The following is a 71,163-nucleotide window of genomic DNA, read 5'->3' as shown; positions in this document are numbered from 1 at the left end:
TTGGAGAGTCGGTTCTCTCCTGATCCGGAGTACCCGGACGCTGTCAAAACGCCTCTAGGTTGGTTGCTAAGAGGTTATGCTCCACAAAAAACCTCCAGGGGCTGTAGTTTTCTGTTACAAGGAATTGAACGTTTCAATTCCTTTAATAACATCGATGACGTCATCGTGACCGATGATGGTGAAACTTACACCATGCGAAGTGGTGATTTGGGGGATGCCGAATCCTTCCTCCAGTGGCTCCGGAGCAACAGGCAAGCAATGGAGTTTGGATTGAAGTTTTCAGCAGAAGACGTCATTGCATATGACATCATGGCCAAGCAAGTGGAACACAAAGATGGACATTACCAGTTACCGCTGTTGTGGCGAAATTCGGCAGATGTTCTTCCCAACACTTTGAAATTGACACAGAAACGACTGTCTGGTCTTAGGATGCGTTTGTCACGTGATGCAAGTTTAAGTCAAAGGTATGTTTAGCAGATGCAAATCCTTTTGGAAAAGGGATATGCCGTACGGGTACCAGAAGAAGAAATTAGTACTGATGGTCGGAAGTGGTACCTTCCTCACCACCCCGTGGTAAACCCAAAGAAGCCGGATAAGCTTCGAATCGTTTTTGACTGTGCCGCAAAGTGCGACGGTAACTCTATCAACGATCACTTGATGAAAGGACCAGACTTAATGAACTCGTTAGTTGGAGTGCTTCTGAGATTCCGCAAAGAAGCCGTGGCTTTGGTTGCGGACATAGAAGCCATGTTCCATCAAGTACGCGTCACGCAGCAGGATCGTGACGCCTTCAGATTCTTGTGGTGGCCAGGAGGCGACACACTGAAGGATCCTGTGCCTCACCGAATGACTGTTCATTTATTTGGCGCGAAGTCGTCCCCAAGCTGCGCCACATTCTGCGTACGTGAAACCGCACGTGAATTTGGGAAGTTTTTTGATCCTCGTGTTGCCGAGGTTGTGAGAAAAAACTTTTATGTGGACGATTGTTTATTATCAATCCCCACAGAAACAATGGGAATTAAAATGGTGAAAAGTTTAAGAAGTCTACTGTCCATGGGAGGTTTCAGGCTGACAAAATGGTTGTCATCGAGTGATGCTGTGATGACCTCTGTTCCTAACGGAGAAAGGTCCAAATTAATCCAGAACATCCCGCTTGGCGGAAAGGTACAGGAACGTGTTCTGGGAATCAGCTGGCCTCTGCCGGAGGACGAGTTTGGATTTAATGTCGTCCTGCCGGACAAACCGATTACGCGACGTGGAATGCTCTCCGTGACAAACTCCCTGTTTGACCCCCTTGGACTCGTTGCACCCGTGGTCCTAGAAGCCAGATTGATCTACAGGGACGTGTGTCAACAGAAGATTGGATGGGACGATGTCGTGCCGACCACGGATCAAGCCAGGTGGCGAAAATGGCGAGAAAGCCTCTGTGACCTTTGTGAGGTAAGAATACCTCGTTTTTATCGAATGACCACCAATGCGTCCAAAGTACAGTTACATGTTTTTGCTGACGCTTCGTCAGAAGCACGAGGTTGTGCTTGTTACCTGAGGTCAGTAGATGACCGCTCGAACGTTACGTGCTCTCTGGTGATGGGCAAATCACTGCTTTCCGGTTCAGGAAGGCAAACCATACCACGACTGGAACTGGAGGCTGCTTTGGATGCAGTAAAAATGTCACGAAGAGTAAAGGAGGAACTTGATTTAGAAGACTGTCCTTGTCTGTTTTGGACTGACTCATCCATCGTGCTGCAGAGTTTGCACGCCGACAGTAAGAAAAATTACCTGGAGACAATTTAGTTTCAGCGCAAAAAAGATTGCTGTATTTGCAAAGGCGCCTGCAAAGGGATGACTTACTTTGCAAAAGATATGTGGAAAGAATTCAAGAGTACATTGACAAAGGATATGCTGAACAGGTGCCAACTGAAGAACTACAAACAAGTGAACCCACGTGGTACCTTCCTCACCATCCTGTTTATCACCCACATAAACCAGACAAAGTCAGAGTCGTCTTTGATTGCGCTGCAACACAAAAAGGTGTGTCCTTAAACGATAGTCTTATGCAGGGTCCTGACCTTGTTAACAGTCTGGTCAGTGTGCTAACCCGCTTCCGAAAGAATCAAATTGCAATTGTTGGTGACGTGGAAGCTATGTTCCACCAAGTTAGAGTAAAGAAGAGTGATTCCAATTTGCTGAGGTTTTCATGGTGGCCTGAAGGTGATCTCACAAAGAAGCCAACAGTTCACCGAATGTTAGTCCACATATTTGGAGCCACCTCATCCCCATGTATGGCTACATTCTGTTTGAAGCACACCACTGAGGAATTTGGACATGAGTTTGACAAACATGTGTCTGAAATAGTAAAGCACAATTTTTATGTAGATGATTGTTTAGCATCTGCACCTACTGAAGAGGAAGTAATTAAAACTGTTTTCCAACTTTGTAGATTGCTACAAAGGGGAGGTTTTCTTCTCACAAAGTGGATTCCAAACAGCCAAGCAGTTTTGGACCGGATCCCTGAAACTGAAATAGCAAAATCAATGAAAGATATCAGCCCGAAAGAGAGTGTCAAGGAAAGAGTGCTGGGCGTGTATTTGAGGACAAGTTTAGGTTTCGAACAAGAAGCTATATTGCCGAACAAAGACTTACCAGAAGAAGACTGTTGTCGGTCATTAATTCCCTATATGATCCTCTTGGTTTTGCAGCACCTGTAGTTTTAGTTGCAAAAAGAATTCAGCAAGAAGTTATTCAATTGAAATTGGGCTGGGATGATACAATCCCAGAATTCCTGTCCGAAAAGTGGAAAAAATGGTGTGGTCAGCTGCCTGAACTTAAGCAGCTTTTATTGCCAAGATGTTTGAACCCACCGCATTTTGGAAGAGTGATTGAACGCCAAATCCACCATTTCTGTGATGCATCTGTAAATGGTTATGGATTTGTTACTTACCTTCGACAAGAGGATGAGAATCATTGTGTATATTGTTCTTTTTTGTGTGGAAAATCTAAGGTCACTCCACCAAAAAGTGAAAGCATTCCCAGATTGGAACTTGTTGCAGCTGTTCTTGCTGTTAAAGCTGACAAGTGGTTACATGAACACTTGGACTATCCTGATTGTAAATCTACATTTTGGACTGACTCAAGTGCTGTTCTTTTTAGCATTTCGAATAAGAGAAAGCGTTTTTCCACATTTGTGGCAAATCGTTTATCAAAAATACATCAGCAAACTACCACATCCCAATGGAGGCATGTAGGAACCAAGCAGAATCCGGCTGATGAAGCATCACGAGGTATTACAGTGAAGAAGCTGCTTGGATCAATTTTATGGCTCAAGGGTCCGAGATTTTTAGAGAAGCATGAAAGTTCTTGGCCATGTAACCCTGCCCTTAAAGAATGTGTACCAGACGAATTTAAGCCAATTGAAGTAAAAAAGTCAATGGCAACTCGCTGTTCTACAATCAATCCTGTTGACACTTTAATAAACAGGTTTTCATCATTGTTTAAGTTGAAGAAGGCAGTAGCCTGGATATTGCGGTACAAACTCTACCTGCATTCGAAGAAAACTGTTCAGAAAGGAAAACAGACTGTTGAAGAGATTTTACAGGCAGAGTTGGAATTGGTGAAGTATGTCCAAAGGTCAGCGTTTCCAATTGCATTTGAAGCTCTGTCGAATTTAGGCACAGATCAAAAGGGTCGTCGCTGGTTGAAGAAGTCTAACCAAACGAAGTGCTTAAACAAGTTAAACCCGCAACTGATAAGCGGTGTCCTTCGACTTGGAGGAAGATTGGACAACGCACCCATTCCTTTTGAATCCAGACATCCCATCATCTTACCAAGTAATCACCATTTGACAAAGATAATTATTACGCATTACCACGAGCAAGGCGGTCATTCAGGGACTGCACATACATGGACGGCGATCCGCCAGAAGTACTGAATTGTCAAGGGTGGTGCAGCTGTTCGTCGTGCTCTCGTTCACTGCATACCTTGCCGCAAACGCAACGTGCCCCGCAGTCAGCAACTGATGGCAGATCTACCACCAGCACGCTTAAAGCCGAACGAGCCACCATTCTCGTACACCGGAATCGATTTTTTCGGTTCGTTTTTAGTGAAGCGCGGCCGCAGCGAAGTAAAGAGATATGGCTGCATTTTTACCTGCATGACGATGCGTGCCGTGCATATCGAAGTTGCCGAAGATTTGTCAACCGACTCGTTCATAAACGCCTTGAGAAGATTTATTGCCCGAAGAGGAAAGCCAGTTGAAATTTATAGTGATAATTGAACGAATTTTGTGGGAGCAGAGCGTGTTTTACGCGAAGCCCTGGAGGAGCTGAACAAGGAGAAGCTGGAAGCTCATCTTCAACAGAAAGGAATAAAATGGGCGTTTAATCCCCCAGCAGCAAGTCACATGGGCGGCATATGGGAGAGATTAATCCGTTCCATACGAAAAATCCTGAACTTGATGCTACACAAGTCCCGATTATTAGTGAAGATACCCTACGTACGTGGAAGTTGAAAATATACTCAACTCCAGACCGTTGACGCCCGTCACGTTTAGTCCAAGCAACGACGTTCCTTTGACACCTAATCACATTCTGTTACAAAAGCCAAGCCCTATTATGGCACCTGGGCAATTTGACGAAAAGGACAACTACACCCGCCGTCGCTGGCGCCAAGTGCAGTTCTGAGCTGACGAATTTTGGAGACGATGGACCAATGAGTACTTGCCAACCATCGCTTTGCGGAAAAAGTGGCCAGACAGAAGAAAAAACATCGAAGTCGGCGATATCGTTCTTGTTGTTAACGAATCTATGCCCCGTCGAGGCTGGGACCTTGGTCGAGTAATAAATACCTATCCGGAAAAACATGGAGTTGTCAGATAAGTCGACGTCAAAACGAAATCAAACATAATCAAAAGGCCAATTGCAAAGTTGTGCCTTGTTTTTGAGGCTAGCGGTTCCCAAGTGCGTTCGACAGGCTCCGAAAACTAGTCGTCGATTACTAGTGTTGAGCGTGGTGCACTAAATTGAAGGAAGACATGAAGAAATAAACGCTATGCTGTTGAGCTAACATCCACGCATGTTTATTCATACAGACTTTGATTGCTGCAACTAGCCAATTGAAATTGGCAAATTCTTCGTCTCCGTAACTTGTGTGATTTACGATGTTATTTTTTGTTTGTGAATTGGAAATGTACTCTTCTGAGCCGTACATTTGTGGGGGAGGATGTTACATCGTAAATTACTGTTTTTTGTCTACTGTCTCCCCAAATTGTAAATCTCAGTATCAACAGCGCCTTCATGTGGAAAATTTCGCGCCTCGTGCTCGACAAGTTTGCTGACAACGGCTGTAGTTGTTTCGTGTGTCTAGGAAACTTCTTTCGTTTGTTTTGCAGGAAAATTTAGTAAATTGTTCTCAAAAAGTTAAGTAACCTGTTCTTTATTGGTGTGCATATAAAGTCTGGCAGTAATTCGTGACCCAGTTGTTTTGGTAAGTGTTGTTTTATTTGCCTGTGTCTTTGTCAACATTATGTCAATAACCATTGTCTTGTATTGTTAAACCTTTTGTTGTGACAATATGTCTGGTCTAAAGTGTACTTTGTTTGTTAGTTGCAGTTTGACTTGATTGCTCGTCAACAAATAACTGTTTTAAAGTCCTGGTCAAAACGTTTCGGTAAGAATGTTATATTGTTGAAACCGGCATTTTTCTATTGTGCTTGTGGCCTAATATTTCCTTTAGAAAACCGTCCGCCAGTTTATCCATCTAATCCCTTAAATTAACTACATCCCGCTAATTAAAGCCAGCAAGGGCTTTGTTAATACAATAAACTGTTGGAAAAAGTGTTAGTGGGAAGAAGCCTGTAGTTGGGACCTGGCAGGCGCGTTTTTGAATATATTTAGGGTGGAATGCAGAAACCCCGCTTAACTTAATCCGGGCTTAACTTTTAAGCCCGGCTTAAAATTGCTATGCAGAAACCCCGCTTAACTCCTTCTCAGCTAAGCTCGGCTTAAGTTGAGATTTTGTATCGATTGTCCGATTTTACCGCTGTTTCACGGTGGTTCCTCGCATTACTGCGTTCTGCGAGCGCAACACGATGACGTATGTGGTCTGAAATGTTGTTGTTGTTCGTTGTTTTGTGACAAATAGTGACCCGGTAATTGGGAAATGCAGCACTTGGAATGTGGGAACTGTAATAAAGAGTGAGTTCATGAGAAGTGCAAGTATACAAAATGGTGGTGACAGCATATTTCTGGTAAGATTTGCAAAGTGAATTGTAGTTTTGTATGGTTTGTTGACAGTATGGTAAAAAGTATTTTAAATTGAATTGTATTTTCTTGCAAGATATTTTACTGTCCATTATTTTCTTTTTGACAGCTATCCGAAGTATTGAAGCTATCCAGAAGTCAAGTGAAACATGCATTGGTTCCTTTATTTGTGTAATATTAAAATATGCTCACTGTCTTTCCCATTACCGTAAAGATATATGTTTGATTTGTTTGTGCAGCTATCATTTGTTTTTAAATGCCAAATTTCTTTTCGCAAGTCTTATATTTGTTTTTCATATTTGTTTCTTTCTATTCAATAAAACATTGTTATTTCATTTTGTCAACCACAAAAACTGTCCTATCCTGCAGTTAAACCAAAACTTCAAGTTTCAAGGAACCAGTCCTTGAATTTAAATGAGTAGTCAATGAAATACAGCCTTTAGCAATAAATATACAATCAAGATTATTCTGTGTTAGTTGTATTTGGTTACGAAAGCCACACAGTACAAGAAATAAGATGCTGCAAATCAATGTAACAGATATCACCAGTAACACAACTGGAAATGGAATGTTTATACATACAATCCAAAATCATGTAGGCATATTGAACAGTTGGAATTTGTAGCACTTTGTCTACAGCTTGTCACTGCATCAGTTCCAAAGCACTTTATGATCAGAAGAGATTCTTTAGTTGTTTTCACATGATCCTTGGGATTGTGACTTGGACTTCATGCCACTTTTTGATATGGCAGCTTATACCGAACAGTCATATTCTTAAGAAATCAATTTATGTACAAAATTATCAAACATATGCATTAAACCTGTTGAAAAATATAACAAAATGAGATATTACTTATCCATGGTGCAAAAAAAGGTTATTGACATGCTTGTTAGGCAATATTTATCAACATAGGTAGTTATTATTTCATGTTAAGTCTTTTCCAGCCTATTTTTACTCCCATAGCAAAAGTTTGCTCACCAAAGTTTGAAAAACCAACAATAAAGTACATTTTCAAGGCAACTTACCACTGTTATTCACATTACTACATTTTCTGCAGCACAAACGCTCCACAAACCAATAAAAATTAGCACTTCACACCATCTCCAGTGCGAATATTTGTAATTATTTCAGGTTTTACAAGTACTTCACCCGGACTCGAGGACCTGGCAGCGCAATTTCGCCGTCGTCAAGCAGTTGCTACGCCAAAAAGTTAAGCGGGGTTTTAAGCGCCCGACAATCCCCGCTTAACTTATGACGTCTTAAGCGTGGATTTAAGCCGAGCTTAAAGTTAAGCGGGGTTTCTGCATAGCGCTTAAAAGTTAAGCGGGGATTTAAGCCGAGCTTAAAGTTAAGCGGGGTTTCTGCATTCCACCCTTAGAAACACCAGAGTGGACGTCTGTGCCCACCAGGAGCACTGAAGTAGACGTTACACCAGTATTGCTTTTGCGGTGGCACAACGTATGTAACTGTGCGTTTTCAGCAATTGTCCGTTTTGCAGTATATGACTTTTCGATAAAAAATATTTTTATTCTATACAAGTTTTATTATTCAGTGAAAATCACCGGTACTCCAGTATTGCCATTGCGGTTGCACAACGTATGTTACTGTGCGTTTTCAGCAATTGTCCATTTTGCAGTATATGACTTTTCGATAAAAAATATTTTTTTTCAGTGCAAGTTTTATTAAGCAGTGGAAAACACTGGTACTCCAATATTGCTTTTGCGGTCGCACAACGTATGTAACTATGCGATTTCAGCACTTGTCCATTTTGCAGTATATGACTTTTCGATAAAAATATTTTTATTCAGTACAAGTTTTATTATACAGTGGAAAACACTGGTTCTTCAGTATTGCTTTTGCGGTCGCACAACGTATGTAACTATGCGATTTCAGCAATTGTCCATTTTGCAGTATATGACTTTTCGATAAAAAAAAATTTTTCAGTACAAGTTATATTATACAGTGGAAAACACTGGTTCTTCAGTATTGCTTTTGCGGTCGCACAACGTATGTAACTGTGCGATTTCAGCACTTGTCCAGTTTGCAGTATATGACTTTTCGATAAAAAAAAATTTCTTTTTTATGCAAGTTTTATTATACAGTGGAAGATACTGGTATTCCAGTATTGCTTTTGCGGTTGCACAACGTATGTAACTGTGCGATTTCAGCACTTGTCCATTTTGAAGTATATAACTTTTCGATTAAAAATAATTTTTTTCCGTAGAACTTTTATTATACAGTGGAAAACACTGGTACTCCAGTATTGCCTTTGCGGTTGCACAACGTGTGTTACTGTGCGATTTCAGCACTAGTCCATTTCGCGGTATATGACTTTTCGACAAAAAATTTTTTTTTTTATTGCAAGTTTTATCGCACCGTGGAAAACACTGGTACTCCAGTATTGCTTTTGCGGTTGCACAACGTATGTAACTGCGCAATTTCAGCACTTGTCCATTTTGCAGTATATGATTTTTCGATAAAAAATATTTTTTTCCGTACAAGTTTTATTATACAGTGGAAAACACTGGTACTCCAGTATTGCTTTTGCGACTGCACAACGTATGTAACTGTGCGATTTCAGCACTTGTTCATTTTGCAGTATATGACTTTTCGATAAAAAATATTTTTTTTCCTTACAAGTTTTGTAACGTGCTTTTTCAACGGATCGGCGGCGTTGCACGCTACACAGCAGTTTTGGCCTTTATCCCAAATGTGTTAAAAACGCGTCCTAGTTCTCCTAGGTAGTGGTCAAGCCCGCAGAACACAACAGACACTTGTATTCAATACAACGAAAATGACCAGCACAACACCAACGGAACAGGAATGGTTTCTATAAACAAAAAGTTTACACTCCATAGCAACAGTTCCAAAGGTCACACAGTTTTTAGGGATAAACACAGTTATCAGACGTAAACATTATCCACGCCTTATTCAAGTAGAATTCTTATTCAAATAGAATCAGGTTAAAGCAAATGACAAATAAAACTGGCAACACAAGTACAAGCAAACCTAACCACGCGGTCTCTCGCGCAGAGCTACTGCGCAGCGTTTGTTATGAGTGTTGCGTCAAACATAGAAAGCATAACAAAAGCAGTAACGAAAAAAAAGCAAATTTGGGTTAGGGAATCCCTACATCTTCCCCCCAAATTGGGAAACCAATTTAACAGCGAACAAAGATTCACAACTCACTCAGTCTAATTCTCCTGCGCGGGGATCACCACGCAAAGTTTAGTGATGGGTCTCCTGAGGAAACCGCCGGCTGACTTCACTGCAACGCTCCTCACCACCTGGTGTTTATCATGGAATAGTTCGGTGACCTTTCCAAGAGGCCATCGACATCGTGGGGCAGAATCATCGACGAGTAGCACAACATCACCTTTGGAAAAATTACTTCTCCGGGTGTGCCATTTTTGTCTGGAGATGATTGTCCGGGGGTACTCCCTCAGCCATCGTTGCCAAAACTCATCGGCAACACGCTGGGGGGGCCTTCACCAACTTCCAGGGAAACTTCAGTTTGAGGTCGTGAATTTATGATGTTCTCCACTTCCAACAGAAACGTGTGTAGGGCGTCATCGTCTAGTTTTCCCTCAGGATAAATCGCCATCATAAGTCTTCGGACGGTTCTGATCATCCGTTCCCACACTCCACCCATGTGGCTTGCTCCTGGTGGGTTGAACGACCACTTCACCTTCCGCTGGCGCAAGTAGTCGCAGATCTGATTTTGGTTCCATTTTTTCACGTCTTCCTTCATAACGCGGTTAGCACCGACGAAATTGGTTCCGTTATCCGAGTAAATGTGTGATATTGGACCACGTTGTGCAAGAAATCGCCTCAAGACATTCAAAAAGGCGTCCGTAGTTAGGTCGGCAGCAACTTCTAAATGAACAGCACGTGTCGTCATACACGTAAACACACATCTGTACCTTTTAATTTCGCATCTGCGTTGTCTGATCAGCAAAGGTCCGAAATTGGCCACACCGACGTGTGAGAATGGTGGTTCGTCAACTTGCAATCTGGACGGAGGCAGGCTTGGCATTTCTTCGTCGGCAAAACAAGCAATCGCGTATAACCCGACGAACAGTCGCTCGGGCGTTCACTATCCAGTAATCAAGTTCCTCCTTCACTGTTCGTGACATTTTTACTGCATCCAAAGCAGCCACCAAGTCGTGGTATGGTTTGCCTTCCTTAACCGGAAAGCAGTGATTTGCCCATCACCAGAGAGCACGTAACGTTCGAGCGGTCATCTACTGACCTCAGGTAACAAGCACAACCTCGCGCTTCTGACAAAGCTTCAGCAAAAACATGTAACTGTACTTTGGACGCATTGGTGGTCATTCGATAAAAACGAGGTATTCTTACCTCAGAAAGGTCACAAAGGCTTTCTCGCCATTTTCGCCACCTGGCTTGATCCGTGGTCGGCACGACATCGTCCCATCCAATCTTCTGTCGACACACGTCCCTGTAGATCAATCTGGCTTCTAGGACCACGGGTGCAACAAGTCCAAGGGGGTCAAACAGGGAGTTTGTCAAAAACGATTCGAAGCTTATCCGGCTTCTTTGGGTTTATCACGGGGTGGTGAGGAAGGTACCACTTCCGACCATCAGTAATAATTTCTTCTTCTGGTACCCGTTCGGCATAACCCTTTTCCAAAAGGATTTGCATCTGCTGAACATACTTTTGACTTAAACTTGCATCACGTGACAAACGCTTCCTAAGACCAGACAGTCGTTTCTGTGCCAATTTCAAAGTGTTGGGAAGAAGATTGCTGAATTTCGCCACAACAGCGGTAACTGGTAATGTCCATCTTTGTGTTCTACTTGCTTGGCCATGATGTCATATGCAATGACGTCTTCTGCTGAAAACTTCAATCGAAACTCCATTGCTTCCCTGTTGCTCCGAAGCCACTGGAGGAAGGATTCGGCATCCCCCCAAATCACCACTTCGCATGGGGTAAGTTTCACCATCATCGGTCACGATGACGTCATCGATGTTATTAAAGGGACTGAAACGTTCAATTCCTTGCAACAGAAAACTACAGCCCCTGGAGGTTTTCTGTGGAGCATAACCTCTTAGCAACCAACCTGGAGGCGTTTTGACAGCGTCCGGCTACTCCGGATCAGGAGAGAACCGACTCTCCAAACATCGATGAACTAAGTAGTTGTCTGTACCAATAAGTAATGTGACAGACCCACATTTGATTTGCGGTAAATGTACTCCCTTCAAATGCTTTGGACGAACAGGTTTTCCAAACTTTGGGACATGCTCAGGCGGAACAGGGATTTCGTCAAGTAGCGTCACTTCCGGTAAATTGAACTCATACGGTTTGCAAACATTCTAGTACACTCACCAAACTGTTTTGCGACCGATCTATCAGCAGGCACAAGCTGCCCGTTGCGAAATCACATTCACAAGCTGCATCAAGCCGGCAAAACTTCCAAAGGTCACACAGTTTTTAGAGATAAACACAGTTATCAGACGTAAACATTATCCACGCCTTATTCAAGTAGAATCCTTATTCAAGTAGAATCCTTATTCAAATAGAATCCTTATTCATATAGAATCCTTATTCATATAGAATCAGGTTAGAATCAAGCACATAACAAAAAAAACTGGCAACACAAGTACAAGCAAACCTAACCACGCGGTCTGCACGCGCAGAGCTACTGCGCAGCCTTTGTTATGAGTGTTGCGTCAAACAAAGAAAGCAGTAACGAAAAGAACGAAATTTTGGTTTGGGAATCTACAAGTTTTATTATACAGTGGAAAGCACTGGTACTCCAGTATTGCTTTAGCGGTTGCACAACGTATGTAACTGTGCGATTTCAGCACTTGTCCATTTTGCAGTATAGCCTATGACTTTTCTTTAAAAATTTTTTTATCCTGTAGAAGTTTTATTATACAGTGGAAAACACTGGTACTCCAATATTGCTTTTGCGGTTGCACAACGTATATAACTGTGCGATTTCAGCACTTGTCCATTTTGCAGTATATGGCTTTTCGATCAAAAATATTTTTTTCTCTACAAGTTTTATTATACAGTGGAAAACACTGGTACCTTGGTATTGCTTTTGCGGCTGCACAACGTATGTAACTATGCGATTTCCGCACTTGTCCATTTTGCAGTATATGACTTTTCGATAAAAAATATTTTTATTCCGTACAAGGTTTATTATACAAGTGTAACATAATAAAACTTGTAACTGAGCGATTTCAGCACTTGTCCGTTTTGCAGTATATGACTTTTTGATAAAAAATATTTTTATTCAGTACAAGGTTTATTATACAAGTGTAACATAATAAAACTTGTACTGAAACTTGTAACTGAGCGATTTCAGCACTTGTCCATTTTGCAGTACATGACTTTTCGATAAAAAATATTTTTATTCAGTACAAGGTTTATTATACAAGTGTAACATAATAAAACTTGTACTGAAACTTGTAACTGAGCGATTTCAGCACTTGTCCGTTTTGGAGTATATGGCTTTTTGATAATAAATATTTTTTTCCGCACAAGTTTTATTATACAGTGGAAAACACTAGTACTCCAGTATTGCTTTTGCGGTTGCACAACGTATGTAACTGTGCGATTTTAGCACTTGTCCTTTTTACACTATATGACTTTTCGATAAAAAAATTTTTTTTCATTACAAGTTTTATTATACAGTGGCAAATACTGGTACTCCGGTATTGCCTTTGCGGTTGAACAACGTATGTAACTGTGCGATTTCAGCACTTCGTTTGGCAGTATAATACTTTTCGATAAACAATATTTTTTTCTGTGTGTAAGAATTTCTCGTGAACTTGCTCCCCACTCAATTCAATAAGTTGTTAAATATGACGTCACACTACCTTTGTTGTTTGTGGCCAGCTAATAACGTGGCAGAAGTGTGTTAAGTATTAGTATTGTGTGCTAATACTTATTTCTGATTCTATTTTGTTCAGGCTGTAATTGGTAGGCTGAAAAACAGTGTTTAAACCGTTTTCCAACACGAATTGCATAAATGCTTTCATTGATGAAGATTTCGACTTGGAAACGAGTAAAGACTGCAATAATCAGTTACAGCCCTGTGGCGCCGCTGACAGGTTTAGCCAGCCTCGATTAGTGGCCCGTTACATCCACTGTATGATAAAACTTCTACTGAAAAAAATATTTTTTATCGAAAAGCTATACACCCCAAAACGGACAACTGCTGAAATCGCGCAGTTGCATACGTTGTGCAACCGCAAAAGCAATACTGGTGTAATGGCAGAATTTGCGCGTCTGGCACCGCGCCGTCGTCACACCAACAATGTCAATTCCCGAAAACGCGTGTAACACGGGCACAGGCACTTGACAACACGTACGAGGTACACGTACAAGAATAGGAACACGAGCACGTACACGGACACGAGCAAGAACACGGTTTTCTGTGAAGAAAACGTATACTAAGATTCCAGTTAAACAATGTTAATAAAAATACCCTTACCGGAGTTTTGAGCCAGATCACACGAAACATCAACAAACCAATCCGATTAATATTTCTTAAGGCAACTCTAGCTTTAGTAAAATAAACTTGACATTAAATTCAGCACGCTACACGTGGTACCTAACAACTCAGTTTTACCAAGCATGGCAGAAGGAAAAAAGTTCTCTTGCACTATGATGTCACATACAAGGCAAAATTGACATTGTGTTGAAATTCAATTATATGTTTACTGTGTGACGCAGGGGTTGTGCATGAGTGATTTTCGATGTTGCAACTGGAGTACGAATGTTTTCCACTGAAAAAAAATATTTTTTAATCGAAAAGTCTTATACAGCAAAATGGGCAAGTGCTGAAATCGCACAGTTACATACGTTGTGCAACCGCAAAAGCAATACTGGAGTACCAGTGTTTTCCACTGTATAATAAAACTTGTACAGGATAAAAAAAATTTTTTATTGAAAAGTCTTATACTGCAAAATGGACAAGTGCTGAAATCGCACGGTTATATACGTTGAGGGCGCATTAAGCAACTACCCTGCACTCAATTTTGACCTGAATGAGTAGACAAGAGGCGGACCTAATATAAAATCACAAATTAAGGTATACTTCTGTGATTTAAGTTTCAGCTATGAACACTTTAACACTTTGATGCTTTTTCCACTAACTTTTTCACAGAACCCAGCACCAAACGACTAGCTGACTGAGAAGGGCAAAAAATGCTAAAAACTGCACCAAACACGCTGAAAATCGCTCTGACAACAGCACGTGACTCCTTGCTCATTCAAACATAAATTTGACCCCAATGCATCACCGGTTGCCTTGTGACACTACTTAGTTTCTCTGTGAGAAAGGATATAAGACGGGCATTCCCCGGGGGCGAAACTTTTTTAATAGAAATACTGATATGCGGTTCCAGTGCCGGTGTTTTCATATGCCTTCGGGAATTCCCCGCTGTGCCATTCGCCACGTGCTGCCAATAACATTTTCTGTGCCAAGTTTTTTTTTGAACAGCTGGTCTCCAAGCGTTGGGCATTGTTTTAGATTCGCTGGCCGTTCTAGTGCTTTTAGCTTTTTCTTTGGTTTTTTTGCTTCTTACTTGCCGTTTGTGCTCGTTTCACCAGTCTGCAGCAACTGACAGAATGTTGCAGCGTACCAATTAATTCCGGCCTGCTGCTGTGTTGAAGCTAAAGTCTGTTTGCGTATTCTTGACGTTTGCAAAATCAGGCGGCGTTAAATTTCATCTGTTCCAGTCGCGTTTAATCACAGTTCAACACGTGACTGAATTACAGCGAATTAACTGTCAAAAGAACGTGCGAACGTAACAGCGCGGTGGCGAGAATAATAGCAGGCCGAGTTTATCGAAGGATCACGAATGGGCGTTTTATAACGAAGTGTCCGTAAAAATGTGTTGTCCAACAGGATGTCAGAACGCCTGTGGGAGCTCTTGCAGGAAAGCTTTAACTTCGCCTGCATTCTTTGGTCCGTCTGTGTTCCAAATGTGTGAAGAATGAAGGAGGCATATTGGTATTACTATGAAAATAAGTTTTGTCACAATATAAATTTTACGTCACAAAGCAAACCAGTGATACATAGGGCTCATTTTTTTGGTTGAATGAGCGCACATGCGTGTGCTGTTGTCATGGCCAGAGAGATGTTGGTTGACAAAAAAGAAACGCCAGTTAACAAAACTTTGGACGCGGGTTACTCGGCCGCCCTACGAGGTAGCAGCATGATTTTTTCACACGTAAAAGTTCATAGGCTGACCTTTCCAAAATTATTAAAAAAAAATTCATATCAGGTTATGAATATGATATGCGTATTATGACATAAGTTGCAAAAACAAAATTCGCTGGCAAAAATTTTAAAGCAGAGCATTCTACGCTCTTAACCCTTTCAAACGATATTAAAATATCTGAAAAACTCGAACAGACAAGTGCAGAAAAATGATTTTATATTTTGAAAACATGAAAAAATATCGATTTTTCTTTGACAACTTTCGATAAATGTTCGTACAAACCGAGTCGCAAGTTCTGCTTTTGAATAAACAATCCTAGACCATACTAGTATCGAATGAAATCAAACTTTAACCATTTCGCTCGAGAATGCTATGCGAAATTCAACCATAACTAAAATGAACAATAACTACAAAAACTAACTTTATTACATGTTCATATTACAAAATTATGTTTGCATCATTTTTGTTTATAGTTGTTTACCCCAAAGGAATGTTACTTGTGACTTCTGTTGTCACACGTGGAAAAGACTGTCCAATTACAGGAGGTGGTGGTCAAGGCTATCCTGGATTTCCCCGACTTAAATGCGGAAACAAAGATGAAGCCGGGTCCTCTATCGGTGAGTACGAATGATTTTTACAATAAAACTCTTACAATAACAACAATATTTTGCACTAGAAATTCATTGAACAGACGGATTCGGTGAAATCAAGACCAACATTTCTCGATATTGTTCAGGAAAAGACGCAGCAGGTAAAATATTAATCTAATATATCATAACTCACTGTATCTTAGTATAACTTGTAGCTGAACAAACTGCATTTGTTTTTGCTAGGTTGACAAACCGTCATATGTACGGTTAGCATCAGTACAGCAATTGGCTCCAGAGTATGATTGGCTCTAGAGGCTCCCCAAATATGGGGAGGAGGAGGGGTACTGGATTGCAACCAACAAGACCAGCAGTCCTCCACCAAACTGCGCACCAGACGACAACGCAAAGTGGCGGAAGCATCGGAGTGGATGTCGGGGTACCCAAGCAGCGAAGAGTTTGAACCAATCCAAACACCTAAGGAGACCAACCCAACCACCAAGGACACCGAGAAGACCACCTCCCAATCAAAGAAGTGTACGAAGAGGAAGAAGAAGAAGAGTCCTAACGCCAAGAAAATCACCTCACTACCGACGAAGTACGCTCGTGGGGAAATTCCCGAAAAGAAAAACACCGCATCATCATCGATGAAGTGTGCTCGAGGGGAAATTCCCCATGTCGGGAGATGGTCTCCCCAACGCGTTGCATGGAAAAGAAGGCGCAAGGTAATTTAACAATATATATATTTGTAAGGGCAATCCACGTTTTCAACATTTGACCCTCACACCCTCTCGTCGTGGCATGATTTGGTCAGTTTTTTTTCTAAGAAAAGAATGTCAAACACAGAACGTCACAAGAAAGTTCGTAAACTTCAAAGATTTTGGGAACGCAATAGAAACAATATTTTGCACTAGAAATTCATTGAACAGACGGAGTCGGTGAAATCAAGACCAACATTTCTCGATATTGTTCAGGAAAAGACGCAGCAGGTAAAATATTAATCTAATATATCATAACTCACTGTATCTTAGTATAACTTGTAGCTGAACAAACTGCATTTGTTTTTGCTAGGTTGACAAACCGTCATATGTACGGTTAGCATCAGTACAGCAATTGGCTCCAGAGTATGATTGGCTCTAGAGGCTCCCCAAATATGGGGAGGAGGAGGGGTACTGGATTGCAACCAACAAGACCAGCAGTCCTCCACCAAACTGCGCACCAGACGACAACGCAAAGTGGCGGAAGCATCGGAGTGCATGTCGGGGTACCCAAGCAGCGAAGAGTTTGAACCAATCCAAACACCTAAGGAGACCAACCCAACCACCAAGGACACCGAGAAGACCACCTCCCAATCAAAGAAGTGTACGAAGAGGAAGAAGAAGAAGAGTCCTAACGCCAAGAAAATCACCTCACTACCGACGAAGTACGCTCGTGGGGAAATTCCCGAAAAGAAAAACACCGCATCATCATCGATGAAGTGTGCTCGAGGGGAAATTCCCCATGTCGGGAGATGGTCTCCCCAACGCGTTGCATGGAAAAGAAGGCACAAGGTAATTTAACAATATATATATTTGTAAGGGCAATCCACGTTTTCAACATTTGACCCTCACACCCTCTCGTCGTGGCATGATTTGGTCAGTTTTTTTTTCTAAGAAAAGAATGTCAAACACAGAACGTCACAAGAAAGTTCGTAAACTTCAAAGATTTTGGGAACGCAATAGAATTGAGATAACAACGTCTCTTCGCGAATCATCATGTAGTTGTAATATTGTTAAAAGTGATAATGTCGAAGAAACTGTTTGCGCTGCTAGTCCATCCAATGTAGAGTGTAATGTAATCGACGCTAGAACCGATGACAACATTGCTTTAATGATTGAAAAGATAATTGACGCTTTCAAACAATTTCGCACTTTTGACCCAAATAATAACGATGACTGGCACACGCTTTACTGTTCAATATATCAAGGAAAACATAATAAACTTTATTTTCGAAATAAGATACGGTTACTTAAATTATCCTGGGAACGCAACCAGGATGAAATTGTAAAACTCTGCGCGAACGAATGCGAGATTTTTGAAGAGGTTAAAGGAGTAATCCAATGCGCGAGGGGCGACAAGAGTGATGGGGGTCAAAATAATGTGGATTTTGCTGATGTGTGTGATGAGGATTTGGTTGATGTTGTGGAATGTTTGAACAAAATGGAAGCGTGCAAAATGGAAGCGGCGAATTGTATGAATACTTTAGATTACGCGGAGCATTCGGCAGACAATGTTTGGCTTAGTGACAAACATATAGACGCGGCGCAGTGCGTATTACTTAATCAGTTCCCAGGGATCGACGGCATGCAAAGCACGTTGGCGTACTCAGGTGCAATGGATAGGGTACCGACGTACACCCCACAAAAAAAGTTTATCCAAATAATTAATGTTAATAGTAGCAATTGTGTAACAGTTTCAAACTTTTTCGCATAAAATAACCATACCATTCAAGTCTGCCGGCCAAGTATAAATCGTAAGAAACATTCGCTATTTATTGCTAAATTTACCAAATGCCAAATACATAAATCTGGAATTCCCAAATGTGCAAAATCAATTTGGTTCTAGCAACTGTGGTGTGTACGTCATCGCGTTTGCGGTCGCTTTATGTTTTAATCATCATCCGGAACATCTCTCTTTTAACGAGCCATATTGCTTCGAACAAATATAAAAAAATGCTGCGCAAAAAAGAATTTGAGCCTCTTTTTAAGATGAAGAAGCTTATCGTAAACAGAAGGAAGAACAGCGAGACGGTTGCGATTTATTGTAATTGTAGGCTTGCAGAAAATATACAACAATATTTAATTGAGTGTAGTAAGTGCAAAGAATGGTTTCATCCGGAATGTTTAGAGCGCCCGATACCGGATGAAGCTAAAATCGAGGACGTACCTTGGTTTTGCGGCAAACGTTAACGCATCCAGCGGGATATTATAGTATAGGCTAGGTATAGGCTTATTGATGTAGCAAATGTTAACATGTGCTTTAAGTACTTTTTTAGGTTGGTCGCTGGGTTGTTTGTTGCCTACTTGGCTCAAACAACAAGTCATCTGTGTACCTCCTCGTGGTGCGACTGGAAGCAGTTTCGGCTGACCAAACACAGAGGCGACTAAACTTTTGAACTTTATTCAATCGGATAGCATCTTCGAGCGAATTGGTTAAAGTTTGATTTCATTCGATACTAGTATGGTCTAGGGTTGTTTATTCAAAAGAAGAACTTGCGACTCGGTTTTTAGGAACATTTATCGACGAAAGTATATGGCGCTTATGCATATGGCTTGACGGCTTAAAAGAGCGGCGGTAGACGTCGGGTTGGCGTGAGTTATCGTTGAATTTCGCATAGCATCCTCGAGCGAAATGGTTAAAGTTTTATTTCATTCGATACTAGTATGGTCTAGGATTGTTTATTCAAAAGAAGAACTTGCGACTCGGTTTGTACGAACATTTATCGAAAGTTATCAAAAAAATCGATATTTTTTCATGTTTTTAAAATATAAAATCATATTTCTGCACTTGTCCGTTTGAATTTTTCAGATATTTTAATATCGTTTGAAAGGGTCAAGAGCGAAGAATGCTCTGCTCTAAAATTTTTGCAAGCGAATCTTGTTTTTGCAACTTATGTCATATTACGCATATCATATTCATAACCTAATATGAATATGTTTTTTTTTTGCATAATTTTTGTATCTTTGGAAAGGTCAGCCTATGAACTTTTACGTGTGAAAAAATCATGCTGCTACCTCGTAGGGCGGCCGAGTAACCCGCGTCTAAAGTTTTGTTAACTGGCGGTTTTTTTGTCAACTAACATCCCTCTGGTGAATTTTAGGGTGTTTGGGGAAGTTTTTGTGGGGTTCTGGGCTATTTCAATCAGGTAGTTACTTGGTGGTGGTGAAAATGGAGCACAAAATTCTGGCTGTATTTGTGGAAAAATGAATCGTTAAAGTGGCCGATCATTCTTGATTTTATGAAAGATCCATCCCATACCTACAAATTTTGATCAAACTTAGTCACTAGAAAAATGGTTTAGCCTCCCCCTGGGGGCATTTGCCACCCTGGTTAGTCAATATTTTGACAAAAAAAAACAACAAAAATTGGAACCGGATTTTGCAGAAAAATGACTTGTTCAACTACCCACTCATTTGCATTTTTTTTGTAAGTTCTCGAAGAGTTTTGAGTAGCCCAAGGCAGAGGCAATGTCCAGCAAATTTTCACCTATGTCATTCGTTCACTGTATTTTCAAAGTAATCAATAATATGTGATCCTGTGCACACTTTGGCATTGGACAGTGTATGAGAAGGGCATCTACTACCTACTAAACTTACTGAAGTAGAAATACAAATATGTGGTTGTAATTAATGCTTTGAGGCAAATTAAAACACAGCAACCCATAATGTGCACATAACTGTTTCCAACGCATCAAACAATGGAATGTATCTACTTTCGAAGTCACATACACCATCTTGCTGGACCAAAAAACAGGCAAAAAAAAAATATATTGTAACAAAAAAAAGCTTCTGATTGCCAAAGAAACCACATAGCAAAGTCCGCTGAATGAAAATCAACAATTTGCAGATGAAACAAATATATGCGGTGCAATGTCAGTTAACCATTGTGGTTCTATTGCAGTCACTCCTTTGATGAACACATGGGTAGACTCCAATAGGTCAGAATATACAACCCATTTTGGAAATTCCTGAAGTGTAATGGTTGATGAAGGGTGAACGGTTAAACTTTGTTTGGTAAACAAACTTTGATAACTTCCATCCATCTTCAGCTGTGCAGTGTTTCTGAACAAACCTGACAAAATGCACTTCTGAATATTCTCAACATTGTTAGAAGATAACAAGGGAATTTTAAGTTGTTTTAGAAATTTCTGAAGTTTTTGTCGTGTTTTTACAGCTTCTTGCAACCGTGTATGACTAAATAGGAATTGGTTACACCATCCTCTACTCATATTCCCATCATTAATAAAACCATCATACACATTTAACAGGGTAATTGCATCCCCTTGTGTCACAGCAAACTTGCTATGCATTTTTTTTACAGACTTTTTCTGATTTGGTTGAAATGAAACTATGTTTATCATCATCATTGCAATGATGGTAATAATTTCACTAGAACATTCAAATTTTTCTGAGTTTATCATCATCTTCACATACATTGGGTGTAGAGGAAGTTCTGCCATTTTTTTCCCAAAGGTATTAGTAAGGTTTCCTCCGTCATCTAAAGCTCCCATGGAGTAAAGATACTCCATACTTTGCATTACAGAATAGGGTGGAGGAGGAGACAAAAACTTAAACTGTAGAATATTATCCACACCCAAAGCCTTCAAGCGAATGATGATTGGCACTAAATTGCTTCTTTGAACTTCAGGATTTGCTGAATCATTGAGCAATAACAACTGTTTTTCTTCAAACAACCGATATACTTTACCTGGCCTGAACAAACAAAAACACTGTTAATATTTTTTTGGACCAGTGCTATTGAAGAATTAAACATATCATATTTTTGTTTTCTTTTATTTTGCCCTAAAGATGTTAAAAACAAAGTAAAATTACAATTTTCTTCATCTTAAAAATGTAAGATTATTACTAATTTAGTATTTTAATTGATTATATTTTATTCCATAACGATGCAATCAAAACAAACCTTATTCTTCCGCATCTTCCAGCCCTTTGGTCCAAAGATGCCTTTGATGCAGGAACTGTAATCACGGACTCCGTACCAGTGGTTGGATTGAATCTTTTTATTTTAACAAACCCACAATCGATTACATAAATTATGCCTGGAATTGTTAATGCCGTTTCAGCAATATTTGTGGATACAATTACTTTTCGTGTATTTTTTGAAGTGTTTTCAAAAACTTTCCTCAAGTCTGAAGCAGGTAATGATGCATACAAGGGTAATACTAATAGATACTTTCCTTTTTGTGTTTTTCCTCTCATACTTGTTTTGAGAATAGTGACAACCTCATCAACTTCTTCTCGACCCGTTACAAAGGAGAGGATGTCTCCATCTTTTTCAATTGAATGAATTTTTAAAATAATGTCTGCAGTGTGTTGCACATAATTGGCAACGGGCCTTTCACTGTAAAAAATCTCTGGTGGTGAGATTTGTTTTGGCAAATACAAAACAGCAGCAATATCAGCACTTTCTTTGTATCCGTTAAAAAACTGTTCAACATTTTGAACATTGAAAGTTGCTGACGAAACGATTACTCTCAGATCTGGGCGTTTAACTTGAATTTTCTTCAGCAAAGCAAGGCAGAGATCTGTGTTAATACTCCGAACATGAACTTCATCTAACATTATGACACAAAATTTCGATAGCAAGGGGTCTTTCAAAATTTCCTGAAGCAGAATTCCGTCTGTCATATACTTAATTAAACATTCTTGTGGATGAACACATCTTTCAAACCTTATTTCATAGCCTACTTCCACACCTAGCAATGAGTTCATCTCGTCAGCAACTCTACCAGCAAGAGACATAGCAGCAACATGATTTGGTTGGGTGACTCCAATATATGTTTTACCCTTTTCAGGCCATCCAGCTGATACCAAGTATTGAGGAATTTGTGTGGACTTGCCACAACCAGTTTCGCCAGTAACTATTACAGTCCTGTATTCCTCCAGCAAGTACAATAGATGTCTTTGATATTTATAAACTGAAAGCGTCTCTCTTTGTCTTGTGAGGGAATAATCAGTGTAATATGTTGTAAAGTGTGACATTTCTCTTTTGCATTGCTTCATATGTAGCCCTAAGACAACACATTACATTAATGATAGGCCTAAAGCTTTTTACCGAGAGGTGCATAACTCAAAACAGTGATTTGTGCAATTTTGGTTGCACATAATCTATCGTGTGTCACACATTTGTGTTTCCTTTCACTGTTCTTAGGGGTGATGTCTTTATTGTCTTAAAACCTGTTTGCATGAGCTTAATTGAACGTTATAGTTCTAAAACAACAACATACAAATTAAGTACCAAATTTCTTGCCCATGTTCCATTTTAAACCTGTAAAAACGTGTGTAGAATGTAACACTGCCTGACTGACTCATAGTAAAACAAAGGCTACTCTTAAACACAAGGTTACAAAACTTTTTTTCCAGATTCCAGTGGACAAAACTTTAAACGCACATAACTTTGCCGGCCACAACTATTTTTGCAGAACCGCTACCACGACCATTCATACGCCGTTGGAAACACATGCGGATACAGACAGACCAGTAACCATAATTTTATCCACTAAGTGGCGCAATTTTTCAAGCAATTTTTTTTAATTATCATTGGTCAGGGTGCATTCTGTGAGATCGACATCCATTTCAATGCGAAAACTTTTCTGGGAGTAAAAAATTAACAAACATGTACAAAACACATAAACAAAAAACTTTATGCCACGCCGAACTGTATGGTTGTATTACTTTGTTTTGCAATTTACTACAAGTTCCGCCATTCTAAGCGCTGCGAAACTCACCCAACCGTCTCTGAAAAGTTACTTAAAAATTATGGCAACCTTTTTTAAAAAAATTATGGCAAAACAAGTTGTTATCCGATGTCGCATACATAAAAAAGCAGATCAAGCACTTCCATATTTAAACCCTGCAACTGAGCTATATGCCAATTGTGCCCAAACGAAGGCTGGATTATTTTCTCATGCCTACGATGGGGGTCCCGTTTCGCCCGTCCGTGATGTGGTTTAAGTGTCTACCCGTTAGGGTACTCACGCTATACCTTGCACTATGTCCATGATGGGTAAGTTTGTTAAACGTTAGGGCATATGTAACTTTTCGCTTGCCAGGATGCCAGCGATTTTGGGAACGTGTGATCGGCCTTACCCGCTGACTCGAGCGCCCGCGCATCTGATCGGAGGTAAAAAGGCTCAAAGTCGTGCGGCAAGTTTTTTAATTTGAGTTAATCAACTATTTTTTTTTTGTTTTTTTAATAAACTCTATGTGATGTTAGATCGGGGCAACACAGAAACCGTCGCGAGCGTAGCATACGCCCGTGCGCCTCTTTAACGAGTGTGGAGCGCTTGTATTCGGCTGGGCTTTCGGCCGTCTTCTGTGTTTTCAGACAAGTTTAATATTTTTGAAAAGCTTGATTAAATTTACATGCTTTCGTTTGGTTGTGAATTAAATGTAACAACAACAAAAGTTATTGAAGCAAAATCGATATTTTTTTCATATTTTGTAAATATCAATTCCTATTTCTGCAAGTGCCCCACCGCGTTTCCCAACTATTTTCATATCTTTTAAAAGGTATATGCGCGTAGAATGTGTAGGGTTAAAAAGTTCAGGCCGACATAATACGCATATCATATTTATATCCGAATATTAATATGTTATTGTTTCATAACTTTGATATCGTTGGAAAGGTCAGCCTATTATCTATAACGTTAAAAAAAATCATTCCGCTGCCTCGTATGGTGGCAGGGTACCCCGCGTTCAAAGTTTTGTTAACTGGCGATTGTTTTTGTCAACTAGTTTACCTCCGATAAATAATGAAAGAGCAAAATGGAAGAAGCAACGAACGAAGAGGAAACAGCCGATTTATTTTCTACTGTAAATGCTTTCATGACATTTTTTTGTCCATCAGTTCCTTTACCTATTTAATTTGGTTTCGAGAAACTCGACTGGTTGGCTAACACAATTTTAAAGACTTATGCGGAAATATCGTAGCAGTTTGTTTTCCTTCATTGATTCTGCTGAGAGAACTTTTTGAATAGGCTACTACACGTTTTGGTTTACCATTGCAGCGTACCAATAGGATTCCCTAATCGCTGCTTAGCTGATTCTAAAGTCTGCTTGCGTGTTCTTGCTGTATAGGTTACTAAGTTCGACTCCGTGGCAGACTTGTTTATTATATTGAAAGGCACGATTGCAAATGCCAGGTGGCTTAAGTTTAATTTGTTTCAAGCGCGTTTAACACGTGACTGAATTGCAGCGAATTAACTATTAAAAGAACGTGCGAACGTTTTCAGCGCGATGGCGAGAATAACAACAGGGCCGAGAGAGGTCGAGCGACTAAGAGAGTAGACAAGACTAGCCTAGACTGTCGAAGGATTACAAAATGGGCGTTTTAGGCCGCATCTCTGTATTTCTATGGAAAAGACTTTCCCGTTTGGGAATTGCCCTTCTCGAACTCTGTCCTGCGTAACAGAGTAAAATTGTGTGTAACAATGCAATGGGTCATGCATGGGCGCCAGTGTTTTGGTTGAATGAGCGCAGATGAACAGGCTGTTGCCAGGGCGATTTTCAGCGTGTTTGGGGCAGTTTTACTTTGGTTTTCAGGGTTATTAGTCAGGCAGTAAATTGGTAGAGGGTGCTGTTGTACATGTAGCTGAAAAACTACCCAAATATTGAGGTTGATTTTGTGAAAAAATGAATCACAGAAAGTATGTTCAATTTGTGATTTTCTGTTAGTGCCGACCCTTGGCAAGGAATTGTGGCCAAATTTATAATGGAAATAACTACTTAAACTGCTCCCCCGGGGGCATTTTGACCCTGTGTTGGCCATTATTTTGGCCAAAAAAGCTGAAAAATGTGTAGGTTTGTTTTGTGAAAAAATGAATCACAGAAAGTTACCTCCATTTGCGATTAAGTGAAGCCACCAACCCTCCTCTACACAATTCATGAAGAATTAGATGTCTTGTAATTGTCTTGGGGCCCCACCGGGGCTGTTTGTACACCCCCCTAGGACTGACAATTTAGCAGTTAGCCTTTGCAAAACCCCCCAATGTGCTGTCTTAATGCAGCTGCAATCAATTTTTTTTCTGTTCAGCAATAGTAGTCCCCCTTCATGAGTCATCAGACCCAGCAATTGTTTTTGGCAATCAAGAGAAACTGTAACCAGGTGCACAATGACAAATGACTTCTAAAACTCAATTTTTAGGATTTAATTGTGAGATGCGGCCTTTATAACAAAGTGTCAAAAACATGTGTTGTCCAGCAGGATGCCAGAAAGCCTGTGGAAGCTCCGGCAGGAAAGCTTAACACCGTCTGCAGTCTTCGGTCCGTATGTGTTCCAAATGTGTAAAGAATTAAGTAGGGAAACAGGCGTGTTGCTACACCATCTACTTCCGTAAAACTGAGTTTCAAAAAAGCTGATTATTCATCAAATGAACGTTTTATTCCACATTTACCGGCCATTGAATTCTATGTAAACAGAATTAAAAAAAACATATCAGAAAACATATTTCGGAAATTTGTGCTTCACTCGCAATAACCAGCGACCCATAATTTTCAGGCGACCAAATTTGGGTCGCGACCATTAATCTTTATGGAACAATAGGGAAACACTACCTGAAGGACGCATATTTGTATTTCTATGAAAATTAGTTTTGGTGCTGGGAAATGCCCACCGTGTAAACCTGTGTCACAATGCAAAGTCATGCATCACCAAGCAAAGCAGTGACGCAATTAAGTTAAATTTACGGTTGAATGAGCGCACATGTGCGTGCTGTTGTCATGGCGAATTTTAGGGTGTTTGGGGCAGTTTTAGTGTGGTTTTGAGCTATTCCAATTAGGTAGTAACTTGCTGGTGGGTGCTGCTGAAATTTATGTTGAAAATGGAGCAAAAAAATCAGGGTGTGTTTGTGGCAAAATGAATCGTTTAAGTGTCCAATCATTTGTGATTTTATGAAAGATCCATTTCATATCTACAAATTTTGATCAAAATTAGTCTCCGAAAAAATGGTTTAGCCACCCCCCTAGGGCCATTTGCCCCCCTGGTTACTCAATATTTTGGTTAAAAGAGCAACCAAAAATGGAACTGGATTTTGCAGAAATATGAATCGTTCAACTACCCACTCATTTGCATTTTTTTAAAAATTCCAACTCTTCTCTATGCGATGGCATCAAATTTAGTTGCTGAAAAAGTGTCAATGCCCTCCCCCAAGGGCTGGGTATACCCCCCTGTTGGTCATATGATCTTCCAGGAGGCCCAAAAAGTCCTTGCTCTGTACAGTCTCATCCAGGAGCAATTTTTTTTTTTTTAACTTTGTAGAATTTCAGGTCCTTATGTAAGTCACAAGACCCATCAACTGTCATTGGGAAACAAGCGGAACAGTCGCTGGATGCATTACAGCCGAGGGCCTTGAACACAGGATTTCTCCTATCTAATACCCATATAGGTCCTTAAACGATTAATTTTTCTGTAAATATAGCCTGAAGTTTGAGCTGCCTTTTTAGTTTAATTTTTCTTCTAATTTTCTAAACTCAAAACCCGCCCTACTAACAGCACATGTGCCCATTCAACATTCAAATTGACCCCCATGCATCACTGATTGCTTTGTGAAGTGTTCCCTCTATTCTGAAAGTGGACCAGGGACTTCAGAAGTATAGTTGTTGATCCTAGTTACGTTAGAAACTTGTACAGTTGTACCTGGAGCTATTGAATGAATTTTTTTGTGTATTACCAAAATTTATGAAACATATGAATATAGGTTTGTTGAAATATCACTGTTTTTCAAACAAATTATTTGGACAACAAACAAATTTTCAAAGAGAAAAGGGGCAAATAGGATTCCAACTAAATTTTCTCTTGTGAAGTCAAAGTAATGCCAAATTTCCACATGCAAGTTCTGACAAAGTTTTAGCACAAACAAAATACAATTAGACCGCACTAAAGAGGTTTATAATCAAATTTCGACTCCAATTTTTTGTTGTCTCCAACTTTTCGAACAGCCTTCATGAAGTCTTCTTGAATAACAAATTCACGTTCAGCTCGAATAGCAAATAAACCTGTTACAAAAAACAACATTTTATGGAGTTTACTTTGTTCATACAGTTCATACCTGCTTCTGTACAAACATTCCTCAAATCAGCCCCATTGAATCCATCTGATAATTTTACAACTGCTTCATAATCTGTTTCACCATGTTTGGTGATTGGTGCAGCATGAATTTTTAAAATATCCAACCTTCCCTGCAACAGTGTATAACATGTTAGAAATGAAAATAAGTGTTAACTTGGTGTGGTAAAGTTTTCCAATTGCTGGGCAAAATATATTTACAGATAAACACATTTTTAACATTATTGATTCTCTGTTTGTCCATAGTAAATCTATAAGGTTAAAAATAATATTTTAAATGCATGATATATCTATTAGGCATAGTAATGCTGATTTAGGAAAGGTAGTGAAATAAACATACATGTGTGTGTTAAATGTTGCATTACCTATTAGTGAAAAAGAAAAGAAACTAATTTTTTACATTTGTGGACAAGCCACAGCTGACTTGTTACTTCCATTGTTTGAAAATTGGTTTGAGAAGTTACCTGTTCATTTGGCAAATCAATACGAATTTTACGATCCAGTCTTCCTGGACGCAGCAGGGCTGGGTCAAGGGTGTCTGGCCTATTTGTGGCCATGATCATTTTCACCTGAAAAAAATTCAACTGCCTGTATGCACAAAAATTAAACCAAAAGTTTTTCTGCAAACACTATCAGTTTTCTGGAAACTACCAAAAAGGAAAAACTGCAAAACCTATTTAACGACCCTTGGCAATTGTTAGTCTTACAATAACTTCATTGCAAAAAAAAACAAATTCAAATCAAAGAGGAAACCAACATAACAAAACTAATTATTTATTCAAACATTAATAAAAAATGTCTGGGTATTGGACAAGAGGACTTAATTCATACATACCTTTCCCAGTGTATCAAATCCATCCATTTGATTTAACAACTCCATTAAAGTTCTTTGAATTTCACGGTCAGCACTTGTTCCTTCAGAAAAACGGCGACCACCAATAGCATCGATTTCATCCATAAAAATAATACATGGTTGGTGATCTCGAGCATAATTAAACATCTCACGAATTAATCGAGCTGATTCCCCAATGTATTTGTCCACGATAGCAGATGACACAACCTACAAGCACACCTTTAACAAATACCATATTATGCATCTGGCTTCACAGAAAAGCTTTTAATTTAATACTTCTGTAAGACTCTTGGATGTTAGTAAACTCTCAGACAGCTGAAAAAAAAGTTTTAGCCCTACGATTGTGTAGCTTACAATCGAGGACGGCTAATAATCGAGAGGGGTTTACATTTTTAATGACACACACATATTTTGTCTGCCACTCCGTATTTTATTCAAATTTACCTTCAGTCTGCGTGTATACTGATACATCAACAGGTTTTTACTGTACACAAGGCTGTAAGGGCAACTAACAGCAATTTGGTGACAATACTGTTGTAGCACACTAAACATAACTTTTGAACATTTAGGTAAGGTGTACATAATGTTTCACATATTCTTATATTGCTAATGGTCTAGTGAATAAAGTATTTGTAAATTTAACCATAAAATTTTCTTGTTTTTGATTAACCTAGTTTAACTGTTGTATTCAAAACAATTATATCAGTAGTGGGGAAACTGAAGCTCACCAGCCACATGCGGCTTTCCAAAATGTTTTTGTTATTCTTCTGGCTAAATAGAATCCTATAACTCTCTACATCCCTAAATGATAGAGTTATCACCTTACTTTTGAGGCTTGTTTCATTGATGAGTTTGTGTTATTGTCAAGGGATTAAAGAGAGAAATAGAAACCATGGGCTTCTCCAGTTTGACGACCAATTTAGTATTTTTCTTAATAGCCATGGGCTTCTCCAGAGTTTTATAATAAATGACACAATAAATTTTATTACCTTTAGGAAGTTTGCATCCAATTGACTAGAAACAGCACGGGCAAGCAAAGTCTTGCCGGTACCAGGAGGTCCATAGAGTAAACAACCCTTTGGTGGAGTTATTCCAACTCGCAAAAACAATTCTGGATTAAGAAGAGGAAGTTCGATAACCTAAACATATATATAAAATAACATAACAGGTTTTCCAGATGAAATATTTTTTTTGACAATTAGTTAACACGTTGCCAATATTATGCATGTTGAAAACAACTGTTAGCGCTCGCATAGGTGCAAAGAGGAATATAAGGCCACTGCTTGGAAAATAGGTTTTATTTGTTTGTTTTCTTGATAACATAAGCCCGCTTATGATCCCTTTTGGTTACAAATATATTCAAGCCTTCCTTTGAAAGTAGTATTAATAAAACTACAGTGCAAGCACTACCGCGAAAACTCGCATCGAGTGTTCCAGAGCGTTACACAATTGCGCAAGCCAGAAAGCCACTGTTTATGTGACAATTCATGTGAACACGGGCGTTCGTATTTTGCAATTCTCGACCACAATTAACCTTAGTTTACACCTGAAAATCGGGGAATTCCCCAACAAATTTGGACCCCCCCTTTAAAAAATCCTGGATACGCCTGTGCTACCAAAGCATGTTTTCTTATTTGTATTTGATCCTGTACACTAACTTCACAAATTTTGTTAACTTAACATTATTATTTTTCTTGTAATTTATCTTACTTCACGTAATTCACGAATCTGTTCTGATAATCCTCCAATGCTTGAGTACTTCACATCTCCTGGATCTTCATGAGACATATTGTAGACTAGTGGGTCAACTTCTCGTGGTAAATACCTTGTGCCACAAAAATTAAAAGCAATGATAAATTATCCAACTGATAAGTTTAATCAAAAATGTCAAAAAGATCACAGGAGTCAGTCTGTGCTGCTCAATGGTGACCAAGTGGTTGTATTTTAACTAACAATTTTTTTTATCAATCTGTTATAATAAGAGCCAAGACACAAGAAAAGGGCAGTGAAGTAAAAAATAACATTTTACAATTCAACCACATTTCCAGTAATAATCACTTGATGTAACAGAAATAATTATATATTAAATTTCACAAAGCAATCTGTGGACAGCTCAGAAGGTTTTTTTTTATGAGAAAAATATATTTCGCCTAAAAAGGCATCATCAGTTTCTCCAACTGCCAAGAAGGAAAAACAGAAAGGAAAAAGTTAAGTACATAACGCAAAAAATTTTTTTTGTGTTTCAATTCATCCAGTATTCATTCATTAAACACACTGGATTTAACAGAAAATTTCAAATTTATTTTAAGGTCAATTTTAAAAGCACTGCCAACACCCACCTCATGATTGTGAGAGTAGTCATATCCAAGGCAACTCTGGTGCCAGATTTCAACTTGCTTTTGTCGACCTGTCTTCTGCACCCAACAACATATCTTGGACCATTTGTTGCTTTGACAATAACTAATTTAAAATTAAAAATATATTTGTTTGATAATATTACATATTGGCTTTGGGGTTTATGGTAGTCATAGACTTAATCCAGGTTTATTAAGTATGCTAAATATTGAAATTTATCAATATTTAATAATGTTATATAACAGGACTGTCAACAGTTCCGCTGTCTAATATGATCAAACTGCTTGTTGCCGTAGTTTGTTTTACTGCCACTCACTTTCTGGGGTATTAGCAGTTTTTTTACATGGCAAGATGCAATGTAATGAGTGCTGGTTTAGTTGTAATTTTGAACTGAACCTACAACTCTTTGCAGAGTTGTTGCTTGATTTGTTTATCACATTAATTTTGGCAAGTAAGCAATTTGGTTGTAGCTATTTTAACAACTATAAAGAACACGAAGGGGGAAAAAATGTGAGAACAATGACTTATTGAAGCACAATTATTATTTTATCTGATAACTTCCTAAAAGAACAATGCGCTCACATTGTATTATTATTTTTTTGGTCAGATAACAGGCTTTATTTCTGTGTCACTTATAAAGGATAGCCGTGCTTCATGTGGAATCCTGACAAGAAATTGCAAAACTTTATACAAGTGTTTTAACACAGGAGTTCTCCATCGGTGTCAGGATTCCACATGGAGTTCTTCACCATAGGTGTTTGGTTTTCGATATAATGTGTTACTATGACATCATAAGGCATCGAAAAAACTGTCACTGAATTTCTGTGTATGAGGCGTATTAGCTAAAGGGGCATAATGGCGATGAGCACACATGATCAGTGTATGTCGACACCGAAAACTACTAAAGGGCCAGCTGCCATATTATACCGAAAAGCTGACCTTGCAACAAAACAAGTTCAACTACTAAAGCACTGTTTCTTAACCTTTTTTGTATCACGAACCCCTAAAACATTCTTTGAAAAGCCATGGACCCCTTTGCAAGAAACACATTGCAAATGTAGAAAAATTAAAATTCGTGGACAGCGAAACCGTATGGACAAAGGAAAATACGTGGATTTTCGGAATAATTTTATTTCGTTTCATGGACCCCTTAATGCATCTTCTCGGGCCCCTTGGGGGTGCATGGACCCCAGGTTAAGAACCCCTGTACTAAAGGGAACATATATATTTTGTGTGCGTCATGTAAAGAATAAGCATGTCACTTCTTGTGCAATGCAATTGTTTCAAATGTTGAGATTCTAGTCACCAATTTGGCTATTTGGTGCCACTGTTTTTTATTACTGACTGGCAATGACTCATGCTTTTTTTACAAGACCCAGAAAAAAAGAAGATTGGTTATCATTATCCGTTGAAAGCCTGACAGTGGATTAGACAGATTATGTGGTTTCCTAAGGCATGCATATTATCCTTCAGGGATGTTTTGGGGAAAAACTTGGGGATGCACCTTCCCCCTGGACTACGATCTTAGAAAAAGTATATACATATGTGCGTAAAACCCTGCTAGTTTGTTTTTAACTACATTGCCTAGGGTTGTGTTTTTTTCATGTTACGCAATACATCTGCTGTTGTTTTGTGTCATTTGTCAGACAGCATTTTTCAAGACATTTCAGAAAAAATGCAAGCCGATTCGGAAACAAAACGAAATTACTGTGAGCGTGAAACACGTCCCATTGTAGTATTGGGTGTCTCATGCTTCATATGCCCAGGGCACTGATGTTTGATTACCAAACAGAATGCTATGTTGGAACAAATAAACGTGGGCATTTATTAATATGGTATAACACGTCACCAAAAAACCTTTATAACAAACAACAGAAGTATCACAGACCGGGTCCCAAAAACGAGTAATTTGCAAAATGTTTGTCCGTTTTCAGGACAAAAATGCTCTTCCAACTATCCAGTAAAATTATGTGTATTATCCGTCCGGGTCTGGGTATTAAAAATTGGTCAATATCCGGCTGGGGCCGGGTACCCAGATCCAGCGCAAGACATCACTACTGAATATACATAGTAATTGTCTATTAGTTACAGTTGTTATCAGCAATTCCAGCTTTTCACAAGGGCGCACATGAAAAAAAATGTTTAAAAATACTGCTGACTGTTCCATAAAAGGGGCAGAGAGTTTTTTTTTGTTTTATTTAAAATATTTTATTTTGGGACACCTACAATGATCAAAGAACATTCTTTTGGCTGACTATTTTGTCTGTAAGGATAAAGTTTGTGTTGAAAAACTGTGGCTGAATGTGCAAGTGCAAGTTATAATAATATGTTAGTATATATTTTACTTAAATCAGCAAATAATTTATCCTGCGTATCTCAGTCCATGAAATTGGCTTACATTTTTCTTCTGTTAATTGTTTCAGAATTTCTCCAACTATTTGTCCGACACTTTGCAAGGCTTTCAAATCATTTTCCGACTTGTCAAAAGCTTTTGTTTTCTTTTTTAAGTCTTCACGCACTGCACAAGAAAAGAAAAAAATATATAATAGCACTTTTTGAAATAGTATATTACAGGGTGGATCCAACTCTGGCCCACAGAAGTTAAGCATTTCATACCTTTTTCAGTTAGTTCTGGTAGCCTAATTTTTAGGCATATCTGCAGCATTTTTACATAATGATACACATTTTATAGTACCATAAAACTTGCATTCAAGTTATTTTCACAATGTATCACAATTGTGCAAGTCACTGTTAATGTGATGATTAAACCTGTGCATTCATGTTTTCTGAAGATCAATCACAAGTAACAATAATTTAAAAGCGAAAAATAAGGAGATTTTGGTGCCTTGATACAAAAATGAGATAAATATTCAGTGGAAAGAACAACCCAGGTAAAACATGGTGGGGTGTCTGTGCCAAAAACCACAGGGGAACTTGGAGCTTGTGACAGTAGGTAAGTTATGTTTTTATTGCTAATGTAATTTTTTACCGATATTGTCTATTTTAGTGAATCGCTTGAATCAAAACATCAAGACTTTCATCACTTAAATTGTTTCTTTATTTAGTAGCAAGTAGGTCCTTCAACAAAAGAGCTCTGAAATTCAATTGATGTTGACTTAATTGTAATCCATGCACGATTTTATCTGCGTATACAAACACCCTGGAACCTCATGTCAAGTGTTTCAATTTGGGAAAGTTTGTTATTTGCATAGAGGAGTTTTTGGGCTTTCTTTAATTGCGCTGACGATCGCAACGTTTTTCGTATGTTAATGCATTGGCTAATTTATATTGTGCAGATTATCCGCAAGTTTTTGCAAAAGTGCATGACGGTTTTTACGATCTGGTGCACATTTGTCAATCACTATTTTAAAGAAGCTTGAATTTTTGAATTGTTATTTTATTTTACTGATAATTTTACTTACATCCTTTAAGACGTCCATCTATTTCCTTATGTTCTAAAAGTTTTCTTCTATAATCAGCAAGGACTTTTTCTCGTGGTTCAATCATCACTTTGTATTATTATATTATACATATAATCTGATCCTAAAATACAAAAATATGCAATTTTACGATTTCAATTAACTCCGCCAGCCCTTATTGGAAAGTACTTAAACACCGGAACACAGCCAGCCAGTCAAAAGCCAGCCACCCGAGCTTGGTCGGCACACTTCATCTGCACATAAGTCTTTGTGCAATATAGAAATCTGTGTGAATATTACCGTTTAGGTGTGCGTAATCGAAGTAGCCACCAGGCTGTGTACCGGTGCTTTAGTATTGTAGCGAACATGTTAATACTTCATTCATAAAATATATTATAGTTACTTGGATTTTAAAACCAAAGAACCGTAACTGCCCTGAAGCATGTTTTCAACTTTTCCCCTGACACGTTGTTGTCATTGTTTAAGTTCGTGCCTTGCTAGGTATGCGTAAATGCGTGTCACTGCAGAACCAGTTTCTAGCACTGTGTAACCTGGCTTGAAGGCGAGTCATATTATAACAAGTAAAGTGACTTTTCTTTCTTGTATAATGTGCCTACTGCCTACGTTGTGTTACAAGGTAAATGGCGAGATGTTCGGCGATGGTAAAGGCAATAGTGTTGATCAGCACGACGGACTGACCTGTTGTATTGACGCAAATAAATAACCCGGAAAAAGACTGCACAGTTACTCTGTAAAGCCTTCAGTAGAAAACCTTAAGATATGGAGCAGATAAGAACCGTATATACATCATTCCAACACCCACACAGCCGAAACACTTATAATTCTACACTATCTACAGTATCACACCAGGGCTGCCAGATGGTCAAAACACTTCACGGCCAATTTTTTTTTCTCTTAGGCCAAAATTCGGCCAAATCACGTTATAAGTTTGATAATTTCTACAGAAACGACTATATAGCCGGAAATAAATTCGTAAATTGTATGTTTTAAACACTGTTATCTATATGCTTATCAGTGGTTTCAAAACCGGTTATGTTGCTAAAACATTACGATTGGAGCATAATTCTTTACCAACTCAGTCAAGATTAGTTTATAACGTAACAATTTTTCGGAGACATATTTATGACAACACAATCGTCCACAAATCTATTGATAACCTGAAACCAGCAATGCCTTTTGTGGATTTATATAGTACCAAGTGAAATTCGGCCAAATATCTGCCTTACGGCCAAACGATTTTTTCGCGGCCAGGCCGATTTTCAAACGGCTTGGCCGTGAAGAGGGCCAAATGGCAACCCTGTATCACACTCGTAGAGGCAGAATAATAAAGCCGTTTTAGCATATTACAAAAGGTACAACAATCATTTAAAAACACAATTATTTGTGTAGTTGGAAATGAATGCTTGAAAGCAGAATCGCAACGGGCATACAAATCCACGTCAATCAAACCCTGATAAGGCATTTAAGCAAAGAAGAGATACAAAAACATCCACGAGCTTTGAAATTATTTGCAGGGCTTTGAGATAACGCCGGGAGATGTTCAAGGGGTGATTTCAACCTGTTTCGATTATAATTCCCAATGGTATGGATCACTTTGTAAGAGGATAAAACTTTTATTTAACTGAACAATTTTGACACAACTTCTGAGAACGGTTAGCAGAATACTTGAATATTTTCCGTTACGCAGCCTATAGCGGAACAACGTAAAATGGGCCATGTTCGAGGAGTGATTTGTACATGTTCCAAGCGCATAATTCAAAATTGTTTGAATACGCTATGTGGAGAATAAAATTTCCTTTTCAACCATCACAAAAAATTTTGAATGAACTTCATAGAACTTTCAGCACAATAGTTTGAATAACAGCAGATATTTTTCCGTTACGCAACCTATAGCTAAATAGCGCAAAAGGGATCATGTTCGTTGGGTGACTTGAACCTGTTACAAACGCATAATTCTAAACTGTAATTGATATAATTTTCCTTTCAATCACTTGAAATTTTGGTTCAATTTCGCCTAACCTTTAGCAGAATACTTTGAATAACACAGATGTTGCTACGTGTCAAAACTTTTCTCCAACACCTGCAAAATAATTTTAAAAATCGCGGGTGTTTTGGTACCTCCCCTTAGTTTAAATGACTACTTAGTGTTATTTTTCCAATTACACAAACATTTGTTTTCTAAATGCACATTGTACCTTTTGAAATATGGCCAGTAGGCTTAATAATTTTGCCAGAATGAGTGTGGTGCTCTCCATGAGTAAGCAAAACTGGCCTACCAATTAACAGGGCAGATAGAGATACAATTTCAACATAAAAATGAACCTCCTTTGGCACTGATGATGCATTTTCAACGGTATAGGTTTAGTTTGGGGCGTAGATCCTCGTAAAAAGTTATGAGCTAAACTAAAAAGTGTATTTTCATGGTGGTTATGATTAATATTCGATGGGTAGATATTGCAGCGTACCACTTGATTCCCGGTTGGCTGCAGATGTGCTAATGCTAAAGTCTGCTTGCGTGTTCTTGCTGCAGACTACTAAATCTAAAACTCCGTGAGCAGACTTATATTTATTAATGGAAACACATGTCTGCAATGCCAGGCGGTGTAAGGTTAAATTAGTTCCAAGAGCGTTTAACTAGAGTTTATCACGTGACTGAATTGCAGCGAATTACTATCAAAAGATCGTGGGAATGTCACAGCGCGATGGCGAGAAATAGCAGGTTCGAGAGAGAATGAGAAAGACTGTCCAAGGATTACGAAATGTTTTATAACGAAGTGTCAGAAAAAATATGTTGTCCAGCAGGATGCCAGAAAGCTTGTGGAAATTCTTGCAGGAAAGCTTAACTCTGCTTGCGTCCTTTCTGTGTGGTGTTCCAATGTTGAGTTTCAGGAAACATGCGGCATGGTCTGAACTAGGCCAGGGAAAACATGCGTGTTGCCACAACATTTTAAATAAGTTAGGTATCGTTGAGAAAGTTGTTAGTTGAACTTTTCTTTGGTGTAGGTTCAGTTGGCGGACCTGTGGACATATTTCAAACCGATTTATTCAAACCGAATATCACTGCATGTTACTGTTCGCTTTAAGTATTTTAAATTTTCAGAAAGTTCATGCCAATCGCTAGAGATTCATCGAAATTCGTCAAGAAACGATAAAGTTATGTGTGCACCAGCAAACAGTGGAATCCGAATAAACAGCTGCGGACATAAATCCCAAGCCGGCGAATAGCCGAACAGAATCGATTACGGTATACGAGCCGAATTAACATGCGCACATGACTATTTATACTTGGGCTATCCGAAGATTATTGGTTGGTTTAGTCACGTGATGTTATGCAACAGTTGCGGTAATTTAACACAAGAACAGTATGTGAGGTATTATACTGATGTGAGTAATCGTCAGCGAAATAGGTGCTCGGGAAAATAGCACAGCAAAGTCGTAAAAAGGAAATTATTTGATTCACGTCAACAGAATACGGCAGGTAATTAAGTCTTGAGTCCAGATTGGAGAAATGTTTATACAAAATAGGTGGTAAACAAAATCTGCAGTGTATTCGGTAATCTCTGCAAACGTTATGACGTAAAATTATTCCGGGAGTTATATAAGCTACTGGTACACTAGCAACGGAAAACAATTGGAAGTTCCTCATAAATGGATGTGACTTCAGAGTTTACTGAGTTGGAATTTTATTTGGTTTAACAGGTATTCGATCGATAACAACTACTTCTGTCAAGTTGATTTGCTAACCGCTATCACATGGCTGGACAGATATGAAATTTGCAACATTGTCGAGTTGTTGCGGTGATGTCAGAGTGTCCAGCAATATTTGTTTGGGTCGTCCATGCGCTTTTAATTTGTCTATCAGCTTGCGTTCACAAAATGTTAAAATCTTAGTTCTAAGATACGTCTTTGTTTTTACAATTTGCAAATAACTTGGATTTACTTAAGACGCGCATAGAGTTTCGAACTGAATTTTTAGTATGTTAAAGTTAGCACTATAATGATTCCAAAAACCATTTTTTTCTTAATCTTTCTTGCCCTTTATTACTTACTACAGGCAATTCTGCAAACAATGTACATTGTCAGATAGCAGAAGGTCGAAATGATGTGAGGCAACTTACTCTTGAAACAATTCAGCACTACAGACAAAATTATTTGTAAAGACATCAAGAATATGCACTGCACGCAAATTTATGCAATGTGACATATTTCAGTCAAGGTGGTTTTATCTTTTACCCGCGTGTTCTTATCTTTATTGTGCGTGTCTTAACACACCTGGTAGTCGGAAGTTGTAGGAGGGTTGTGCTACACATAAGCGCCCTGGAGACAGAGATGAGTTTTTGAAGCAAAAAATGTATTTTCGAAGAGGCTTCGCGTTTCATGTTGTTAATTTCTCATTTACTCTCTGATGCCAGCAAGACATATATGTATTTTGAATTTATACTGAAATAAATTATGCTGTTTACTTTTTGTTTGGTTATTGTTTACAGATGTCATATATTTTTGTTTTATTATCAAGCATCTTAAAACTTTCAACAATATTGAACTTTGAACATTAATTATTTTCACCAGAGACACTATAGTCAAATGATATAAATTTGAGAAGGTTGGTACAAAAACTTTGCTCCCTTCATATGGAAATCCTGAAGCTCGTTTGTAAATTTTTCCTCTGACTTGTTTTTTTTTGGGCAAAATAATACCTGATAATCTAGACCTATAAATTTAGTCAAAGAATACAGATTAAAAAAATAATACAAACTATACTGGATCAGTGAACCTAAGCCACCTAGACCCTTTTTAAGGCGAAACATATTTTTCTGTCATTAAACATCTTTAGAGCTGTCTGTCTGATTGATTTTTACAGTTTTACTCAGAATAAACGTAGCAAGACCCAATAAAATAACTTTATATAGTCTTCTTGTGGCAGGCTATGTTTTTTTGCCTTGAGTGTCTTTTCACTGCAAACATAAACCATTTTAGCCATCCAACTACTCGCAATCCACTTCATGATTGCGTCACAATTCCATTACTTCAGCACAGGCATCCTGGGGCACACTCGAAAACAAAAACAATTGCAGGTTCCGCTTACGCACGAACCGGGGAAATCCCCATCGACCGTCCCTAAGGTGGTTTGAGTATCTACCCCTTGTGGTACATTTAATATTGTTACAAACGTGGTCAAAGCCGATGAGAAAGTTCAAAGAAAATTTAGCTGTGTTTCCGTTTGCCGCAAAAATAAAGCCGTCATAGTTTAAACATTTTTTGGCGGTAAAGCTTACAACCCATCTGTTTAGTAAAAGAACTAAGTTTGTTATTAGTTTCTTCGTTACAAGTTATTAGTTTCTTCAATTTAACTTGATCGTTTATTCAGTCACATGCAAATTTGAAATGCAATTAACATTTTCAGTCAAACATCTCGATGGTAAATTGCAGATAAAATGCTTAGTGGCATACATCTTTGTCGACTTCAAATATTATTTAGGATTATTGTGATTTAACTTATCGATTCGAATTGAATCTCGTTTCTGGTACAAATACAAACAAATTTGAGTTTTACAAGAATAAGCAGCATTTTGTCAGGAATTACAGAGCTACTACATAATTAACAATAGTATTGTCAGCCTCTTTTGTTGCGCCGACGTGAGCACACGGTCTTGTTATAAATACAATATCAGAAAATTCATGGTTGGTCAGTGTCAGAGAATCTGACAGATATTGGTAAGCCTGAAACAGAACGGCGCGACATTGGCCATTCACCATATTCATTACAACATTGGCTTTCTCGGTTTTTCGCGAAGTGCGTCTTGTGGGTAGACCGAGACATTACTTTGTTTTGGTCAGCACAATGTTCGAGTAAACTCGCTGAACCATCGCCAAGCTGTTGACAAATCATCGACACTGCATTGTGCCACCGCGCCAAGGCACTATTGTGTGTTGTTTTTGGATTAGGTACCACTTCGTCAAAACTTAGGCCGTGTGAGGTTGCAGGACATTTTAGAGAAGCTTGAGATGAAGTAGTGTTAGTGTCAATTGCAGCATCAGTTACATGGAGTTCTTTATTTATAGAAGATTTATAACCAGCATTGGACTGGGTCATGTCCAACATTGAAAATACAGACGATATTTCGCTGGGCGTTGCTCTTTCATTTGGTTGTATAAATGTTTCGAAGTCTCTTTCAAAACAAAAGGCAGTTTTTGATGATTGACTCCACAATGAATCATCTAAAGTCTGTTGAAATGAATTTAGAAACAAATTTAAATATTACCGACATATTTTTAATAGTACCTCGGTTTGGCTACACTGGCACCAACCAACTCGATGAGGATGACGCTGCGGAGACAAATTGCAGGTAGTTTCATCTAAAAAACATTTTTTTGCAAAACTTGTACGTTATAATCTAAACCGCTGTTTTTACCGCAGTTATGTTGGTATGGTTTGATATCATTTTGTCCTGCTTGGTAACTGTTTTTTCCCAGCCAAACATTTATTGCAAGAGACCCGAGTAAGATTAACCCCATGACCAACAGCCACCACCATTCGTATTCACGTTCGCTATCAGGTATCTGGCTTAGTGTTATTTCAGCTTGCAAGCGACAAGACATTCCAGATGAATCGCAAATTCCGACAGGCACCTTGCTTTTGTCACAAGCTGAAATTCCAAAGCAGTTAATATTGTCCACCAGAGATGGAGGCAAAGAATTTCCATCAGCAAACGAGTTGTTTCGGAATTTTAAGGTGAGATATTTAAATTTGTTATGCACTTCATGTAGATCGATGACTAATGTGTAATTGTTTGACCAAGAGCCTGAATAGTTTCCAACAATTGCTGGCCGGAAGAGAACAATCTTGTCCAAAAGTTCCTTCGTGTTAACTGGTGGCACGTTTGTTGCTCTGTCGAACATGACAGTTATTGTCGCGCTGGCGTAGACGCTGGAGTTGTCATGACTGGTATGTGTTGGTACAAAAGAATAAGATGAAATTCCTGGTGTCAAATTTGATTGCCGCTCCTTGATAGAATAATGCTATGTTTAATTATACTTGTAAACGAACGTATATAACGACGAACTGAATTCTCTTGATTTGGCACCCTTTTAAGAAGAGGTCAAAGAAAAAAGGCACTATAAAACGATAAGCTGTCGTTACTTGGCATCGTCGTGTTGCGACATCTTTCCTGGGATATCGTCGTGTTGATAATGACTCATGAATCTCCGTTAAGCCCATCGTTGATGGCGTGATTAATGTGGTGTTGCTCGACTGTTTATCTTGCAAGTTTTGATTTTTCTTTGATTTTTTGTAAGCGAAAGCGAATGAATGGCCACAAGAACGATGTGCGACATAATAACACTGAAAAGTCAGTGGTGGCACACTTTAACGAGCGAAATCATAGTGTGGGCGACATACGGGTAATGGTCTTTCAAAAAGTCAAAGGAAAATCAAGACTTGCAAGGGAAACGGCCGGGCAACACCACAATCATCAATTCAACGCCATCAACGATGGGCTCAACGGAGATTGGGGGTTTATGAGTCATTATGTGCCGCAACACGACGATGCCAACTAACGCCAGCTTATCATTTCATAGTGTCTATTTTCTTTGACCGTCTTGCGCTTGTTTATTGTATCGCATTGTGTTTATTTACACCTAATGAAGCGAGAGGTACTCGCGAAAACTAGTGTACAATTTTTAATACAAAAGTCAGTCTTCTTAAAAGGGTGCCAAATCAAGAGAATTCAGTTCGTAGTCATATAAAGACCGATACGGCACAATTAATAATTTGTATATAATGACGTAACTTTTAGCTTATTCAACAGTTTGTGCTGAAACAGTGAATTTAATCTATCCATAAGTTACCTGTAGAAACACAGGGTGATCCACTTGATTTTTAACAAAAGTATAATTGACTAGGGATACTGCACTAACACCAGTTTCCTCCGCAATGACCTGGGTGATTGCGGAGTTGTCAAAATGTTCAAAAATGGCAGTGGAGACATCACTTGCACGATGCAATATTTGTGTAGATTTTATGTTGATAATTATTTTTGATGCTGTAGGAATCTTTTCTTCTGAACTTTGTGAAGTATCCCATGCTTCGACATAAACATTACGGCATTTAGACAAAGTGCCGGATAAACCACGAAAAGCAGAAAATACTTTGAAACCTGTAACATGTAGCGTGTTAGTTTAGCACGCAAATACATTAAAATTAAAAACAAAGGTAAACAGGAATTAGGTTGAATAACTGCATATTTTGTCAAATCAACATTCCTACCAAAAATATTTGTGAACTCCGTTGAACATAAGCTGTCCAATTGAGCTTTACTGAAAGCTGGTCTGAGAACGACAACAACTGATGAAACGTTGCCAATTAAAGTTTCATTGCCGAAGACAATTAACTTCTTCGCAACAACACTGAAGATTCTTGGTACCTTAAATAGTTTTTACGTAGATTAAATATATTTTTATATTTAAAGGAAATGTACAAAACAACTTGTTGCTGATGCTGCCAGGCATATTACTCAATAATTTAAAGCTCCTCTGCCTTGTTTTCAGAAAACTTGTTTTGGACGACGTTTCGGTCGTTATACAACAGAACTACATCAGGACAAGTAAAGTGAAACGCCAACACGGCGATAAGCAGTAACGCGTGAATAAGGCGAAAAAGCTAAAAAAAAACGTGGAGGGGAACACAAAGAATTAACAATTGGCTCACAAAACAAGTTGGTTGGCCGCTTACACAAGGACAAGCAAGTGTTATCAGTAAGGGAATTTTGCGATTTGCACAGCACAGATGGGCGGACGCCGTGTGTTATGGTCTGCCAAAGATTCATAAACCTGTCGTTTCACTTAGGCTTATTGTCTTGTTCTTAGGATCTCCCACGTTTAAACTTGCTAAACGTGTGACATGTTTTTTGGCACCCCTTGTGGGAACGACGGATGAGACCGTCCAGAATTCTATCGATTTTGTAGCACAGATTAAAGAATGGCGCGTGGACCACGAGGAGGTAATGGTATCATTTAATGTCATCTCTCTCTTCACGGACGTATCGGTGAAGTTGGTGGAAGTGGCGGCGGAGAGACTGCAGAGAGATAAAACATTGGAGGCGCGTTGTTCGTGGCCACTACCGGAGATCTTGGAATGTATTCAACTCTGTCTGAACGCCACCTATCTTTCGTTCAGAGGTGATTTTTACAAGCATATTTTTGGCCCAGCCATGGGGTCTCCTCTTTCAGTTGTGGTCGCAAACATTGTCATGGAGTCCGTGGAGCAAAGGGCGTTGTCAACGTTTTCGAGTCCTCCACGCTTTTGGCGAAGTTACGTGGATGATACCTGTGTGGTTGTACATCGCGACCACGTGGAACCGCTGCTCGAGCACCTTAACTCGATCGAAGCGAGCATCAAGTTCATCATGGAGGTTGAGCACGGTGGGGTTCTATCGCATGCATCTCTGCCTCACTGTGGAAAAAGTCCCTCTGCGGGTGTGGTTGTTCTGCCATATATTCCAGGACTTACAGAGACATTGAAGAGACTGCTGGAGGACTTCTCCATCCTGGTGTACGAGCGCCCGTCAGTCACAGTACGCTCCTTGGTCTCACATCCCAAAGATCGCGCTGGAGGTGCGCTAGATGCTAGAGGTGTGATATACCGCGTCCTCTCTGGAGTATATTGGCGAGACAGGTCGCGCCTTACAGACAAGAATAAAGGAACATCAACGGGATGTCATCAAGCCCAAAAAGATTTTAGGGACCGCACTGTCGCAACATGTGGCAGAAACAGGACATATAGTCAATTTTGAAGATACAATAATTCTGGACAGGGAAAATGAGAGGTACAAGAGAATGTTTATTGAGTCTGTGCATATAAATGCACATGAATCTGCGCTAAATGATAAAAGGTAAACCTTTTTTCCAACCGTTTATCGTCATTTGACAAACGGTCTGCGCGACACGGCCCCTGATTAAACCTGATGTCCTGCGTACCTCAGAGCACTGTGCTTTAGACCCCGGTATCTCGTTCCTTGTTGGTGCGCATTTTTAATTGTTTGTGTTCCCCTCCCCGTTTTTTAGCTTTTTCGCGTTTTTTTCGCTATATTTCGCTTTTTTCATGCGTGTGTTTATCACCGTGTTGGTGTTTCAATTCATTTGTCCTGATGAAGGTCTATTGTATAACGACCGAAACGTCGTCCAAACAAGTTTTCTTGGCAGAGGAGCCTTATTTTAAATTATTTAGTACAAAACAACTTTCAGGTGCAACAATCGCATGCGAACATTTAGACAAGATGAATTTAGATAATAAACGACAAAGTATGATTTTTTTTCGGGGCCAAAAGTAGAAATGTGTACATACGTTCAGACCCCAACTGCCCTGTAATGGCGGTGATTGGTCAGCTGCAGCATTTGACTTTCCAGTGATGTCTCGTATGCAATAATTCTGGTATGGGTCTAGTGAGTTTGGTACATTTTGACAATTACTGGTGCATTTTGGGCTTAAACTTGCCAATCCGATCTGAAAAATGCTTGGTTTGTTCAACATTGTGCTGTATAAGTCCTTATCTCACAATCTTACCTTGCCTGCTGGTATTTGCGGATATCCTTCATTTATTACTGATATTCTAAATATACTGGGTGATATCCATTTGCCAACTAGCACCTCTCTGTTTTTGGGTGGTGCGAATAAAGAGGAAAAATTAAACAATTTCTGTAGTTGTATGGAATCCAAATGTTTGCCAAATGATGCAAAAGGGTCATCAACGTTGTAGTATCCGAAGGGGGCCATATTTGTTTCAATGTCAAAAACAACATCTATTTCATCACCGCTAGATATTTTTGAATCGGTGTGAACATCCTTGCCTAAATATACATGTGCTTAAAGCCTAACACTGTTTTCACCCAAATATTGTCTTTAATTATAGTCAAGCATTTGTTTTAGAAGAATGCCAACTAAACACTTTAAAGGTTTTTCTAACCTGAAATTAGTTGTGTGTAAGGGTGAGCAAGCAATGCTGATATTGCAGGAACACGCATCGAAGGTGGTTCCACTACAGTGGCGCTTGGTTGGTGTACTTCAACCGTAGTAGTAATTATATTTGATTGCGCGGCTTTATCGTCGAATACAGATAATTGAACAAGCCGTAATCCTGCAATGGGTTGACTTGCGTTGTTGTGGTAAAGTACTCGCGTAAGTACCACTTCGTAATCATAGCCGGTAATATCTTCACCAACCAGAAAGAAACTCAACATGGTTGTTGAAAAGTTGTAGAGAAAGTTTGTCTGTAAAGTCTACAAAAATATTTTTAATGTAATTAAGAAACAACAGAAAAGACAACAAACATGCAGTGTCAGAGTAAAATGCAGCAATAAAACATTATAGTGCACTGTCATATACCCACCACTTTGGTCAAAATTTAACCCCTTTAAGTTACACTGGCTGTTCTTTGAAAAATTGTAGTTGCTGTTCCGTGCCGTGCCTATACTTACCTTAACAACGCGATAGGAATTGTTGTAAAATGTTGTTGACTCCACGAGTTTAGGAATTGACAAATACTCTGATACATTATCAGCAGTTTTGAGAAGAAGTAGATGACAATACGATGGTTTGGTATCATCTTCGTCGCTGATTGCAACGTGAAGGTTTTCAAAAAGCAAAACTTCGTGGTTACCTGCACATATACGGACGTTTTATTTTTACACCTAGTGAAATGTTTTACGCTGCGGTATAATCGAAAATACAATTGAGCAAATATAGAAGTTAGAAAAGATGTCAAACTGAGGTAAAGATTAAAAGTAAATAGTGTAAAACTTTATCTGGAATTGGCTTCCAATATGGCCTCTATGTCACATTAAGATTGTGAGGTAACGGTACACTTATACATGCTCAAAATAAATTGCAAAAAATCTTTTTACTTCTGTACCTGTGTGAGAAAATTGTACAGTTTTGCCAACAAACATGCAGTGTAACTGATTTCATTAAACTATAATCTTTTTGGTTTCATTAAACTATTTTTTAAAACGCCCTGCAAGTGGGGACTGATCATTTACGTGCTTGTGCGTTCTCCTACAAATGTTTCTCACATATATGTTTTCCATTTATGTGTTGCAAAGAGATTCACAGCTGCTCGTCAATTTGGCAGAAATGTTTGGAACCATGTCGACACATGGCCTACGTGACTGTTAATCAATATTTAAACAACTAGCCTGCAAATAGATGAGTACTGGTATTTGTCATCGAAGCATTTGATATAGTTGACAACTGAGGATGGGAATTGACATCTTGTACATTGATTAGAATCACAAAGGGATTTGATTCGATCCCAGTCGAGTCTGTTACGACTATGTTGACATTTCGTGGCCTCTCGTCAGTGTTAAGTGTTGGCGCCGTTGAGGTATGAAGAAAGCTTGCGGTTCGTACAATGGTACTGCAAAGTGCAGCACTGAAACTTCCAGTTACCATGACTTTTGTATGATCATTGTTCCATGTTACAGTAGAAAAAGTGGATTCTGTCAAGGCCAACTCATTTTCATATCCATAGGTTGAACCGAAAACCAGCATTTCCTGGTTTAAATTGTAAACGTTGTTTAGGCTGATTTGAACTGATAGAAAAGTGTAATTGGACAACGATAAGACAACAGCATCTTCAAGCAGCGTTGTTGGTTGGTGTCCTTCAATGTATTGGATAGGTCCTGTAAACATTACCTTTTTCAGAAAATAATATTTTATAATGGGGTACAACTTCACACCATTATTTCCACTTATTGAAGGTCGATTTTCGATTCGGGTTTCTGTAACGACAAACGTTGCAACAGTAACACCAAATGACGATGTTGAACTGTTTTTTGACGTGTCGACGCCAATGGTCCCAGCAGTTTGGTTGTCACTTTCATCCCATGGCACAGATTCAATATAGGACAAAGGTTCATGCAAACTGTCTTCCAATGTTACATATCTACGAGTATTTTTGTTACATTTTACTTGCAATCATTGCTGTTCCATGCATTGGCACAAATTTTCCTTACAACTTACCGCAACCGACAGTCTCCAGACAACAAAACTGCACTTGTGGCAGAAACGATAGTAGGAAAACGTTTGTATACAGCCGAATCTCCTTTCGACTCGCAAGTGTATTCAAACTTATCACCGCTGCTTTGAAACACTTTGGTCACAACCATTCCCATACTGACACCACCATCGTCATCTCTACAATTAGGTTTTAATTCTTAATATATTGTTTAATTATCGCTTTTATGTGTCATGTATGTTTATTGCATGCTATAGCCAAATAAATTAATAAAAGGTTACCGATAGATGCTTTGAATTAAATCTTTAATGGCATTCCCATTTGCGTTTAATTGATGGGCTCTTACGAACAACGGAAACGGCGCATTGGCTGAAGTAAATACTGGTTTGTCATTTACTGGAAGAACTTTGAGAACGCCAATTACTTCTCCAAAACTGAATGCCCCGTCGTTTCCCGCAAACGAGGAATCTACCTGTAAACATGCAGAAACTGATTCAAGACAATCTTTATCATATAATGTCGTTTTAAACTTATTATCAACACTTGTTGAACGGGATGATTTAATGAAGAAGTCGTCTCAAGACATTGTTTAAACAATTGCGATCGAAATGACAAATTTCCAATTTCCAAATTTCTTAATATAGCCTATTACCGCATGTGTGTTACACTCATCAAAAAAATGAAACGTGATATTGTCTGTGGGGGAAATGTAAAGTGACATGAAAACAATAAAAGGACGATGCCTCAACCTATAGTGTGTCTTATGTTACCGATTGTTGAACATTACCAAAATGTAAAGTTTAAAAACCTCTGTATCTTCGTTGTTGCCATTCGTAAAATCCCAGCATCTATATGAAATATTTGCAAAACCATTGAAGTTTTTGTTTGGATGAAAACGAATTTTGTACAAATCTGTTGAACCATTTTCTCCCAGAAGGAACGAAACGCCATTTATACTTTTCCAAGATTTAGCACCATTTGTGCTGTATTGCCATGAACCATTGGCAATAACGTTGGTTATAGCAATACCAATATTTTGCAAATTAATATTATTTTGTAAGTCAACATCGTCACACGCCAATAAAAAGTTTGTAAGTGGAATCCCGTTTTCATTTACAGTGTCTTCATATATTGAACCCAAGTCAAGCACAGTTATTGAATCTGATACTGTTGGTGCGTCATTAACATCTATAAATGACACGGTTAACGTCGCCATATTTGCGCTGAATGGATCTCCGCGTGTTGTCCATGTAACATTGGTGTAGTCGCCATGCGAAAGCATAGAGGCCAACCCTGGAATGTTATAACGTTGAATACTTTAAGTAAGTTATATAAGCTACATTTCCGTACTTGTTTCAAAAACTGCGAAATGCCATATAAGTTATGTTACGATATAGTTTTAGACACGTACCCAACAAAACATTTTCAGCACCAAAATACCTGTTTTATCACATGCAACAAATGTTATTGAAGTGTTTCCGTTAAAGTTTTTGTTCGGAAAAAATACTATCTGTTTTTCCGTTAATATTACGCAGTCAATTTCCGAAGACGTAGACCTCAAAATTTTTCCGTGCTCATCACGCAAACCGTCCTGAAATGTCAGGTTATTTGTGCTATTACAAAGAAATAGAAAACACAGCGCAAATGTAAATGTCATGTTAAACTTCAATAGATTTTAAAAATTAGTTATTGCGGTCATGTCACTTAAACCTTTTAAGTTTACATCGCGTTTTGAAAAGTTTATTGTTTTCTCAAAGGTTTACCTACATTAATCGGCAGAAAACTGCCTGTGGCGGTTTGGTATTTCCATTCCCCGTTCGAACTGTCTGCTCCCAGAACAGCAACCGCCAGTTGAGGGTTGGTGTCGGAATCCATCACATCGAGATTTGGTATCAAATAGGAATCTACCGGAAGGCTTCTGCAATATATGGAAAACTAATTACAAGTAGCTCCAGATCGCGCAAACATATACTTACAATGGAGTATCCTCTGGTATGGAAATTATTTGTGGATTTGAAAGAAAGTAGGGAGAGTCATTGGCGTTTATGACAAAGAAGTAAAGGTTCGCATATGCTTTATTATTATCTTCAAAATAAATAACAATTCCAATTCCCCTCAAAGTTGCTGTGGGTTCGGGATCCGAATTTTTATATGTAAGAGCATTAATAGCGGCTTCATATTCTTTGTTGTTTGCTAAACCTATAGAAGTAACGATTTGAGTATGCATCTAATTCACAGCAAAGACGAACCTGATAATGTCAAAAATCCTTCGGAATGGGAAATTATTGGCGAAACATTGTAATCGAATGTAATGTTTCGACCTCCAACGTCCACAGTATGACTTAGTGAAAAGTAAGAAATGTTTAAACTTTCGAATCCAGTATCCAACACATTTATTATTTCAATGGTGACGTTGCTAATTATGGAATCGCCTGTTACCTACATTAAATGAGAAGGTCATAGTCAATGCAAACTTATTGCACGAGTAGTTGTTATCAAATTTTACACAACTGACTTGTAAATAATTACCTCTAATGGCTTTGATACAAGGAGTTTTTCACCAGAGTCTTCAACATAGTTTGTTACAGCACGTGGTACATTTACATGAAAACTTCGCTTATGTCTTATCCTGGAACTTTCAAATTTCTTGTTCAAATAACCGTCGTCAAATAAACTTTTCTGCATTCGAGGCGATAGAGTTCCATATTCTTGAACAGTTAGTTTTATTCCTCGATGGTTAATATAATACTTTTTTTCGGTCAAATCTTTCTCAGGTTGTTTTATGTAAGGACTGTTCGGTGTCGGATTTTGTTTTTTCGCAAAAGCAGTTTCCCCAAACGACAGACAATGCAGGAAAATTGGCGACACACACTGTCCTACAACCAAAACAATTAGACATCTAAAACTTACCAGCATTATCAACAGAAAATATCTTGTTTCTGTTAATTATGCCTTTGCCTAAATACAGCGAAAAAAGTCTGATCAAATTCCTCAAAAAATCAAAACAAGGCGATTACCAAACTTTTGAACGACATTTTGTACACCACGGCAAAGTTTGTCTCTTAGTTTTGTCCAACTATCATTTACCACAAATATGTGGTCCACAGATAAAATGACTGTGGTTTGTTTTCACTATACACTGTGTCGATGTAAATGATAGCAGGCGATTCACACCTCCGGTGAGAACACTTTTGTTGTAGTGATATTGCTACCATCGGCAGGTGATACAACAGGTGTTCCACTCAAATGAGACAAAGCAAACTTGCCATCACACGCGGAAAATGTGAAAAATGATATGATATCCCACCGACGAGCCACGTCTTCAAAACCATTTCATTACTGCTTATTGCGCAAATTCGGCGGGTAAATAAAACTTTCTGAAAACAATACAACGACAAAATATACTATTACACAAAAATATAGTACAACGAGTTACAAAAATAAATAGAAATGCATTTTAGGTCGTAGGAAGGAGGATGTTTAGCCGTGATGATCGGCAATCACACAAGCAAATCAACAAAAATACATTAAATCAACACAAATGTGTGAAAGATATTGTACAGAATCACTCAAGAATTTATGGAAAGTGGACAGGCAATTTAAGGGCAACTATAACCAATATGACGTCCAACTTTCCTGAGACTGTAGCTTTCGATATCAGATTTTGACAGGGTTAGGTGCTTAATCTATACATAGTACCCTGCATTATATCCCGAAGACTGTTTACCTATTATTTGTTAAAAACGCATCATACGGACTTAGGGATGTGCGAAGGCGAACCCGAATAGGTTCGCGGAATAGCAGTACAATTTTGATATTCGTGCGAACCCGAATAATGGGCAATCAGTGGTTGTCTTACCAGTTTATTACCAAAAACGCGCAAAAACAGAAAATAAAAACGTTTTACTTGTAACAAAATGCCGATCGTGTCAAAGGGATAATGAGCACAACAAAGTATTTTTTCAACATTATTGTAATAAATATTAACAAAAATCAGTTCGCAGTGCTGGTGTTGGTAGGCCTAACTAAAACTCAGATGCTTTCACGTCAGTTATGGTCGCAACAAAATTTTGCCAACTGTATTTTGTAAAATAATGACCACCAATAACAAAAAGAGCAAGTTTAGTAGAAGTCAATTTGTTTCATATGTGCAAACAAAGCCATAATAATATTGGTAAGCTGCAGACAGGGTGTGTACACGCACTGTTTCGACCTGTGAGGTCTTATCAGTGCAGCTGTTGTAGTGGCACTGTGCTAGGTTTTACACTAGCAGGCACACTAGATTCCACTTTGTGGTACCTGTCCGGTCAACGTCGATCTGTTGGGCACCCTATACGGAGCACCAAACAACTTTCAATTTGTTTCAAAAACAGATTTTGAAGTTACAAGCGTGTTGCATTATTGCGTCATATTATTGTCTTTTCCCTAGTATGGTTGCTATTTAATTATGGACGGCTATTGTCCTTTGAACCAGCAAGCTAGACTGTACATTTCCAATGTCTGTAAGTTACCAATGTCTTCGAAAAAATCAACTACTTGTGTAATTGGTTAGAAAAAATCACGACAAATAACAATAGAAGAAGCAGTATTAGAAAAGAAGTTCGAATCCTCACATCCCAGTTCACACAAAATTACATGTATAATAGCCGCTAAGTTGTACAAAAGAATTGTAAGAGTTGTACAAAAAGTTCAAAGTTGTAATTGCAGTTTATTCTCTGCAGCAGCTGAACTAATTTGTGGAACAACTGACATTTAAACTAGTTTGCAAAATGTTCAATATGAGCTTGACAGAACACTTTTTGAGCTGGGATAAGGATTTCCCACTCCGACCTTCGCTTTTTGGAGAGATGAATAGGGTCTGTCTGTTCGCAGACGTCAACGACAATTGTTTTCCTCCCAGCTGGCTAAAACTCTAGTGGCAGCTGTGTCTTTGTTTCTGGTGGGGCAGGCCAACGACCTTCTTTCCGCCAAAAAACTTCGGACCTGCTAGCCATCGAAAGCTGATAAGCTTACGTACCGACAAACCACAGGAGGTACCGTCCGCAGAGTACGACTGTCAAAACATATTAGCCAACCTAGGAACACCACCGACGGAGTATAAAACATGACAATGTTAACAACAATATGGGCCAGTCTTATTTCCAGAATTAGCCAACCTTTTGCAATAAATGTACCAAAACGTTTACTTTGCTTGCGTATACTCTGCTAGACGCGCTAGCATAAACATACAATTTTCGAACTTCTACTGGCGTCGAAGCCTTTACCGATAGGACAGCAGCGGCAAATTCGAGTCTGTGAATGATCTCGGTTTTAGGTGGTGTCACCTTTCATTTGCCGAGTAGCCTAAAAGCGAGCAATGGATTTTACCATTACCATTTACCAGTCGGGGGTATGACACGTTTTCATATCATTGAGTAGGCGCATAAATGATGAATCTTGGACTTAGCCACAGAGCCGAAACAGCGGGGAAGTGCCAACTTCTCGAGCTTCAGCACCGGAAAAAGCCGGCGTCGCTATTCATTAACATCATCTTCTGGCAGGTCGTTATCCCATCCAAAAAAGGAGGTGCAATTCTATGCAACTCGTGCAAAAATCATCAAAATCCACAGCAAAGTTATGTGCGTTTGAAGATTTCCAAACTGGAAAAAAGATTTGTCGACCAGGCAGCGTCTAATTGGTTGTCTGACGCTAAGGCGATTTTGGGACCGACGGGATAAAATGCGAACCTTGATAAATTTGCCGAATATTAATCATGTCCCCCGTACGCCTTTGGGCGCTTTAGCTCTGCACATGGCTCAGACACATTTCGGTCACAAAACCGTTCCATTTCGCGCCAAAGTTTGATTTTGTAATTTTGGTATCGTTATAAAGCTCGATTTCGTGCATAGCTTGTGCGCAATTTCATTGGGGCTATATGTTTACCGAGCGAATATTAATCATAACCGTCATAACAAGAATCAGTCTTTTTCTTATAACTTTGGCAACAGTTCGACGGGAAAGACAATTCTGCCAATGCCAAGCTAGCTTGCACAAAATTTTGTGTATCATAATCATACCAACCCCAACGTAAAATTAGATTTCCACATCTTTACTCAAGCATGTGGAAATAAATTGAGAAAATAAGATAAATTAACGAAACGTAATATTTTAATAAAACTGCGGAAACCTGAAACACAAAAACAAATAGTTAGCATTGGCGCAAAACCAAGGCACATTTTCAATTAAGGCGGATTCAGACAAACTGGTTTTAAGACATGTTGCGTGATACCATTCTTTACATTTAGAATACACTTTTAACATCTGCGGTTTGTTTCCAGCCAACCTGCAAATGCAATCGATGTTTATTGATTCAATTTTACGTTTGCTATGTAGACCTTCTTACGCTTGAAAAGTGGAATAAAATTTTGCTCTGAAACATTTTTTTTTATTTCTTGCCTTTAATTGCTTTCGTCATAAGTATCCTGATTCAATTGAATATTCATGCAGAAGGCTACCGCAAACGAATTGCAAAAACTCCACAATTCCCAGAACCAGTTTGCCGCGGGATATTAGGAAACTCAACATTAATAGAATTAGCTGTATTATGTTTAAATCTAAAACCAGAAGCGTCGACACAAAGTTGTTCTAGTAACATTTTAAATTGAATTGATGGTTAACTTGTGTCACGTAAAAGAAGTGCTGCTGGTTAGGTAGATTTCATGAAGTAAAACAATTTATTGCATGTTTAAATATACTTACTTGTCGTCGAAAGTATAACAGGAATATGCGCTGTCAAAAAATTTTATACTGTTTTCATCTGCATTAAACACGTTTGACGGCGTAACCCAATGATTATCGTGCACATTAATAATTTGGTAAGTGGGCACGGGGTCAATTTGCCGGAAGTAAGCTAAAACGCATTGTAGTCTGTCGATGTCGGTAAATTGCTGTTTAAAAACGTGATGGGCCGAATCTATAGGTTTATCACTAAGCCAAACGCCTGGGTCAAGCAATTCTTTATTGTCCTGGTCGTTTAAAAAAAATGTTGCTGGCATATTATATGCACAGCACCGTCTGGCCAAACAATGTTGTTTTAAAGGGTTTGCAAAGCACTTTGGTTATTTATTTTGCTCAATTTGCGTGAAAAAAAATTATCCGTGCTGTTGGACCTATTTGACTTTTTATAATAGAAGAAAGCAATATTTATACATATAACACAATTAAATATAATGGTAACCAAATCAATTATAAGAGTTGGGGATTTGTGAAAAAAGTTACAAGTGAAAGACTGATGGTATATCGTTAGAAGGTTTTTCAATAAGCTTTGCAATGGTGGTGGAATTATCTTTCCTGTTGTGTCAAGAAAAAAAGTTATGAGCGAAAAACTGCTTTTTGGGGGGCCGTGGTTATGAATAAAATTTGGCCAGCCCCCGACATATATAGCCCCCCACAAATTGAAAGACAAGTATGGTATCGTTGGGAAGGTTTTTGTTAACCTTTGCAATGATGGTAAAATGGTCTTTCCCGCCAAACTGAGGCAAAGGTTATAAGTGTAAGATTGATTCTTGTTATAACGGTGATGATGATTATTCGACCGGTAAACATATAGCCCCCACGAAATCGCGCACAAGTTATGTGTCGATGTAAAGGGATTTTAAAGACTTTATCAATGGTGGTAGAATTATTTTTCCTGTCGACCTTTGAAAAGTTATAGCCGATTTATAACAACGCATACTAATATCCGTTAAAAAACTGCTTCGAAATTGATAATTTTTTTACATTTGCAAAAATTTTGTGACAATCTGTGCAACTTATAATTATGCTGCTACCTACGCGGGTTACAGCATGATTTTTTTTTACACGTAAAAGTTCATGGGCTGACTTTCTAACGATATTAAAATTATGATGAAAAAACTTTCATAATCGGTAATGAATATCACATGCGTATTATCTTAGAACAGTGTTTCTCAAACTTTTTCCAATCACGTACCGCTCATTTGTTTTTTAATACACTGCGTACCACCGTATTACTATACCATAACTGTTATGACATAACACCAATGAATAACAATTTAGCCAGTATCACCAGTTGCTTGGATTTCTTTATTGTGCATTTGTGACGCAATAGTATCAACGTGAAATTGTTGCACAGTTGAATACACGATGTCAGAATTACTTCAACAGTGCAACAATTTCACGTTGATGGTATTGCGTCACAAATGCACAATAAAGAAAACCGACATCATGTATTTGCAGCGGTTTTGGCTTCTGCCAAGTGCGGCAAATTGTATAGAGTAGACTAAATCGCGTACCACTTGAAAAGCTCTCGCGTACCACTAGTGGTACGCGTACCACAGTTTGAGAACCACTGTCTTAGAAGTTGCGAAAAAGAGATTCGCCCACTGAAATATTAAAGTAGATCATTCTACGCGCTTAACTCTTTCAAAGGATAATAAAATACTTGAAAAAATCGATTGGATAAGTGCACAAATATGAATTTATGTTTCAAAAACATAAAAAAATATCAACTTTTTTCATATTTATGATCCTACTTTCAATTTACAACCAAATGAAAGCACGTAAATCAAGCTTTCCAAAAATTGTAAACTTGTCTAAAAACACAGGGAACTGCCGCTGTACGAGCCGAATACATCTAAACGTTAATATTCCGATACGTGCCTGCAGGTTTGTTTATCTGCAACTTCATGTGGTTTTCACGTAAAACATGACACATTAGTTCGGAGTGAAGTTTATGAATAACACCAAATTTTGTGTAAAATATGAGTGCGAAGGAGTAGGCATGGGTGTTTGTTCAATGCCATTTTAGTATTGCACGAATTCTTTTTTTTAACCTGAACCAGTGCTTTCCAGCTGGTGGTACGCGACGGCATTCCAGGTGGTACGCTTTCCGTAATTTGCAGATGTAGTTCGAATTAAAAAAATCCCCTAGGTTACTTTGTAACACTCAACCAGGTGGACCTAAACCAAGGAATGAATGTAGTGGCAAAGAACAACCACAAATTATGTCAGAAAGATTGCCCCAAATTTACAAAATACAATTGTTATCAAATATGCAGTTTCGCATGAACAAACGTTGCAACTTTATTGGTTGACTATCTTCATGCACAATTCATCCACCAAAAAATGTGTTTTGGAGGGTCACATTTAATTGCTAAATTACGGACACTCCAAAACAGTTTCTACACCAATTGCAACTGGACGAAGCATAACTACAAACTGTTTTTCCAGATTTCTGGGCAAACCAGCATTATTTTTTCAATCCATTAGTGTCACTTTTGTCAGGTTTGGGTTGCTCATCAGGCTTCATTGCTGGAAACAGCAGAACCTCCTACAAATTTTATTCTTTTTTGAATTTTGGTATTAAAAATGCAATTTATCAACACAACAAACATTAAGCACATTTCACATTGCACAACAAAATTTATGTTGTACATTGATGTGCCACCACTGAAAGTATGACTAACATGAACAACTTGTGGTGTTTGACTATAATACCAACCTTAATGTTGCTTGAGTCAGTAAGAAACATTGTTAATCTGTCTATTCCCATTCCCCAACCCCCAGTTGGAGGAAGTCCATATTCAAGAGCTGTACAAAAGTTTTCATCCACTTGTTGAGCTTCATCGTCACCTGCAGCTTTATCCTTCGGGTAAATGAATGCAATCAGACAAATGACAAATCATAAGTTTCAGCAAAGCAAGTTTCTGACACAGGGTTTGTAGATTTGGCTTATTTTAAAACTTTTTGTTACTTTTTTTATACTACATCCCAGAATATTTTCAACACAATTTACCTGGGCTTGTTGTTCAAACCTTTCCCTTTGCACCATTGGATCATTCAACTCTGTATAAGCATTACATATTTCTTTTTTGTTGACAAAAAGTTCAAAGCGCTCCGTAATGCCTTTTGTAGTTCTGTGCCTTAACATAAGTAACAAAAAAGATTGAATGGTTTCAGTGCTTATCATGGCAAAATGAATTTAAACTAAAAAAAATTCTGTCAGGAAGTTTTTGATAATAGTTTAATTTATAAAATGCTAATTAATTGAACCAATTCAAAATAAAATTTTGGTGAAAAGATTGATAGTGGACATGACAAGGTCAAAAAAGTCCTATTGGAGATTCCTGCATTGCTTCATTTAAGAAACAAGGTTGAAGTTCATAATTATAATGATTTTTATAAATACATTTATCGGACATACTTGTTTTGTTTTTAAACTGTATATTGAATCAATTTCTAAAAGATCATGATCATGTCATGGCTCAGCAAAGTTTCAATCAAAAAATTATTTCTACCATGATGGGAATAAAAGAAAAAATGAACCCATTACACTAAACTTTGCGACATTCTACAAGTGGCTCACATACTATTCCCGCAACACCTTTAATGCAAAATTGGACAAAACCTGTGACAATTTTTCATAAAAATGGAGAAACTGGTATTTAAGAATTAATAGTAAATAACAAATATGCACCAGAAAACCTTGCATCAGAAAGTATATGAATCAGCATTTCATTACTGAAATTTGTACAGTTTACAAAAATCATAATAACGATGAACAAAAGTTCTGCTTGTTATAGCAGTATACTACCATTTTGCAAGGGGACTCATAATTTCAGGATGTTCAGTTATGAAGGTTGGGTTAATACACTTCACTTCCAAATAATCTCCAACCAGCTAAAAAGACAAGCAAATAAATATTTTTTAAATAAATTTAAATTCTTAGCCACAAGTTTACGCAATTATTTGTCCCTATGTATTTTTTTGCATATACCTTGTCTAACAATCTTGAAGCAGTTCTGGGTGCAGCACACTCAACACCAAGCTTTATGCAAATATCATCTAGTTGTTTTCTTGCATCTACATTTCATATAGTACATTAGGCATACTTTTATCCAGAATAGGCTACTTTCTCTATAACCAAATAAACCTATTTTGCTGGACCGTAAGATATTGATAAATATCAATATTGGACTTGTTTGTAACTTGAAGAGCAAAAAAGTACTGCAATATGTTTTTTTAACCTTCTAACCCAAAACTATTTGGGTGTAACACTGATTAAATTGATTATAATGTTGCAATGTAGAAATCACAATATATATCTATAACGAAAACCAAAAAAAATATTAGTTTGTAGAAAATTTAGGTTTTATTTCCAAGCAGAATGGTTCAAAAGGCAAAGAAATAAAAAGAACCTTCTGTATGAAGCTCTTGTGCCTTTGGTAGCTTAATGCCGATCTCTTTTTCAAGATCTGGAAGCATTCTTAACCTTTGAAATGGTGGAGAATAATCAACTTCAAAAACTTCCCCATCTGGTCCATCTGGGTGATATGCGCATTTGTAGGAACCTGTTAATTGCTTCACCATTCCTGCAAAAAAAAGAAAATTGTATTTGCAGTAATTTCTGCACGACAAAAGAACATAGGCGCCAAGTCAAGTCCAGGAGTGCTGTCTAACAAAATTACCTGGGTTATGGGGACAAATTTCAGTGTGTTTTGGGCAGTTTTTTTTATAAATTCTTGGCATTGTAGTTCTTAGCAGCAATATGTAAAATTATTTCAAAAGTCTTATTTCACAAAAAAATAGTTGTTGTACATAGCCTACTTTTCTGACAATATCAAGCCTGTTTTTTGTGTGTTATTTGTCAGTTAAAGTTGGACAAACAATAAGCAACATAAAACTCATATGTAATAGGAACAAAAGTTGGGAGATATATAACGAAAATTACTGCAATGAGCTACTTATTTTTAATATTAAATATATGTGGCAAATGTTGGAAAAAATTGAAATGGCCCAAATTTTTACCAGCCTTTCGGGCATTTGTCAAAGTTTTTCATTGAAAGAAAAAATCAAGTATCAGACTGTACTTAACCAAATACTGGTTGCATCAAACAGTTGCAGTTTTTAACTAAATCAATCAAAATTTTGCTAACCTGAAAGAAGAGTTTCTGTAATTCTCATCAAATCTTCATAATCTGCATAAGCCATATAGAATTCACATGATGTAAATTCAGGATTATGAGTCAGGTCAATCCCCTCATTACGAAACAGTCGTCCAATTTCATAAACTCTATCCAAACCACCTACAACTAGCATCTGCCAAACATTTTTAAAAAAATCACAAAAAAGAAAGTACCCAACGCATGGGCTATAAAATTTTAGACATTAAGAGAATCAAACCTTTTGTTTTGTTCATAATAATGATAATAAAAGTAAAATGAAATACATCATACAGTAGATATAAACAAAAAATAAATTTCAGGAAAAACTTAAAACTATAATCTCAGTAAAAGTACTGTTTTTAAAAGATGCATGGAGTACATTTTAAAATCATGGTTATTGAAATTCCTGCAAAGGTTGAACTCATTGACACAACTAGAGGGGTTCATTTGTAAGCATGTCAAATCCCTTTACTATCTATGTCTTTGTTAAACTAAGTATATATTTTATGTAAAATGTCAAAATGCCAGTACAGCAATAAAGCATTGGTTTTCACAAATGTTGGCCACTAGCAAATAGGGAGCTGAAAACAATTTTGAACAAATGTGAATAAGCATAATTTATATCTAAATTAAACAATATTTTAGTTAAAAAATTAAAAACAATAGAAAAAATATTTTTGTTGTAGGTAACATGAACAGGTTGTTTTATAGACCTCAAACCCAAGAAGCTTTTATGAGCAACTACAAATGTACGTTAAAGGGACAAAGTGCCCACCTTTAAAGAGTGTTCAATAATACATATAAATGCATTGGTAGTTTGAACAGATAGCCAAAGCTATATACTAGTCATTGAGTAGATGTTTCAAACATCACTGTGTTCAGCATCAGTGCAACTTCAAGTTTTTGCACCTCAGTATTGATGCATATTTAGTGGTGCAAGGTCACATCCAGCACAGATTTATTTTAATTGGCGAAGATTACCGGGATAAATATTGCCTAATACTTTTAGGACATACAGATACAGTGGCATTGTTTTCTAATAATAGGACACAAGCAACTTAATCATGCATTTTCCCAGAACATTAACTACTGTAATGCACTAATTGTTTGTAAAGCTGAATTTGCATGTAGCTTCCAAAACTAAACACCCCCTTATATTTTTCCTAGATCCGCCACTTTGAACAGATACTGTCATTAGTTGAACAAATTGGTTAAGATCTCTAAAAACAGCTACCACATATTTCAGATAAATTTAGCAAGCCATGTTAAAGATGAATGGCTTATAATACTTTACAAGTGTTTCAAAATATATCGAACCTTAAGATAGAGTTCTGGAGCAACGCGAAGGTAAAGATCCATGTTTAGATCATTGTGGTGAGTGACAAAAGGTTTTGCAGTTGCACCACCAGCAATCATATTCATCATTGGAGTTTCCACCTATGTACACATTTACTTTTTAATAATAGTTGTTGATCAACTAAAAAAAAAACATTTGCTTTCAATTAGTGTATACCTCCAGAAAACCCATTTGGTCAAGGAATGATCTAACATAGGCGATGATTTTAGATCTGGTGATAAACTTTTGCCTTACATCATTATTTAAAATTAAATCCAGATATCTCTGCCGGTACCTGGTTTCCTGACAAACACACAAAAGTAAATCCGTGTACTTTCTTCAAAACAAAAAAATCTTAATCAAGCTTTTGTAACAATAAAATATATTGAACTATAATTTGTGCAATTGAAAAATCCCTCAACAACAAGATTATTGCTAGTTTAAAAACCATGTCTACACCTTATCTTTTAATCCAAAATGCAAATGTGGCAGCATATGCAAGCAAGGAGACAAGATTGTAATGGTTTCAGGAACAATGCTTAACTCCCCTTTTTTTGTTTTGGCTGGATGTCCAACTACCCCTACAATATCTCCTCTTCTTGTTTTTTCATTTACTTCAAAAAATTCGTTTTCTGACGAGTACATTCTGTTGGTAAAACAAGAGATTTTTATGAGTAAAGCACCTAACATCAATGCTATGGCAAATTATAGGACGACATTTCCTAGAAACATGGAGCGAAGTAATCATTCTCACAAGTGATTTTGTTAAAAAAAATGGCTATTTCTGGCATCCAAGGCCGCCTGAGCCCTTGTAACACTTTTTTTCCAGCAGTTGCTTTAACACAGTTTAAATGCCTTAATGCTGGGTAATGGTGCCTTGTCATGTAAGCGATATCATACCAATATGATGCAGATAATAAAGGGACCTTTTCAGCCAAAAAACACACTAGTCAGTTTTGCCACTGGCAGAATACAGATGTTAATGATGAATATGATTGTATATGCCTAAACCTACCCCCCCCCCCCCCCTGATTTTTATCTACACACTACACCTATGACCCAAAATATACATCTAATAAACAACTGATAGCATGAAATACAGAGTCTTTCTGCACAAGACAGTATGTTTTGCAACCCTGTAATAACATTTAGGGATCTGTGACTAACTTTTTGAGATGCCTTGTTCTTACTCATTAATAATGCACGAAATCACTAAAACTAAAGCATAACAGCAACGTTATCATGAAAAAGACTATTTCTGCATCTGATAAACATACCTTTTAACTGTAAACCATGATTTGCTCAGAAAAATTTCCAAACGTGTTTTGTTACAAAAATGGAATTACAAAAAAACAATAATTTATAGACCAGAGCAAATTCATGAATACATGCAAGCAACTTACTTGGCATTTGCCATAACTTGTAGTTTTTCCCCTTCTCCTCGCACATCATAAAACACCAATTTATTGCTAGACTTGCGCTTTGCATGAATGCGCCCTGAATAATTGTACATAAAAAGCAAAATATAAAACCATGCAAAGACCCAAATTCACTTTATGACATCCCATAACACCAGATGAAGAGCGATAAATTGGAAGGCATTCACAGAAAAAGCTGGTTTATCGCATAGCCGATTTGCCAAGATTTTTCAACCATTTATCCATAAGCAGTATAAAAAGTACATGTTGTTAACATAGGTTACACAAGCATTGCTTTCAAAAACAATTGTCAGCAGTGATACAGCATGTTATTTACACATGCATTGGCTAAGAACATTATAAGAAGAAATATCACTTTATTGTGCTTGCCATATTTTAAAAGAATTATTGGGCTTTGTGACCTTCACATTAATGGCAACAATTTGTTGTTGACGCTATCCGGCACAATATTCAACAATTCAAGATTGTTCTGTAGTTTGGCTTTCGGTCTGAAGACAAAAAGAATTAAAAATGTGCGCCAACCAAAAGAACCCGATATCAGTGTCTAAAACAGAACGACTCTCGGTTTTTTTTGTGTCATGTGTCTGTCAATGACCCAATTTTTTTTAGAAATGTCACAAAAAATAAAAGTCGTTTCGGACACAATGTCCCAAAGGAAATTGGCTGGTAGATTATTTAAGTTGCTTACATTTTTGCATTTGACAGAAATTTTTTAGTGAAAAAAAAACCCAGCAATTACTGAAACGTCGACCAAACTCAGTGGCTAATCTAGGGGGTGTTTTGTTGTCAGAACACCCCCCTTCAGCATTTTGGCACATTGTTTTGAGGGGGGTGAAAATGCTGATGATTTTCCACTATGCGGGAATGAACATTACGTTTGAGTGTTCGTCTCCTTAGTTGCTTTGTTTATTGGTCTCGCTCGCTGCATTCACGCCATGATAACCACTTTTAAAACAATGGTTTGCTATGCCATTCGTCAACAACCAGTCAACAATACCTTTTTGAAAACACGACCTTACAAGTTATTCATTTCTGCTACAATTTCTTTACAGGAGCTGCACCGCTGAAACATCGATGTATTTTAGTGGTGCAAGACCACGTCCTGGACCGTTGTAGATTTGTTTTAATTGTCAAGGTTAAAAACGATCCCACCACAATACTGTAGTCGAGAATACACATATATATTCACATTGTTTCATAAGGGTTTGTTTTTAAGTTTTTCAATAAAAGGCAACGAAAAAATCTCGCGTTTTTGTGGACAAAAGTTGTTAGATATTTCATGTGCACTACTTGTTTTTTAAAGCTGAATTTGCATGGAAAATATCCCAAAAAAATTTGAACCCCATCTAACGGCTTCATTAATTAGGTACGGAAACCGAACATCCCCCTAATATTTTTTCTAGATTCGCCACTGACCAAACTAATAATTATTTGTCAGAAGCACCTTGAATTATTGATTAATGCCAATATTTTCAATTAAACAAATAAATGGTTAAAATATGAAATAATAATTAAATTTTGATGCTTAGTTTGCGAATAAAAAAACCATACTGCAGTGGTATAATGCTTGCTCAAACAATCTTTTTTTTCACACTTAATTAATCATGTTAAACAACACTTACAAGTGTACGGCAAATCTTACAAATCAATTAGATAAGGAAAAAGAAATGACATAAAAACAAAGTTGTACTACTCAGTAGCAAAATTAGCAGAGTAGGCAATGAAAAGCTTTTATAAAGTTAGGAACATAACTCATGGTTTTGTACATCTTTAATATAAACAAGATAGCCCATACAATGCTAGAGAACTTCATGCAAACATTTCGATTGTTTTCTACAATAATTTTGAATGCAACTGATGGCGAACCGGCAAAACGGTACGGTGAATTTATAGAAAAAGGCGGGAAATTAAATAAGCGCAATTGTTAAGATTAGAGCCGAACGGAGTTGGCTGTGGTAGTGATAAAAGGAAGGGTAAAAACAAATAAAAGGCACTGTGGACAATAAAAACTTAAAAAACAGCAAGCAGTTGGTACTACATTCCAGCTCAAAAAAGAGCCCATTGCCATAACAAATAACCAACAACAGTTTTAATTATTTATTGGCTATATTTGTCCCTTAATATTATGCAAAGGCAATAACTTCAAACAGTAAAATACCTAAATTTTTCTAAAAAAATTAAAGTTACATTCAATCAAGTAAAAAATTACAGATAAGTTTGCCTGTCTGAAATTTTAAGCTTACCTGCAATGCTCACAGACACTCCATCCACATGTGAACCACTTTCAAGATAGTTGTACGATTTAATAAATTCAGTCAATGAAATGGTGACATTAAATTTGTGTGGGTAGGGCTCCTCTCCATTTTTTCTTTGAGTTGATATTGTATTTTTGCGCATTTGAAGGTATTGCTAAAAACACATTTGTTAGAAAACCAAGTGATATCACACATATGGCTAAGTCAGTTTAATCTTGCCTAACATAACATCAAAAGATTACTTGCTTTTTATTGATATGCAATGAGAAAGGAATTGGAAGTAATCATGTGCAACTGCATAGGAATGTTATGTCATTGCATGTTATATGGTGCTGTTTGTGATTATTACATATTATCCTTTACTTCTTACTTTAAGAGAAAAGCTGGAGGGGGGGTAGTGCCCAACCAGCTCCCTGGCTATGGTACCAGTTATTCACATCCCAAAAACTTACACTTGGATCAAGTTCCTCTTCATTCTGTATTTCAAGCTTGGAAGTTTGCGCTGTAGTTGCAACTGCCTTCAGTTTGGCTTCTTTTTCAGCAGCCTTCTGTAATGCCTTTTGAATTCGTTTCTGTTCACTACAAACAACAGACATGATTTAAATCTCAATTTTCAATGTCCTATAACCATTTTTACAATTTCTTGTGTACAAAACTATTAATACCTAAGCTTGTCGTAGCCTAGATGAAAAGAACAGAAAGATGGCAGTTTGTGTTTTTTACATAATATTCCATTGGCAAGTTTTACAGAAAATTTTGCCCAATTCATTTAGCAACTAAATCGCTACATCCAGCTGCAACCTTTAGTAGACACTTCTTTAAACATGAAAAAGTATTAATTATTCCAAAAGATTCACTGGCATTGCAGTCAAGCTTAATCAAAGCCACTCTTGTCCAACAAGTGGGAGTAAGATCTCTCACACTGCTCAACCAAGATATGGAGGCTTTTTTACATATCTGACTCTGAATTATCGGGAAAATTATGGCTTTGATTCAATGTGGCTACGATGCTTCGGTGCGGCTACTATAAACTTGATGATCTAAATTCGTTAGCCGAGTAACTAATTCATAAGTGCTTAGAACATAAACCTTATATACAGTGGCGGATCTAGAAAAAAAATGAGGGGGTGTCCGAGTTTGGTCACGCTAATTAACGCGTTTGTTGTAGGCTAAAATAGGTATCTAGCAGTTATAAAAAACAACCCTTAGCGCCAGACTATTTCCGTCTTCGTTGCGTGAAATTTGATTCAGGACAATATACGAAGTGCAGGAAGTTGTCACGAGGCTTATCTGGAGAATGTCTGATTGGAAATGACATAAGTTTATCTCCTTGTTCCTGTAGTATCATAGTTTTGTGACAATGGGGGATTCTTCGTCTGTAGATTATTTCTTCACATTTTTTTTGGTCTGGAGAACGTAATAAAATGCAGAAGCACTTGCCGCAAAATAAGTCAGTTTGTCCAATAAAGTTTAATCGAAACTGAAACAATATAGCAACATGCATCAGTCAAAGCTGTTCAGTATTTCTCCGGTGAAGCAGCTTCTACATCGAGTGATACATGTTGTTCACAGGTTGTGGAGAGTCTGACACAGAGGAATTGTCTGCCATTGTTTTGGAGCAACAATCCTTTAAACAGGTGCCTGCGTCTCAAGACAGTGGCTAATTTGTCGACGATTTGCATCTTTTACACGGCGAAGAAGGTTATTACTTATACAGGAGCCATGCATACCATCAGAAGGCTATGAATTCCCGAAAATGTCTTGCGTGGTTAAAAGGAAACCACGATTTCAAAGCAAAAGGGCAGATTGGTTTCGAAGATACCCTTGGCTATCGTACAGCCCAATTAAGAAAGGCCTGTTTTGTCGGTTTTGTGGGCTATTTGCTCCTCGTACGGTGCATGGTTGTAAATTAGGCAAACTAGTCAAACTTTCATACGGCAAAATTTGCAAAGCGCTAAGCATGTTCGAAAAACACAGTCAGGAGTTTTATCATATTTTCTTAATGGATAAAGGAAGGATTTTGTAAATGCCTTCACATCAACTCGTGGTGATGTTGTTCAGCAGATGGAAGTTCGTTCCAACGAAATGGACAAACTACGCCGCGAATTTTTGACAACTTTGTGTCAACCATCAGGTTATGCAGTGCACAGTGTTTGCCTCTTCGTGGCCACCATGACGACAGACGTTTGGACTCTCACGTCACTGATCCCAGTTCAAATGAAGGCAACTTTCATGAGCTATTAAAATGTCGTGAGAACAGTGGGGATTCCATAATATCGGAATATCAGAAGAAAGCCCCAAGTAATGCCATATATACAAGCAAGACAGTGCAGAATGAGTTGGTTGATATATGTGGGGACCAAATTAGAGGAAAATTTGTGAAGACGTCAACAAGGCAATTTACTTTTCAATTATAGTGGACGAAACTACAGATGTTGCGGGATATGAGCAGTTATCTCTCGGTGTGCGTTATGTCAGCAAAAAAACTGAAAACCCTCTGCTGTCCGAACGGACTATCAACAAGGTTTTTCTTGGGTTTGTCATGGTGGAAGAACTCTCCAACGAGGAAAAGGTGAAGCTTTGACAAACACCACACTCACAAATTTGTCTGGTTGGGGGATGAATTTGAATGGCTTGCGTGGTCAGGGTTACGATGGAGCAGCAAATATGTCTGGGCGAGTTCATGGTATTCAGGCTTTGATTTCCAAGAAATATCCACTGGCACTGTACACACACTGCTCCTAACACTGTCTTAATCTTGCTTTGATGTGTTCGTGTACAGTCATGCATTAAAGATAATGTCAGACGTCATCAACTTTTTTATGCTTTCTGCCAAACGTCAGTTAGTTCTGGAATCGGCGATCTGACAAGAGTTTGCTGTTGACCCAAGTATGAAGTCAGCTAAACTGACCAAGTTGTGTCAAACCAGATGGGTAGAGCGCCACAAGGCAATTGTAAAATTTATAAAGTTGTTTCCATGCATTTTGCAAGCTTTACCCCAGGTTGAGGGCTTTTTAAACTTTACAGTTTCGTCAGAAGCAGAAGCGCACTGTAAAAGGATCGTCTCATTTTTGTTTCTGGTGGCAATGCATTCACTTTGAATGACCACCGAGTTTCTCCAAATGTCTCAAAAAACAGAGCATTGATATTATTTCAGCTTGAAGAAATATCCAGTAAAAAAGATCAATGCAAAAAATTTAAATTGGTGGTTTAATCAAATTTTCTACAAAGCCAAAGTTGTTGCGGAGAAACACTGAATTCCTGTGCAAACATAACGACAAAGAGGGCGCTTGGACGAAGAAGAGGACTTGATGAAACATATGTATGAAAACACCTTCAAGCCATTCATAAATTCACTCAAGCATGGGATTGAGTCACGCCTTAGCACGATGTTTCAAACCGCCACTAGTATCAACACTCTAATCCCCATGTTTCTACGTAAGTTATGAAATTTTTTTGAATTCAGAAATCATGACGTTTTCAAATTTGTCTTATGTTTTAGACAGAACAACACTTAACGTTAAGAAAAACTCGCATGGAGTGTTCCATAAAGTTACGTAATTGCACAAGCCAGGAAGCCCCCATTTATGTGATGATTTGCGTCAACACTGGCGTTTGTGTTTTGCAATTCTCGACCACAATTAACTTTAGTTTACACCTGAAAATCGGGAAATTCTTTAAAAAAATTGGACCCCCCTTTAAAAAATCCTGGATTAGCATTTGTACGTAAATATTAAAAACAATAATTCCAATGGACTGTCCAGCTTAGGCAAAACCAGAAAGTTTTTTGATGCAATTTTTTTTGCAGAATGTCAGGTCATAACAATCAAAAGTGCTACATCAAGTACAAACAGAGTTTTTAACAATGCAAAACAAAACTAACTTTTTACTGAGATTTCCTGATTTTGGTTGAAGAGCTCCACATTCAGCCATGTAGATGTCAGAAGAGATTACAAGTATTCACATTTAAATCTGTATGTACCATATTCAAGCACACTTTTTTTAGTATATACAGGTAACTACAACTACAGCTTAATTTTTACGCAATGTTTATTTCATGTTTACTTGCAATATTAATTGTTTTTACTACACAGACTAGATGTCATGTTGATGGCAATTTAAAAAAAAGCAATGAGATATTTTTAGACTTGCTTTAGAGATGCAGCAGCAGAGCACATTAAAATGACTTAAACACTGTGATTTGGTATTATTCAAGCTAATTTTTATAAATTTGCTCAAAACAAGACAAAAAGTTTGATAACCACTGCTCCAAACTAATGTTGGATTGTCTTGCATGCAAGTACAGTAAGCTACCTTTCCTGTTTGTACTCGGAAACCCCTAATTGATATGTGTAAGTTTATGGGAGAAATCGTGGCAATAGCATCCAGAGAAATTATGTAATTTGCTCAAAGATTTTTTTTCAAAAAGAATTAACCACACAGATTATCAGTAAATTTTCAAAGTCATATATCCTCTACGCAAAAATTGTTTTAATCTAGTTTAGTATAATGACTCCTTTGTTGCATTGGCAAGGTTGATTTTGACCATGCATTGCTTCTGTACAAGTATATATTTACAGAAACAGGGAATTAATACTAGAAAGAGTATTCACAAACAAGGTATTTTAAAAAATCTTTGTGCGAAACAGAAATTATTGGTGATTTATCAATACAGGTGTATCTAGGATTTTTTTAAGGATGTTGGGTCAAAAATTTGGGAAGAATTCCCAGATTATAAATTAAGGTTCGCTGTCGTTAAGCATTACAAAATAGTTGTTCCGTAACAACGTAACATGTTCAGTAACCATACTCCTTGTTTGGAAACAATGACTTGTTTAAGCATGACCCAGTTTTCAGGTCAACGTTAAAGAAAGTTGGTTTTCACAGATATTTTGACAAAAAACTTACAGTTGCGTTTAGTAAATAACTCTCTATTTAAACCAATTCATTTTTAGCCAATTTTTGCCTGTAGCATTGTGACAACAGACCCATTGCTGACACGAAGTTGAAACCATGAATTAGTTGTCCGCGCATGTTATTCTTTCCAATCAGAAATATATTATGGTCTATATTCATTTATATATATCGTCTATACATAATTTGGTCCTGTTTGACAGGTCTTCCTATGAACCTAATCGTGAAAACCTATAACAAAACGGTTGGCCTACGTCAACGGCGATACTAAGTTTTGTTGGTATTTTTGATCCCTTAGAAAAGTTCAACATTATTTTAACGTTATTTAGCTCACCAGAGGGATGTTAGTTGACAAAAAAAAAAATCGCTCAGGGGACCACTTACAATTTTCCGGCATTATTCAAACAACTAAGGGCTTCTATGTTTGCTCAAAGTATCTGTACGAAAAATGCCACGAAATAGCTTTAAATGGCGCGTAAAAAAAACACAGATACAAACATACAACAAATCACTAACAAACAACAACACTGAACTGGTATTGGTTATTGGTATGTGGTAAAAGCAAAGCACGTGGGCACACTATAGAAATAAATAATATTGACATAAAAATAGCCAAAACGTACCAAAAGTTGCCGTCTATCAATAACTGTATATATGTTTAATCATGTGGTTAGTCAGCTGTTTATTAAAGATTTGATCAAACACCGTATATTTAACACGACAACACCAATTCTGCTTTCGTAAAAGAGAAATATTGTTTGAAAAAGAATATTTGGGGAAATCCTTTATGAAACACCAAAGCTTCAACCATTGAAACTGCTGACGAAACACCTTGCAATACACTATTGACATTCTGGCAGAATCAAAAATTTATTTTTTGTAAAAATCAGTTCTGCATCATTAAGCAGCATTTCACGATACGGTTAAACCTATGTTACACCTATGTTACATAACTTTGCAAAATAATTCACTTGACAATTATTTCGCATTAATACCACCACAGAAGTCCCAGTTTCTTTATCAGAATGACCTCAAACACAGATCTTTTTAGGTTTCTTTCTTTGGCGTTAATGTCACTTTCAATCAAGGGCCACCCAGCAAACATTCTTACGTTTAAGTAACGTATGAAGTTGGTTCTAACCACAACGTTGAAAATTTGTTTCTACGAGGTTGATTTTGAAAGGTTTTTTAACGTAATTTGAGCAACATTAGATCAACGTAATTTGATGAATGTTTTTTCAACGTTGAAATCTCATTGGAATCATAACGTTGTTATCGTGTTACCACGAAGTTGATTTTGAAAGGTTTTTTAACGTAATTTGAGCAACATTACATCAACGTATTTTGACGAATGTTTTTTCAACGTTGAAATCTCAGTAGCAACATAACGTTGTTATCGTGTTACCACGAGGTTGATTTTGAAAGGTTTTTTAACGTATTTTGAGCAACATTGGATCAACGTAATTTGATGGAGGTTTTTTAAACGTTTAAATCTGATTGGAATCCTAACGTTGTTATCGCGTTACCACGAGGTTGATTTTGAAAGTTTTTTTTACGTAATTTGAGCAACATTACATCAACGTAATTTGATGAATGTGTTTTAAACGTTGAAATCTGATTAGAATCATAACGTTGTTATCACGTTACCAAAAGGTTGATTTTGAAAGTTTTTTTTACGTAATTTGAGCAACATTACATCAACGTAATTTGATGAATGTGTTTTAAACG

General features: G+C 37.9%; 5 protein-coding genes across 8 annotated transcripts; 1 reads left to right on the top strand and 4 right to left on the bottom strand.

Annotated features, from left to right (window-relative positions):
- Nucleotides 1–20,413: 20,413 nt before the first annotated feature.
- On the bottom strand, nucleotides 20,414–23,157 carry LOC145906050 (putative ATP-dependent RNA helicase DHX35). Its single transcript, XM_082993427.1, has 2 exons — nucleotides 21,730–23,157; nucleotides 20,414–21,518 (listed from the first exon to the last, which is right to left on the bottom strand). The coding sequence occupies exons 1-2, from the start codon at nucleotides 22,827–22,829 to the stop codon at nucleotides 20,639–20,641; spliced, it is 1,980 nt and encodes a 659-aa protein (XP_082849553.1). The 5' UTR covers nucleotides 22,830–23,157; the 3' UTR covers nucleotides 20,414–20,638.
- Nucleotides 23,158–27,478: 4,321 nt separating this feature from the next.
- LOC145906759 (26S proteasome regulatory subunit 10B) lies at nucleotides 27,479–34,644 on the bottom strand. 2 transcript variants are annotated; one of them, XM_082994210.1, is made up of 9 exons: nucleotides 34,522–34,644; nucleotides 33,498–33,617; nucleotides 31,084–31,204; nucleotides 30,455–30,569; nucleotides 29,734–29,883; nucleotides 28,727–28,951; nucleotides 28,356–28,460; nucleotides 27,875–28,004; nucleotides 27,479–27,821 (listed from the first exon to the last, which is right to left on the bottom strand). In XM_082994210.1, exons 1-9 carry the CDS (start codon nucleotides 34,604–34,606, stop codon nucleotides 27,703–27,705), a joined length of 1,170 nt encoding a protein of 389 aa, XP_082850336.1. In that variant the 5' UTR covers nucleotides 34,607–34,644; the 3' UTR covers nucleotides 27,479–27,702. The 2 variants fall into 2 exon arrangements, with proteins under 2 accessions (XP_082850336.1, XP_082850337.1); XM_082994211.1 differs by lacking the exon at nucleotides 34,522–34,644 and having other exon boundaries at nucleotides 31,084–31,158; nucleotides 33,498–33,565.
- Nucleotides 34,645–39,864: 5,220 nt separating this feature from the next.
- LOC145906296 (uncharacterized) lies at nucleotides 39,865–50,534 on the bottom strand. Its single transcript, XM_082993710.1, has 19 exons — nucleotides 50,079–50,534; nucleotides 49,799–49,988; nucleotides 49,526–49,748; nucleotides 49,317–49,467; nucleotides 48,990–49,140; nucleotides 48,358–48,842; nucleotides 47,831–48,021; nucleotides 47,555–47,728; nucleotides 47,272–47,477; nucleotides 46,729–47,214; nucleotides 46,012–46,193; nucleotides 45,501–45,813; nucleotides 45,101–45,384; nucleotides 44,882–45,040; nucleotides 42,806–42,962; nucleotides 42,388–42,695; nucleotides 40,953–41,544; nucleotides 40,823–40,896; nucleotides 39,865–40,765 (listed from the first exon to the last, which is right to left on the bottom strand). The coding sequence occupies exons 1-19, from the start codon at nucleotides 50,463–50,465 to the stop codon at nucleotides 40,217–40,219; spliced, it is 5,262 nt and encodes a 1,753-aa protein (XP_082849836.1). The 5' UTR covers nucleotides 50,466–50,534; the 3' UTR covers nucleotides 39,865–40,216.
- LOC145906297 (uncharacterized) lies at nucleotides 42,832–44,744 on the top strand. 2 transcript variants are annotated; one of them, XM_082993711.1, is made up of 2 exons: nucleotides 42,832–43,293; nucleotides 43,405–44,744. In XM_082993711.1, exon 2 carries the CDS (start codon nucleotides 43,542–43,544, stop codon nucleotides 44,328–44,330), a length of 789 nt encoding a protein of 262 aa, XP_082849837.1. In that variant the 5' UTR covers nucleotides 42,832–43,293; nucleotides 43,405–43,541; the 3' UTR covers nucleotides 44,331–44,744. The 2 variants fall into 2 exon arrangements, with proteins under 2 accessions (XP_082849837.1, XP_082849838.1); XM_082993712.1 differs by having other exon boundaries at nucleotides 42,870–42,958; nucleotides 43,087–44,744.
- Nucleotides 50,535–55,142: 4,608 nt separating the features above from the next.
- On the bottom strand, nucleotides 55,143–68,548 carry LOC145906689 (lysine--tRNA ligase-like). 2 transcript variants are annotated; one of them, XM_082994140.1, is made up of 14 exons: nucleotides 65,187–65,333; nucleotides 64,974–65,100; nucleotides 64,510–64,675; nucleotides 62,231–62,324; nucleotides 61,287–61,473; nucleotides 61,005–61,130; nucleotides 60,809–60,928; nucleotides 59,483–59,645; nucleotides 58,745–58,918; nucleotides 58,324–58,409; nucleotides 58,141–58,226; nucleotides 57,343–57,469; nucleotides 57,049–57,192; nucleotides 55,143–56,877 (listed from the first exon to the last, which is right to left on the bottom strand). In XM_082994140.1, the coding sequence occupies exons 1-14, from the start codon at nucleotides 65,288–65,290 to the stop codon at nucleotides 56,797–56,799; spliced, it is 1,785 nt and encodes a 594-aa protein (XP_082850266.1). In that variant the 5' UTR covers nucleotides 65,291–65,333; the 3' UTR covers nucleotides 55,143–56,796. The 2 variants fall into 2 exon arrangements, with proteins under 2 accessions (XP_082850266.1, XP_082850267.1); XM_082994141.1 differs by lacking the exon at nucleotides 65,187–65,333 and adding an exon at nucleotides 68,405–68,548 and having other exon boundaries at nucleotides 55,577–56,877.
- Nucleotides 68,549–71,163: the final 2,615 nt, after the last annotated feature.

Source organism: Ascidia mentula, chromosome 6 (assembly GCF_947561715.1).
Source record: "Ascidia mentula chromosome 6, kaAscMent1.1, whole genome shotgun sequence".
In the NCBI taxonomy this organism is placed as follows: Eukaryota; Metazoa; Chordata; class Ascidiacea; order Phlebobranchia; family Ascidiidae; genus Ascidia; species Ascidia mentula.
This window is presented reverse-complemented; position numbering and strand designations above follow the sequence as displayed.

Coding starts and splice junctions, on each gene's coding strand:
- LOC145906050 (XM_082993427.1), bottom strand. CDS start 22,829: ATGAAGCAATGCAAAAGAGAAATGTCACACTTTACAACATATTACACT. Junction 21,519..21,729: donor GGAAGATGCGGAAGAATAAG/GTTTGTTTTGAT, acceptor TTGTTTGTTCAG/GCCAGGTAAAGTATATCGGT.
- LOC145906759 (XM_082994210.1), bottom strand. CDS start 34,606: ATGATTGAACCACGAGAAAAAGTCCTTGCTGATTATAGAAGAAAACTT. Junction 33,618..34,521: donor AGATGGACGTCTTAAAGGAT/GTAAGTAAAATT, acceptor TTTCTTGTGCAG/TGCGTGAAGACTTAAAAAAG. Junction 28,952..29,733: donor TGGATGCAAACTTCCTAAAG/GTAATAAAATTT, acceptor GTGTGCTTGTAG/GTTGTGTCATCTGCTATCGT.
- LOC145906297 (XM_082993711.1), top strand. CDS start 43,542: ATGGTATCATTTAATGTCATCTCTCTCTTCACGGACGTATCGGTGAAG.
- LOC145906296 (XM_082993710.1), bottom strand. CDS start 50,465: ATGCTGGTAAGTTTTAGATGTCTAATTGTTTTGGTTGTAGGACAGTGT. Junction 49,468..49,525: donor ATACCAGAGGATACTCCATT/GTAAGTATATGT, acceptor CATATATTGCAG/AAGCCTTCCGGTAGATTCCT. Junction 47,215..47,271: donor TTCAATAAGTGGAAATAATG/GTGTGAAGTTGT, acceptor TAATGTTTACAG/GACCTATCCAATACATTGAA.
- LOC145906689 (XM_082994140.1), bottom strand. CDS start 65,290: ATGAATTGGGCAAAATTTTCTGTAAAACTTGCCAATGGAATATTATGT. Junction 65,101..65,186: donor CTAGGCTACGACAAGCTTAG/GTATTAATAGTT, acceptor TGTTGTTTGTAG/TGAACAGAAACGAATTCAAA. Junction 56,878..57,048: donor CTGACTCAAGCAACATTAAG/GTTGGTATTATA, acceptor TAAAATTTGTAG/GAGGTTCTGCTGTTTCCAGC.